This window comes from Denticeps clupeoides, chromosome 13 (genome assembly GCF_900700375.1).
Source record: "Denticeps clupeoides chromosome 13, fDenClu1.1, whole genome shotgun sequence".
NCBI lineage: Eukaryota > Metazoa > Chordata > Actinopteri > Clupeiformes > Denticipitidae > Denticeps > Denticeps clupeoides.
In genome coordinates, this window is record NC_041719.1 from 4,989,082 (window position 1) to 5,054,252 (window position 65,171).

General features: G+C 46.3%; 1 protein-coding gene and 1 pseudogene across 1 annotated transcript; one reads left to right on the forward strand and one right to left on the reverse strand.

The window, feature by feature from the left end:
* Positions 1–20,013: 20,013 nt before the first annotated feature.
* On the forward strand, positions 20,014–25,963 carry lhx1a (LIM homeobox 1a). Its single transcript, XM_029001074.1, has 5 exons — positions 20,014–20,588; positions 21,141–21,364; positions 22,018–22,295; positions 23,762–23,927; positions 24,499–25,963. The coding sequence occupies exons 1-5, from the start codon at positions 20,359–20,361 to the stop codon at positions 24,876–24,878; spliced, it is 1,278 nt and encodes a 425-aa protein (XP_028856907.1). The 5' UTR covers positions 20,014–20,358; the 3' UTR covers positions 24,879–25,963.
* Positions 25,964–61,608: 35,645 nt separating this feature from the next.
* The window catches only part of LOC114801626 (acetyl-CoA carboxylase-like), a 59,153-nt pseudogene continuing 55,590 nt past the window's right edge, over positions 61,609–65,171 (reverse strand).

The window sequence follows — 65,171 nt, forward strand, 5'->3', positions numbered from 1 at the left end:
TCGGTACAACTTCCCGCTTGCTTTACAAGGAGATTCTATGCAGATGTGAGACGAGAAAGAACTACATCAAATGACAACGTGAGAAGAGCCATGGTTTCCCAAAAAAAAACCCACAATTCTGGTGGCTTCAGCAAAATGCCAAAATACCAAATGCTGAACACCTACTGCACCACAGATGCTGCACCGTGGAGTGAAAAACGCTGCATGATAATAAATGTGCAACAGAAGGCAGCAAGTTGTAAATGCATCTTACTTCATATTAAACAATGAGTTCATAACAGCTCATAAAATAAAATAAAAAATTCTGCTCTGTAGTCACATGAGCAGTTAACTGACAATCTCTCGTTTTTCCGTATGATCGTGGTCCGTGGCCGATTTGTCACCCTCTGCAACCATGTATCTAGCATGATAAATGCCCGAGGGCGTACGACAGCAGATGACAGAAAGGGGCGGAGACTTCAGTCCGCATTTGTCTGCACGTGTGTCCGTGTTAGTGCATTTTGCACTCCTTGTATATCTTTTTGCAACAGAATGTTGTTTGGTTTGGACCCAGGTCAGATTTAGTTTTTAACTTTAGCATTTCCCTTTAATTTAATTTAAAACTTGGCCAAATCAGGGCACATTTCATGGCTATAACTATCCACAAAGACACAGTCAGAGACTATTCACAAATGTACCAGTTTTTTGTTCTTTTCACCTAAAGGTAGTAGGCCATTTTTTAAAAGAATTATAGTGACAATAAAGTGACAATAAAGCTACATATAGTGGGTGGTATAGCATTTGTATAAGTCAAGCACTAAGCTCAGGAAGTTATTGATTGATTAGGATTTGTCTTGTGTCATTGGTACCTTAACAAATACATTTAATCTGCAAGCAGCAATAATCTGACCATGTAGCAGATTATGTTGAACAGGAAAATATGACACTGATCACAAGAATGTTCCTCTCTCTCTCTCTCCCCTTCTCCATTGCTCTTTTGTCTTTTTTCATTTTCGTTCTCCCAGAGTCTCTTCTCCTTTTTCTTTTTTCTGCACCTTCTTGCCTTCTCTCTCTCTCTCTCTGTCGGCTCCTCTGCCATGGGCTCTAATCTGATAAACAGAGCCGAGAGGTGTGATAAAGCCGTGCCCGGAGCTGGGAGCCCCCCTCGCCGAGCCGTTTATTATGCATAGAGCCGGCCTATCTACTGCGCTGCAGCTTGACTCCCACTGATCGGCTCCTCTGACAACGGCCCTCTGCCCCCGCCCCATCACCCCCACCCGCCTGTACCCCGAGCTGCACCCACCAGCCCCGGGGCCCGCAGCGCGCGGCCGGGAATGGCCGGGAAGCCCAGGAGAGGCTGAGACTCGTCCACTTCAAAAGGTTCAGGAAAGACAGGGCGCCGCTTTTTCCAGACCGTCCGAGTCCTATAATTAATTCTCCTTTTAATTCCTTTCCGTTTTTTGTTTGCTGTTGCGACAGGGGAGGCTTCCCCCGCGTCCCCCCCCCGTCCCGCCCCGCTGCCGGGGCTCTCGCTCGCACTCTCCCCTCTGCCACTCACCCTGAAGGCGTGCTGCTCGGCGATAATGGATCTGGGAGAGCCGGCGGCCGCTATCTCCCTACAGTGCTTCTGGAATGGGATTTTGGGATAGGTGCAGAAGGTGGAGGTTATTACAGATCGGGGGGCCCGGGCTTGAATTGAGGGCCAAAGGAAAGACAGTGACCAAGGGGGGAAGAGTTTTTTTTTTTTTTTTTTTCCCCATTCGTCCGAGAGAGATAAGACAAAGCCGGTTGTTTGCCGTCCTTCCCGGCACAGCGGCCCATTAAAGGTGTGTGTTTATCTGATGCACTGTGAGGACCGTGATCACCTGCAGACAACGCCACTGGCAGCGCGTCCTGTCTCCTGGTGATGACCTCATCTGAGGCAGAGTGACACAGTGCACAGTGTGTGTGTGTGTGTGTGTGTGTGTGTGTGTGTACCCAGATTTTTTCTTCTGGTTGTTTTTTTTTGGTTTTGTTTCTCTCTCTCTCACTCTCTCACTCTCTCCCTGCTTATTTTCCCTCATTTTTATCGTTCCATCTGGCTGCTAGTCACACATTAATCAAAATTCCAAACAGGATTCCTCCAGCGGCGTTATCAACTCACAGAGCGCTGGCCCAGGAGAGAGGACGCCAGCACAGAGGGAGAAAAGCAGCGCGGAGCAACTGTGTGTGTGTGTGTGTGTGTGTGTGTGTTTTACACTCTGCATGTCAATGCAGTTGAAATAGATTTACCTGAGAGTCAAGTAAAAATGCTGTCTGGCCAAGAAACTAAAAATGAACAACGTGGTCCCAGATTTAATCTATGATCAGAGAAGAAACATGATAATCATCTAAAACACACAAAAATATTTGTAAAAAGTGCATTTATTTAAATAATGACAGTGAAACAGATACGTTGTGAGTACTTAAAACTTTGAAAAACTTTTGCAAAACAATTTTAATGCAGTGTTTAAAAATTGATTCATTGTCACAGGTGACACACCACAACACAGCACGGAGTGTGCACAGTGAAATGTGGTCTCTGCGTTTAACCATCACCCTAAATGAGCAGTGGGCAGCCATGACGGGCACCCAGGGAGCAGTGTGTGGGGACAGTGCTTTGATCAAGGGGACCTTAGTGGCACCATGACCTTCTGATTGCGGGTCCGCTTCCTTACCCGCACGGCCACCACTGAATATGCATATGTCCGTAAAGGGTCTGAGGCCTGAGCCTGAGTGACTGCTGTGTGGTCAGACGAGGGAGGGTCAATGCTTGTGTGTCCAGTCCGGAGCAGAGAGAATGGGATGCACCAGGCCCAGACTGTCGGCTCTGACGCGGAGGTCCGACAACGTCCGCCCCGGGCCCAGGCAGCCGGTTCAATTAGGCCCCGGACGGAGCAGCGGCACGGGCAGTCTCCTGGCGTGAAGCCGGGGGAAGTTCACTGTAATCTACAGATTTAGCGGTGGGGGTGTGGAGAGAGGGCGCGCCTGATTCGGCATGTCGAATACGACCACCTCCTCTCCCCATCCGGCGGTCCTCCACACGCGATGTTTCATTTCACACTTGCTTTGCAGAGACGAAGAAAGAAAAAGACAGAGCAGCGTCGATTTGGCAGCGGAGAATATTGAAATAAGCCATTGTGGTCGCGCCTTTTGTTTGTTTTTGTTTGTTTTAATTCGCCCCGCACGCTCTGTCTGCGTTTCGATCAGAGCGGGAATAATTAGGGGCCGTATTGAAAACTAATAATGTTATGGATTAATGTGGGAGAACTTGACAGAAACACATCATTGAGTGAGACAAATCCATGATATAAGTTGGCAGACAAAGCAAGAGGCAGTCAATACGGATTATGGCTAAGCCTCTCCTCTTTGTCGACGTTTTGGACTGGCATTGATAGGCTCTCACAGGTTTGCACGCTCTCGGCCTGCCAGGCGGAAGGGGGCTCGTCGAGGGGGAAGGGAGGGGCATGGCACCGTGCCACCCTGCCCCCCCTTCCCATCTCTTCAACCCCCCGCCCAGCCCGAAAGCCCCGGGTCCTCATCCCCGGGCACCGCGCTGGCACGACCTCGGCGCGCCGGCGCCAGCTGGGCAAACACTCAAGTCATTGACAAAATAAACACCTTGCAAACAGAGAAGAACACTGAGCACAGCGAGCTGAATAAATCATAAGCGCCCAGACTCTTCCTTCCGACTCAGGCGCTGCCAAGATGCCACGATAGCGCATCGCCCCTGTTATAGGGGTGTACAGATATTTACCTTGCAGGATGATGAATGGGATCTGAGCGACCGGCTTCCATTCACCGACTTCGAGGGCTGTGGGACAGGAAGGACCGAAGATGGATGCTCTAAAGGGTAACAGCTTCCTCAGAACATTGCATAACCACCATGTCTGCACTGCGTGCTGACGTTCCAAAAAGAAGGTTCTTTCTGGTCAGGATGCTCACTGGAGATCAAAGCAGTCAAACCCGTTTTCATTTTATTACATGTAAACCTCCTAAGAATCTCTTCCATGCACACACAAAAGTGCCAAATTTAAAAGCTGTTTGAAAGTAAAGTGATTGTCCTGGTGAAACACTGCAGCACAGCACACTGTGACCCAACGAAATGTGTCCTCTGCTTTTAACCATCACCCTTGGTGAGCAGTGGGCAGCCAGTGTGGGGTTGGTGCTTTGGTCAGTGGCACCTTGGCAGATCGGGATTCGAACCGGCAACCTTCTGATTGACCGGCAACACTTCCTTAACCGCTAGGCCACTACTGGCCCAAGTATAGATTTATTAATTCGTATGAAATGATGACGCAGGTTCTTGTTGCTAACTGTGAGCCTTTGCTAGAATTTATCAAATAAAAATTCCTTTCTGTTTCTCCTTAATAAAAGCGACGTAACTACTTTGAGGTTAAAGGCCAAACTGTCACATGACTGCACCAGGAAGGTCATTATTTGCCACTTGGGGACGTACTGATTTACAGCTATAGGTTCAGGTCTGTACAGAACTCAAGTTGGAGAGTAGTGTTGGTCATTCTGTGTGTGTGTGTGTGTGTGTTTGTGGATTTATGCAGAAAAAACCTGGTGAACAAAACTGTAACCGGGTGTAAGCCCTTTCCACGGCAGCCATCTTTTTTTCATGTCCCAGTCACTTCCTGTCTTATTTGTCACGCGAGCACAAGCCAGCAGGACGTGAAAATCAATTCAAATCCGAATCTGTTTGCATCTATGAACACGGGCGGCTCGAGAGGCAAAGAGCGGCCGAGCGTTTTCTCCAGCAGCAAACATCTGTTTACGGTGCATAAACAATTAATCCAGCAATAAGAGAATAATGCCCCACCCTCTTTTTTATGTGTGCCTAGAAAGTGGGAAAAAAATAAGTCTTCTACAATTCAATTTGTTCATTCTTGATTTAAAAAAGAATTCTTTAATTTTTTATGTTAATGTCCGTTTGAGGCTGAATGGGGCTATTTTGATGACATATCTCCAGTCTCGATCCCTGGCCAGCTTAGCGGCCAACGGAAAATAGCGTCAGAAATCCGGAGAATAATGGGGTAGCGGGAGGATTTGGTGCAGCTGAGGCTTTGCATTCAAATCTGCGGCCGCCTCGGCAGAGTCCCCGCGCTGCTTTATCATGTCTTTACAGCCAGCAGCTTGTTTATGAATAAAAAATGTGGCATGAAACCAGAGGAGTGAGTTGTCTTTGTTTTGTCAAGTGTGCCGAGACAAAATGCTTCCCGCTCAGACGCTCCCTCTCTCCCCCTGAGCTCGCATCTCCAGGGACCTGCCGGGGCAGCTGAACCCCAAGGCCCCCTACCTGACAAACTGTTGCCATGGGAATATCCGTCCCTTGGCAATCCTCGCGGGCGGCCTGCCCTACGGCGTGCCCCCGCAACCCCCCCCCACACACACACACACACACACACACACACATCAAACCTCCACCAAACACCTCCGTTCCTCAGAAAACAAGCCCGGAACACACTCGAGTGAAGCGGCCCGGCCCCCTCCTCACACACACACACACACACACACACGTCCTGTCCTCACTCCAACAAGTTCTGTTAAATATTCATGAGGTGTGACTGCAGCGGGGTCCCTGACTCCTTTCTTTCTTCCTCGTGCTCTGCCTCTGTCTTCCCTGCCTTTGTGTGGGGCCGCTGTCCTGCCTTTAAAGTGGGAGCCGGGCCGCGATGACAGCCGGCCGCCCTTTGATGGATTTATTAGACCTCACCGGTTGTCTTTAAGCTCGGGCTTGTAGGGAGTGCACCGTTCGGGTTGTAATCACCCACCCCAGACCCTCAAACACGGCAAGCATGCACACTCGACGGTGCACGGCTTCACTGCGGTACATGGGCGCCGTCCACTGAGATCAGGTGTATTGTCACATCATGCTTTGGTGGCACAACAGAGGAAAACATTCATTATGCACATTAATTGACTCACAAACCTCACAAACAACCTCATCTGCAAATTTAGCAGCTGAGAAACTTCACGTTGATCTTCTCTGATCGAAGAGTTAGTCTCTGATCCAGGTCTGCAGCTGCTGGTCATGTGACAGTGCATCAGAGCGCCAAATATTCTAGGTCAGAACTAACTGTTGTGAATTATGTCTATTGCTACAGTCCTCACCAAAAAAGATTCTTATGCAGATCTGCCCCACCTCTTTCGTTCGTCCATTGGGCAATGATGTCACAGAAATGCTGCATCTAGCTTGCAAATTGCTATTGGTAATTATGCAAAAATTGAATGCAGCGGGAATTTGACATGCACCCTTACCCACAGCTTTTAATGTCCCGCACATCACCTCACTTTAGCCTCAGGTGACAACTCACTTTGAATTTCATCACTATAAAGTCACACTGCTGTGATATACAGGACAGTCCTGACATTGGAAGGCACTTTATTTAGAATTACGATTCAGCAAATCGGATTCTTAATATTGAACATTAGGTTACATTCTATGGGAATTCCACAGTTTTCTCAGATTCCCATACATTTTAATGTGTTCAGTTGTGCAATTGTGCAGCAAAATAAAACCATGAGAAATATAACATATAATAATCAACTGGATTTGCATCAACGAAATTGCATTCTCAGAACCGTAGATTGCTCATAATAGGTGGAATGATGGAACAATCGTTGTTTAAAAAGGTGAGTGCTGCGTTAATTGCAGTCGAGGTTTCCGAGTGCGTTCTGCCAGTGTCGATTTTTGGCGGGTCTGCGGGGCGCTGAGATGATTAGCAGGGTGAGCGCGTGACCACTTGGAGGTGAGGAGCAGCGAGCGGCTGGCCGCTTGTCATGTGCTCTCGCCCAGGAGGAGTGGCGTGTGACAGGCCTGAGCCCAGCTCTCCCTCCCTGGGCAGACGGGCATGGCCGGGCGCCCTGCCCTGGTGCCCGCGGCCAGGCTGCCCGCTGAACCATCTGACACACATTCACACCTCTCCCCGCCGAGCCCTGCTGGCCTCTGACACCATGCTTCGGAGCTCGCCGCGATGGGGACACATGCCACAGTGGCATACAGCATCATGGAGAGGTGTGTGTGTGTGAGTGTGTGTGTGAGTGTGCTCGCCATGCTCATGCAAGTTTTAAATTTCATTGCTTTAATAAAAATGTGTCAAATTGTCCCACATAAAGAAGGTCATTCTGTGTGTGTGTGTGTGTGTGTGTGTGTGTGTGTGTGTTTCATTCCCATGGAATGGGAATTGCATGACATTGCTTTTGTAATAAAGTTGTGTTAAATGAGTGTGAGTGTATCAGTGTGCACATTCCATGCATTTGCCAACTTTTTGTGATGTTACTTTTGTTATAAAATGAGTTGTTTTACAGAACAAACAGTAGGTCATTCTGTGTGTGTGTGTGTTTGTGCCATGCCTTTGCATTCATTAAGCCCTTTTGAACGGGCAGTTAATGAAAAGACCTGCCTGTACGCAGCGTGGCCCCTCCCCCGTGGCGTCCCCGTATTCGTGTGCACATGTCAAAGTCAGGTCTGTGACACAGGTTACCGGCTCGACAGGGCCGCGCCTCTCCTCTCGCCTGACTGGGAATCACCTGGCCTCCCCGGCCAAATCGCTGACGTACGAGCCCCGTCCAACAGCCTGCCCGTCCATATGCCCGTTCCACGTTCGAACTCAGCGTGCAACGTTGTGGATGAAGACTTCAGATAATCGATGGCGGCGGTGTGGGTGCGTGCAGGTGCTTTTTTTTTTTTTTTGCACGGTCATGGTTATTAAGTCTGCTCGCTCTCCCGGCGTCTGTCTTTGTTATCTCTCGTCGAGGAGGCTTTGTGTTATTAGTTATGCAAGGCGTGTGTCTCTTTATCTCCCCGAGCCATCTAGGTCAGACAGCCTTTCCCCAAAATCCCTCTCTCTCTCTCTGTCTCCCTCTCTCCCTCCCTCTCTCCCTCCCTCTCTCTCTCTGTATCTGCAGCGCTCAGCGGTGACTCGGCTAATCTCCGCGACTCAGGCTGTGTGATGCACGCTGGCCTCTCGCCGGCGCACAGATGCCCTCTGTCTGCGGGGCCACTTCCTGCGCAGGTGTGCCCTGGGGCTCAGTCGGCGCCTGGCAGGGCGCGGGGGCCACCGGGGGCGAGGCCGGGGGCCCGGCGCTCCGCGGCCCTCGCCCCGCGGCACCGGCAAGCTGGAGCGGCCGAGGCAGGGGGAAGAACAGATGCTCCTTTAAAACCTCCTTCTCCTCGTCTCCCCCTTTTCTCCTGCTGACTTGATCGAATTTTGATAGTTGTACTTTTCCTGTTGCGGGCACCTCTTAATCAATGTTAATTGGGGCCAATTAGCATATGTTAATTAATGATATTTACTTCAAATTAAAGGTATGAATGGTCCCAGAGGGTTTCCTGTTCATCTAATTAGAACCAATTAGCTGCAATTAACACGTGTAAATGAGATGCTATTGAGTCCAAAACAAACAGTGTGTAGCCTAGCCGATTCCCATGCAGTTTAACCTGTGCAGTATGTGTGTGTGTGTGTGTGTGTGTGTGTCAGCCACTCGTGCCACACACTCCTGTTGTAGTGCAGGGGGCTGGCTGGCAGCTCCGCTTGGTGAACGGAGGCCTTCGTTACCGTCAGAGACCCCTCACCCAAGCAATTATGGTGCGGCCAGCGCCGCGCCGCTCTTACGTTTTCTATGGGAAGCGGGTTATTTTGGGCACGTTCTTTGCGTTGCCGCGCAGTGACCCCGAATCCGGTGGAAAACTAGGGCAGACTACGAAGCGCGCGTTACCCCTTAAATGCTGCCACGACACCTCCAGACGCCCTGTCCCTGCACCGCATAGCTAAATAACGACAATGGAAAACAGTGTACAGTAGTGTATCGCATTTCCCGACCATTTCGTAAAATACCTCTAACAAATTATCACACCACTGTGCGGAGGTTAGCGGCATGGTTGCAAGGTCGAGTCCCGCCCTGTCTGTTCCGCGCCACTGCATCAATACACTGCATTCTGTGTATTTTTTTATTTTATGGATCCCTTGTTTTGTTGGTCATGCACTTCCTCACACCAACTCTACTGACCAAAGGTGTGAGTACGTGAGTGATGAGTGCAATAAGTAATAGGAATAAGTCGTCATGGAAGGTGAGTGTGAGTGATCAGAGTGAGCAGGACGTTCTGAACATTCATGGAACTATTTTATGGAGAATTCTTAAAAACCTCAAATGGTGTGGGTGAAACATACGTAAATCATGTGGTGTGATCTTCATTCCCCTGATCTTAACTGGCCTCACTAGCAGTATGTTTGGAGAGATGTCATAGACAACTTCTTCACCACCAAATGCGGAAAGATCGTTTGGAAGTGGGCATATTATCTGTATTCCTAACTAGTCAACATCTACACCTACAAGAAGTGGTTACTGACTGGACAACCGAGGGAGCATCATTTGGAAAAATGCTGTGCATGCCTCCACTTTTTGTTCCATTGTGGTGAATATTTACTGCAAACCAGCTTCCCTCTGCTTGTGCCAGCGACCGCATTTCCCACCAGAATCTTCATCTTTCCACTCGACACCACGACAGAATGCATTTCCTCAGCCTTTTACGCCGGTATTATGCATCCAGAGAAGTCAATCTGAATGCACTCAAGCCCTCCCGGGTTCAATTATGCCCTTGACACAGACCAGGTATCAATAAGCGCTCCAACGAGACAACTTTAACCCACCTGCCACGCTTCTCTCAAAAGGCTCAGATTATTTTATGAGATTTTTCCCCCTTTTCTGTTGAATAAATGGGGAAAAGCCGTTTGGAATCCCGGTTTGGAGCATGCGCTAATCTGAGTGTGCGGTTCTGGGGCCACACTGACAGAAATCCCCCCCAAGCATAGTCTGGTTGGGCTGCATAGTCTGCGGGTTTAACAGTGGGAACGGAGAGCGCGCCACGTACTTACCATTGTCACAATCGGGGGGGTTTCTGAGCTCGGAGTGGGGGGGTGAGGTGGGGGGGGGGGGGGGGGTGGAGAAGCCGCTTTGTTCCGTGATAAGAGAGAACGGAAATACACGCGCACAGGAAAAGCAACCCAGGGGCTGAACAAATCTGGGAGAAGCATTATGGGATGGTAAACACATCTGCCGTTAAGAGGCATCGGATTTGCTGTCTTCTTATTTCGGGGACGTGCCGCATTCGGAGTGGAACACAAAGGGCGCGGGATGGGGGCGGGGAGGGTTAGGGACGAGTGTCCCGTTGGGAATGAAACCCCGAGAGAATGAATGTGAGGCCAGGAGGAGAGTCAGGGAGGACGTGCCCAACACGGACCGCTCATAACCCCGGGGCCTTTGTTCCACCCCGGGGTCTGATCCTTCTGTTCCTTCCACCGCATCCAAACGTCCATCTGAGGGTCCGTCCTCCTCTTCCTACTCGAACGGACACTCACTTTTTGCAGTTTCTTCATAAAATAGGTTATTAGCAGTAAACAACATTTGAAATGCGGTGTCTGCAGTGTATCGATGTGCGGCCGAGGCAGTAAAGGTCACGGTAAAGATATTCATCAGACGGCCTCAAAAAAAAAAAAAAAAAAAATCAAAAACCACAGAAATTTCCAGAGATTATATATTTTTTTTCTCCGCCTTTATTGACATTTTCTTTACAGTCGTAGCAGAACGGCGAGGGAGGCACACATTAAATATTTGCACGAAGGCCCCTCAGTGATCCCGGAACAGTCAATTAGCGCCTGTGTCCACTGTACAATCGGCAATAAATGTCACAGAAATAAACCCGAGGACCTGAGGAATCTCGGGGAAGCTGTGTGTCACGTGACCGCAGTGGCATAATCTGCGCTTTGCTGAGTGTAAAAATGTGTACCAGTGTAAATCCAATAAGGCCCGTGCTAAATGTGTATAAGCTTTTTACTGAGGAAACATATCCAGTGGCCCTTTCACAGTTTTTATTTACTTGGTTTATCCCCTGTTTATTACTTTGTATGATTATATATATAAATGCACATTATGAATATATATAAATACTCCTTCAATCTCGTGATTAAAACACTTTAAAGGAAACAATGTTAACAGTGTTAACATCTGGTTTGGTTTCAAACCTGTACAATCTCATTTGTGATTTCCATTTGTACATTTACATTTACAGCATTTACCAGACGCCCTAATCCAGAGCGATTTACAATCAGTAGTGACAAGGACAGTCCCCCCTGGAGACACTCAGGGTTCAGTGTCTTGCTCAGGGACACAATGGTAGTAAGCTGGATTTGAACCTGTGTATTCTGGTTCATAGGCGAGTGTGTTACCCACTAGGCTACTTCCAACCGGTAAATTTACGGTAAAAGCCATATATACGGTAAAATACAACATTTCTGGAGACATTCTGGAGATTTCCTGTTATAGAAGTTTGCTTGTTGCTTACATAAACAGATTTCACAGCATTTGGGCGTATGTCCATGCATTAGTGGTACAAAAACTGAAATCTAAACTAAACTAAAAATCTGCTTCTCCGATTAAAAAAAAACATTTTGTAAATTTAATTAATAATACCTGTATGGTTATTTAGACACCATACCTATATCTGATTTTTGGGACACATTGAGAAAAAGGCTTATTATGTCGACCGTACAGATAGATAAACCCTATATAACATTGTTTTTTCACTCTCACATAGCTGTGTGTGTCTGTGTGTGAGTGTGTGTATGTGTGTGTGTGTAAAGCCCTCCTCAGATCCTCTCTTTTTGAAGCTTAAGTAAAGTGAACTCTCACCTATCCACACTGCTGCCGAGCAGAGATAAAAGTTTCTCCCCTTTCCTCTTTCTTCTCTTCCCTTTTTTTTAAACTGCGAATTACACGTGGAAGTCGATAACACCAACACAATCAGCTTTGACGCCGAGGATTGTGCTCAGGTGAATAGCGTGTCCCCTTTCGGGGCTGTCACCGAGAGACAAGCTAAACAGCGCACCTGTGGGTCCCTGGAGCACCTCTCACTCCGCCGGCAACGTGACCGCAGCCAGCCACGGATCTTATTAAGAGCTGCTCTGTCTCTCCCAGCACAGGGACGGAGAACGGGTCTTTACGCGGGGAGAGAAAGCGCACGACCCGTGGCGCTATTTTCACAAAAGGCCCCCCGCGTTTTTAAAACTTAAAACTGCATTCTCGCATCACACACACAAACACACACAACGCCGGCCGCCTTTATTACTCTACGTACGGTAGCAAGATACTGAAAAGAAATGTTGTGGCACAGAATTCTGTTTATTGTCATAGATGGGGTTTCAGTTTGCAAAGTTGAGAGTTTGTGCATCAAATGACGTTGAGTTTATACAGTCAAAGCTCTGCTTATGCATAAAATTAATAAACATTTTTTAAACAATGTCATATAAACGTTCTCCAGTAGAAATAAAAAGTGAAAGAAAATATTATAAACGATCACAAAATATTCCAACAAAGTCACAACAGAAATGGCATTAATCACAACATGTTTTGTAATAAGAAGTATTTCTTTAATATTGCTAAGCAGATTTCAAAAAGAAAGCATGAATCAGAATTAATAAATTAAGGAAAACTTTAATCTTCCGTCTTCCCAGCTTTTTGGCGTTTTTTTCCTGTTCCTCTTCTCGCATATTAACAACTTGTGAATGTGAGATACAGAGTATCTGAAACGCAACAAAGATCTTCTGTGTTTATGCTCCGAGAACTGGAATAATTCACGTTCGAATATATCTCTTATATGACGGCATTTAAGTGTTGTTTTTAGAGAAATTCCATTTCTCCTTGTTTAAAAGTTCCCTTTCCATCCAACTGGAGGCACAAGCCCTAATATGATTCATATTTTTTTATTTTATTATTATTACATCACATCGGTAAGTTAACTGCAGTTCACTGCAGCATTTTAGAATGTTTGGATGAACCTAAAACTAAAAAACTATACTGACATTTATTCATAATAAAAGAGTTTTGTAAATGATTACGATTCCTCCCCCTTCTTTCAACAAGGTCGTCAATTTTTATAACAAATGACTCCAAAAGAATCTCTAGTGAGTCATATCTGCCGAACAAACTCAAGGTCACAATGTCACCTCCATCGGGCAGTCCGGGCGCTTTTGAGGGGACCCCGGGAATGCTGGGAACACTTCCAGTGGCCTTCTCCTTCTACCTGTCCCTGAAGAAGGTATGTTCCACAGACACCACACGTAGAAACATGCATTCCGCCATCTGAGAGGGATCTGAGGCCGGAATGTTCTGTCGGGGACACGGGCCAACGCTGCCCGCTCTGCTGCTAAGAGAGTGTTGAGTAGTGGTGTTGTTCGGCTCGGTCATGTCACCACGTCTCACTCACACACACACAGCCAGACCAACCAGGTTTTGGGTCGTGAAAATCCAGCAAGACTTTCTAAACCTGTCTTCAGTCTCCAACCTGAAATAGTAAATGACATTTTTTCAACCGCTCCCGCCGCAGCTTGACAAACTCAGGCTGAAGGGACACTTCTGCCATCGGGACCTGCTAAAGTCCCACTTCCTGGGCCTGTGACTGACCACCAGCCAGCCTGGATTTGCAGCCTCCGGCCCCCTGCCCTCCCTGCCCACAACTCAAGGGTGTGAAGGTGCAGCCAGCATGCTTCACTGAAGACAATTCGGACCCCTCGTAAAATGCAGGGAGGTCGTGACCTCCTCACCTTTTCACCTGGACACCCTTCCTTTCCGACCCCCGGCCTGCTCCGAAGAGAAGACATCTCCCTCAACATCTCTGCTCTGGAGTCATCCCCTCGTTCCCGTCAGCTCTGCGTTCATTCCTTCACCTCGCCTGTGGACCTCACAGGTTCTCCCACCCTGACTCCGCCTCCCTCACTCTTCTGGCCTGCTTCCATGTCTGACTACAGGAGTAACTTTGCTGATTGTAGAACTTCAGTAGGTAGCCCCACCCAAGCATGTTTTCACCATACGCTCCGCCTAAATTTAGACATTTCTCATCATACCGTCCATCTATTCAGCGTAAAGGTATGAATCTCGGGATCAGTCGCTTCCTACTTTCTTGCTCCCATGTTATCGTGTCACAGTAAGAACGAGGTGGTGGGGGGGGGTGGGGGCTCCGCTCCCTCTTTCAGATTTCAGTCGGATCCGGCCGGGCCGAGGTCTGTGGTGGGCTTTGTCTCAGACCCATTGCCTCCACCTGAGCCGGGGGATTCTGCTAAGAGGCGGCCCTTTTGGCGCATTGTGTTCCCCCCCCGCGCCGATAATACTTTCCCCGGGAATAAATTGTCCCATTAAAACCAAATGTAGCCCCACGCGCGTTTAATAAATTGAAAATGCGCGTTTGAGTCCTCCGTAATTTGGACGGGAACCCGAGCACATTGCGGGGCTCGTGCGAAATATGATTATTTGCGGTGCATTATAATGTATGCTCTGGTTTTCATAGAACCCAACGGTGTCACCCCCCCCACCCCCACCCCGAAGAAATGTGTGCTTATTTATATGCAGTTATTCAGGTATGCAGTAAATTCCAATTACTTCTTTAGATTTCTATTTAACATGGGGGAAATATGACAGCGGGGAGAAGCAACTGTAAATCTCTTTAACCCTTTCGGCACACAGGAGCCGAAAACACAGCTTTCATTAAGAGTCGGGCTGCGGCGACGAAATTGTTTCACGGGAGAACATTTGTGTTAACATTTCCTACACTTATCTGCCGTGTTGGTGTGTGGATTTGTGTGTGTCGACACAGTGCATTGTGCGGCGGGGTGTGCAGATGCGGAGGGGGACATTTTGAAAAATGTTCATTTACTAGTGATGAACGTGTTGGAGACTGAAGACAGGTTGAGAAAGTCTTGCTGGATTTTTATTCGTTAAAACCTGGTTGGTCTGGCTGTGTGTGATCCGACTTAAACTTGGATCATAATTTTCTTTTTCAAAATTGAGGACATTTTGTAAAAACTGGCCTGTCTGGCAGCGTGTGTGTCAGGATTGGAAAAAGGACAATTCATTTAAATGTATTATTATTATTTTTTTTTTTTGTATAATTGAGGACATTCTGATGATCATCACTTGAATGGCTATTTTTAAAAAATTACTCAAGATAGAAGCATCAGATTTAGAGATTAGTTTGAGAAAAGTCTTGTTACATACAGATTGTGACCTGTCTGTGTCCTGTCCTACATGTCCTACATGTGCGTGTCCATGTCCCTGTACGTGTGCATGTCCGTGTGCGTGTCCCTGTGCGTGTCCATGCCTCTATTGGTGTGTGCGTGTCCATGTCCCTGTGCGTGTGCATGTCCGTGTGCGTGTCCCTGTGCGTGTCCATGCCTCTATACATGTGTGCGTGTCCATGTCCCTGTGCGTGTGCATGTCCGTGTGCGTGTCCCTGTGCGTGTCCATGCCTCTATTGGTGTGTGCGTGTCCATGTCCCTGTGCGTGTGCATGTCCGTGTGCGTGTCCCTGTGCGTGTCCATGCCTCTATACATGTGTGCGTGTCCATGTCCCTGTGCGTGTGCATGTCCGTGTGCGTGTCCCTGTGCGTGTGTGCGTGTCCCTGTGCGTGTGCATGTCCGTGTGCGTGTCCGTGTGCGTGATCTGAAGGGGACCCGCGCCGGGCGGCTCCCACCGGCCCTAAATCCCGGCTGCTCTCCCCTCCGAGCACCCGCTGACGCGAGGCATGCCGGGGCGCCCGCGTTTTGCCTATGCATTAGCCATCCATTTCCTCCGGCTGACACCTCTCCAACATAAAAGCGCGCTGCGGACGTAAAATATCTCTCTCCGGGCGAAAATAAAGCTTTGTCTGCCCCCCCCCACCCTGATCTATAGGATATAAAATAAAGCCACGGCTTTCATGGCGGTGTTACCTTATGCACGCCTTGCTGTATTTTATATATATATATATATATTATTTTATTTTATTTTATTTTATTTATTTTTGCGAACACAAAAAGCCAATGAAGATGAATGAGGGCGGATTGCTCGGGGCCCGAGTCTCGTGATCCGTTCGGATCAGCCCGTTTTACGCTGTAAGGCTCTTATTGATCAGTGTCAATAACCACATTACCACAAAACCACCAAAAAAATAATAAGAAGAAGAAGAAGAAGAAAGAAAACGCAGTCTACCCAGCATGCCAGGATCCCGGGAAATTCTTATTGTTGGTGTTACTTTTAGACCGTTTTGTGGTGTGTTAATTTCGAGAACAGACGTTATGAAATTACCTAATTACGTCAAGATTTTTAAAAAATATATATTTTATTCTATATATTATTCTGAATGGTAATATTTAGCCGTTACGTGCCGCCATCCCCCGGAGCCGCGATAAGCGGCCATCACCGGACATGATGTTACGATCATTAGTGATCCCGGATCCATTCGTCTCAACTGGAGCAAGCGAGCGGCCGCGTCACAGAAGTGGTCTGATTAATGAGCTCCATTTCGGGGAGGCTCCTCGAGGATTTCCGGGGAGATGCGGCAGAGATGCGTGCCGGACGGACCGGAGCCCCAACATATTCGTTTCGAGTGTGGCCGGTTACGTCAAGTCGCCATCCCGTCTCCAGACGGGCCGGGTGGGTATCGCCAGCAAACGCGCGTTGGTGAAGATTCGCCCCCTAGTGTCACCACCAGCCAATAAACCTAAAGGCCCGTTATGCAGAAACGAGCTGAGAAAAAAAAAACGCAGGCAGGTGTAATCTCGCGAGATGAAGCCCGTATCCGGTCCAGAGAGGTTAATCCCGACAGGCCGCCATAATCTATGCGGGGTGGTTTAGGGGCAGGAATCTATACGCGCCATCGGATTCTCTGCAGGAGAGCAGGGAGTCAGGAAAATGTTTGTGCTGCTCGGAGGACAGGGACACAGGAGAAGGGTGGACACCTTTTTCATATATACGAAACACACACACACACACACACATGCATACATATATACCAGCTAAGATATACATATATATACACACACACACATACATACACACGTATGTATGTGTATATATACACATACATATATATTCATTCACGTGTGGCTTGTTTTCTCCAGGTTGACCCGGAAGTGCTCTGTTGCGGTTGGATAGAGCTCTCAATGCTCTGCCATCACCAGGACTCTGGTAAACTCAACAACACTACACTTCCAGCCTTATGCACCTGATCTTTGCACGTCTCAACTCATTTTGCACGTCTCTGCTCTTTTTGCACGTTCCTGCACATTTTGAACCTGTTTGTCTTGTCTTGTGTGTCCTGTTTGAAATATCCAACATGTCCACTCACAAGCATCCTACATGATGTTGTCCAGTTCAACCTCTTCATTGTACAGAAAAGTTCTACGTTTCTTCTATAGAGATAACCTGTACAGTATTTAAGCTTTAGTTTTAGTTAGTATAGTTTAGTTTAATGTGCATATACATCTATATTTTACTTTAATGATGGGGGGGGGGCTGTATACAGCGTAAACTGTTGTACTGACAATAAACCAATCTTGAATCTTGAATCGCAGTATAAAGTGTCACAAGGGGCGACGCCTCTCTTAGGTCCGCACTGAGAAAAATGAGGACATCAGGCCGAAAAAAAAAAAAGGTCCACAGGTCGTCTGTCGTCTGCTTACTGCTGGTAAGTCTCTGCTTTTCCTGGTTCGTTGGAAAGATCTGGAACGAGGGGAGTGCGCGCGCAGTAATTAGGCGATGGCGGGAAACCGGCCGCCTGCGTCACCAGAGTCATTTCAACGTCTCGGCGTGTTTAAATTCCACGAGACAGAGCGCGCGGCGGTGGACACGCGTGGAGTGTGACAGGACATTGCGGAGGAGCAGAAGGATTCTTATTGGGGTTTTTTTTAATTATCAAACTATTTTGGATTTGTTGAGAGCTAAATATAAATTATTTACTGTTGTAATTATCAATGTATGAATTATTATCACCATGCACAGACCACCCATTAGCAACGATCATAAATAGCATCATACTTAACTACTTTGCTATAATCGACTACATTTTCTTTAAAAAAAAATAAGAAGAACCCTATGTTTGAATGATAGATGTACAAGAACGTTATAACGATAAAGAGCAGAGTTGGAAATGCGCAGCTCTGATTGGCCGGAGGAAATGAACGACGTGACGGCGAGGAACTCAGACCACAGCAAAATGTTATTGTTATAATTATTTTTTTGTATTTTATTTTATTCTTTTCAAAACTTTCGCCGCGTCCCACCGACACGGGGTGCGCGTTGGGAGGAGGAAGAGGAGGAGGAGGGTTCGGCGGATTTTTCGATCGATGGCTCCCTCTAGCCTGGTCCCTCCTCTCCAACACCGTTACAAACTGGGAAAGATGTCGGGAATTCCTGCTAAATTTCAGCAAATGTCAATTTGTACAATCTGTTGTATCTGAAGTAATAAACTAATATAACAATAACAGCATGCTATAGTTAATGTTGATTAATATATAAACTAAATTATAAAATATAAAATATAAAATAAAATATGTATAAACATGAACTATTTAGCTTTATGTGATGATTTCGAGAGATTACTTTTGTGCAGCGTAGTTTTATACTTATTGCCCCCCTCCCAACATCGAATGTGAGAAAACTAGACGCTGAATAAAAGCAAATAAATGAAAGCAAACACACACACACACACACACACAGGTTCCCCAAACAGACAGAAGAACGAATCTGGGAGGGGATTAACCAAACGACGGCCGCACACGCGTTGTGGAGGACCCGCTCCTCCCATACTCACCCAAACACACACACACACACACACACACACACTTACACCCAAACACACACACACACAGAATACAAAGAGTGTGTGTCTAGCCGTCAGTTCACAGCATCACACCCGCTATTTCTCTCTCGCTCTCTCTCTCTCTCTCTCTCTCTCTCTGTATAATTGGGTGATGAGGGTGATGATGTAAGAACAGGAGACACCCACTCAGGTAAACCTGGGTTAGGAGAGAAAAAGTGAGAAAATGGTGCACCCGTCCTCACTCCCCACATACAGAATAAACGTTGACAAAAAACTGAAATAAATCTGCAGGTTCTCCAAAAAGCCAATTTAATCGGACCATTCTGCGCAAATCCTATCAGAATAAAATACATTAAAACGTAAAATAATCAAACGGGCCGGTAGTTCACGCGTCTCGATTTATTTTATTCGTTTTGGATTTTTTTTTTTATTTATTCCCCCCCCTGCGACTCCCCGCCTTGTTTTTTGAACCCATTAAACGCGCGCGCGCGACGCGCCTAATTAACCAGCGCGAGGTGCGCGGCCCCGACCGAGTCGGCGGGAACCTGTCAACTTTAGAGCCTCCCCGTCTTTCACCTTCACCCCCACCCACCGACAAAAGGACTTCGGGAGGAGGAAAAGTTATTAATGCGATTTCAATTCAAATGTAAATTCACGCGCGGGTGAAGAAGACAACAGACACACAATATATATCAAATATATATATATATGCATATTTTATATCATAAATGTTAGCAAATACAAATGTTTTTTTTTTCTTAATAAAAGTATTTTTTTTTATTATAAGATGTTTACTCGTCGGTAGTATTTCCCGCGGAACCGTCTCTCGCGCGCGCAACGAAAGTTCGGACGTCGCGAAAAGCGACACGCCGAGCGCCGGAAGCGGCGTGAACCGCGCGGACGCCGGCAGGTACTAACGCGTTATGACGCCTCGTAACGCGGGGAGGAAGGGGAAGGGATGGATGGCGGGAAAGAAATATCTATATATAAAAAAAATAACAAAGAGAAAGACAGATTATGAACTGGAGGAGGTCGGGATATCTACCTCGTCGCGTGCGCTCCCCGCGTCCGCGCTCCCGCGTCCCCGCGCGCGCGCGCGCGCTCCCTCTCCGCGCGCTAACGAACACGCGGACGCTTTCTGCACATTTTTGCACAATTGCGTTCCCCTGTTTCCCTATAAATAGCACGCAGTGCGCCGCCGGAGATGGTTTTTTTTTTCCTGAGGTGGGGGGGGGGGCTGTTTTGAGGGGTACGGGGGGGGGGGCGGCTAACGGTTCGCGCGGACGCGAGAGGCGCGCGATTGGCCTCGGCGCGCCGTGACGTCACGGCGCTCTGAATAAGGCTCGCCGGCGAGCTTTGAAGAGCATGCACAGTACCGGAGGCTGAGCGCGGAGAGATGCCACGCGAGCCCCGACGCCACTGACCCCCGTGGACGAGCTCGAGCGTGGATACGGAGCGCGGGGGGCGGGGCGGCCCGAGCCTCGGAGGCTCCTAACTCCCTCTTTCTTTGGCGGATTTTTTTCTTCTTCTTTTATTATTATTATTGGCGCGGAAGAGGATACAGATGTTCCCCCAGCTGAGGAACCTGCGATGATCCGATCACCCTGATTCTGGACCTTTACAGAGAACCGCGCGCGGCCGGGAGACCCCCACTTTCTCTCCCTCTCTCTCTCTCTCTCTCCCTCTCTCGCTCTCTCTCGCTCCCCCCATCTTCGCGACGGGCTTGAATGAGCAGATACCCACGGTGCGCAGACAACGCTCGAGTCGTGGGGGCGCCGCCAAAGACCATGGTGCACTGCGCGGGCTGCGAGAGGCCCATCCTGGACCGGTTCCTGCTCAACGTGCTGGACCGCGCCTGGCACGTCAAGTGCGTGCAGTGCTGCGAGTGTAAATGCAACCTGACGGAGAAGTGCTTCTCGCGGGAGGGGAAGCTGTACTGCAAGAACGACTTCTTCAGGTGAGGACGCCGATAATTAAACGCTCCTTCATTTCGATTGTCATGCTAAAGCGCGCCGAACGGAGGAAATGGCACCCCGACACACACACACCCAACACACGCACGCACGCCGGCCCGGTGTGTCCGAGCGCGAGTGGGGAGACGTGATAAGTGGATTTGAATAATAAACCAATTTCGGGGAGGAAACACGCGGACGGTGCGAGCAGCGACACACACACTTCACACACACACACACACACACCTCAAGAAAAGCTTCATAGGCGGGCCTGGCGTTTGTTTATTGTAACCTCATGCGTATTACACAGGCCATATAACTGTAATCACGTGACCTCCCACAATCCTAAAAAAAATCACGTAGGTACCAATTATAAAATCATATAAACCAAATAAAAATCATTCTAAATTCTTCATTGTAAAAGGTTGGTTCTGTTTTATTTAATGAAGACACGGAATTCGGTTGTTTCTCTCATTGCGCCCACGCAGCAGGAACGGTTATAAATCCCGACTTTTATCAGGATTCGTATTAAAATCGGCCACGTCGTTTCTCCGCAGGCGCTTCGGCACCAAGTGCGCCGGCTGCTCCCAGGGCATCTCGCCCAGCGACCTGGTCCGCCGGGCGCGCAGCAAAGTGTTCCACCTCAACTGCTTCACCTGCATGATGTGCAACAAGCAGCTGTCCACGGGCGAGGAGCTCTACATCATCGACGAGAACAAGTTCGTGTGCAAGGAGGACTACCTGAGCAGCGCGAACGGCAAGGACGCGAGCGTCTTCTCAGGTGAGAGCTCTCGCGAGAGGTCCCGGCCGCGAGATATCGAGTCGGTGTGTGTGTGTGTGTGTGATTTTTTTTTTTTTTTACCTGTAGTGCCTCAAGTGAAACCGAAAGACAGATTTTTTTTTTTTAATTATTAAATCAAATAAAATATTCGCTCATTTTATCAACGTCAGGTGATAATTTTTTCACAGCTATTTTATAACGGCCAACACTCAAATCAAATCTCACTTTGGTATAAATATAAACCGAAGGCAGTGTATATAAAATTATTATATAATAAAATATATATTTTTTTTGTTATTATCATTATTATTCAATTAAGTGCGTTTATAAATTATGAATTGGTAGGTGTGTTTGACGCCACGTTCCTTTAAAAAATCGTGTCTTGTTTTTATCCCGATGATCTGGAAATGGAATAATATTTAATAAATATCAATGCATGGATTTATTAGAAATTTCAGGCTGCGGCAACAGGAGGAGGTTCCTCTGAGCCCTCAGAGAAAAACAATTATCAATATTTTTTATGCGTCGTGGTATTAACGTCCAGCTATTCAGATTTAACACGTACATAAAACACACGTAGTACTCTGCATTTGATGCGATTATTAAATTGTCAAGAATGCTCCTCATGTTCGATGATAATTGTCCGGTTGCAGTGACAGCCTGCAGCGACCCCAGCCTGTCCCCGGACTCGCAGGACCAGCTGCAGGACGACGTGAAGGACTCGGAGATCGCCAACCTGTCCGACAAGGAGACGGTGAACAACGAGAACGACGACCAGAACCTGGGGGGCAAGCGGCGGGGACCGCGGACCACCATCAAAGCCAAGCAGCTGGAGACGCTGAAAGCCGCGTTCGCGGCCACGCCCAAACCCACGAGGCACATCAGGGAGCAGCTGGCGCAGGAGACCGGCCTCAACATGCGGGTCATCCAGGTAATAATAATCAGAAAATAATACTGGAATGAAAAACAAATATACACACAGCGATAGAACGTTATATTCTATTATATTATTGTTATATTATTATATATTATACATTTTTATTGATACAGAGAAATAACTAACAACACTGTGTGTGTTCCTTATATATTTTTTATTTTTAAAAAATACATCGGTAATAACCTGTAGAGGAAAAAAAATCATATATGTAAAATAGAATAAAAAAACAGGGATGAAAGGTCGAGAAACGTTGCGTGGGGTGAAAAACCCGCCTTTATCCCATTCTCCCGTCTATATTCCAGTCCTTCCGAGCGCCAGAGACGCGGCGGGAAGGTCGAGACACGTTGCGTGGGGTGAAAAACCCGTCTATATTCCCGTGTCCCGTCCTCCCGAGCGCCAGAGACGCGGCGTGGGGTGGTAAACCCGTCTATATTCCCGTGTCCCGTCCTCCCGAGCGCCAGAGACGCGGCGTGGGGTGGTAAACCCGTCTATATTCCCGTGTCCCGTCCTACCGAGCTCCGGAGACTGTGCGTGGGGTGGTAAACCCGTCTATATTCCCGTGTCCCGTCCTCCCGAGCGCCAGAGTCGCGGCGTGGGGTGGAAAACCCGCCTATATTTCCGTGTCCCGTCCTCCCGAGCGCCGGAGACTGTGCGTGGGGTGGTAAACCCGCCTATATTCCCGTGTCCCGTCCTACCGAGCGCCGGAGACGGTGCGTGGGGTGGTAAACCCGCCTACATTCCCGTGTCCCGTCCTACCGAGCGCCGGAGACGGTGCGTGGGGTTGAAAACCCGCCTATATTCCCCTTGTCCCGGTGCGTGGGGTGCGACGGTGCGTGGGGTGGAAAACCCGCCTACATTCCCGTGTCCCGTCCTACCGAGCGCCGGAGACGCGGCCGCTGACGTGGACGCGCTTGGCCGCGGCCGCGCCGACCGCTGCCAGCTGGCGGGGGTCTTGGCACCGAGGCGCCATCACGTTTTGCGACCACATTTAAGCCACGCTGTGACCGACCCAGGTCAAGTGGAAACAGAAATCTGTCTTGTCCACTCCCCGTTGTTCCCAACGCGTCACCAGCGCGTTATTATTCGTATTTTTTATTACTCTTATTATTGGAGATACACCGCTTTAAAGAAAAATAAAGCCAGAACACAAACTAAGCGAATTCGTTTCATGACAGATGATTATGATTAATTGGAATAATTGCTGATGATCTGGAGTTATTAGCTGGAGATTGGCGGTCCAGTTCGTTAAAGTTCGGTTAGATCCGCGGCGCGCACTGCTCGCCGTCGTTTTTCCGTTTAATAGAAAAAAATAATAATAATAATAACGAAAAATTTACAGGTTATTAATCTTATTCCAGTATCCGGTGAGAAAATCCCATCATCGTCATCATCAATATTTAACGAGCGATTGTAAAACTTTGTTTTGGACACATAAAATAAAATATGATTTTTTTTGTCAGGTCTGGTTCCAGAACCGGCGGTCCAAAGAACGGCGGATGAAGCAGCTGAGCGCGCTGGGCGCGCGGAGACACGCCTTCTTCCGGAGCCCGCGGAGGATGAGGACCCTCGTGGACCGCCTCGAACCCGGGGAGCTCATTCCGAACGGCCCGTTCTCGTACTACGGAGGTGAGGAGCCCCGTTATTTTATCCGCATGAATAGGGGGAAGGGGGAAAAAATTCTATACATATGGAATATGTTATTCTAGTTCATTTGCATTAACATGCAGACCATTTATTTAATTGGGGTCAATAGGTCAGAGGGGCTTCCATCTTAAAAATCGAAAATGTTTCATAACCAAGAGTATTTATTTCCACCTTAATTCAAAAATCATAAAATAAAAAATACTTTTATCTAATAAAAAATTATGCTTGTACATTTTTTATGAAAAAAGATATTATTTAAAGATATTATGTTTTTTATGCTTAATGTTAACATTTTTTAACAATGAAACAATATATTTATATATAAATATGTATATATATATGTATGTATGGATGTATGTGTATTTATATATATATATATGTATATATATATTTTTTTTGCATTTGCTGTCCCTCCATCCCCTGAAAACCATGAATTATGAAATTAGTCCTGAAAAAAAAACAGCTTAGTTCTCCCACCCAGCAGTGATTGTGATTTCCGTGTCACCGAAGCCCTTCTTCTCACCCAGACCGTGGTTTTCTTGTCGATCCGCAGATTACCAGAGCGAGTACTACGGTCCCGGCGGGAACTACGACTTCTTCCCCCAAGGACCCCCATCCTCACAGGCCCAGACCCCAGTGGACCTTCCCTTCGTGCCGTCCTCCGGACCCACGGGCACCCCCCTCGGGGGCATGGACCATCCAATCCCGGGCCACCACCCGTCCAGTGAAGTACAGCGCTTTTCAGACATCATGTCCCACCACCCGGGGGACTCGCCCAGCCCGGAGCCCGGGATCCCAGGGCCCCTGCACAGCATGTCGTCCGACGTGTTCGGCCCCAGCCCGTCCTTTACCTCTCTGTCACTCAACGGAAGTGGATACAGCAACCACCTGTCACACCCCCCCTCAGAAATGAACGAAGGCACCGTTTGGTAGCTCCCAAAAACTGGACGGCTGGGCAGAGGGCACCTCACTGGAAATGTTCTGAAGGGGAGGGCATGACGGCAACCTCTTCTCCTTCGTTCTTTGTTTTTTTTTTTTTTGTTGTTTTTTTCTTTATGGGTTCCACCTCGGTGAGGACACGTTACCCGATCATAAAGATTTATCTCAAAGTCGTTCCCTGCGTTCCGTTCGCTTACTTTTGCAACCGAAGCAAGGACTCCACCTCTCAATGGACTGATTGTGACTGTTGACCTGGGCATGTTCTGTCTGTTGCTGTTAAGAAAAAGAAAAGAAAAAAAAAAAAAAAAAAAAAAAACCTGACACAAGGCTTAGCACAGCAACGCCCTCCTCAGAAAACACTTTACAGGAAAAAAAAAAAACGAAAGGAAAGACAAAAAAAAAAAAAAACATCACCTTTAGCTTCTGTCACAAACACAACAGCTTTACCTTGAAACGCCTAAGATGGTTGGTCTAGTGCTTATCTGCAATGTAGACTCCAGGAAGGAGGAGACTCGTGTATTTATCTGAATATTCCTCAGACCTCTATGCCTTCAAAGGCTCTGCCATACTGACACTTAAACAACACTTTTATCTCTCTTTTTTTTTTTTTTTGTCGCTTAATATGTTTCTGGACATTTGTTCGAGAATTTCACCAAATCTGACTAAGTTGGCCTTCAAAAGGCAAAGAAAAAAAATGTGCGGAGTGCGAACCCTTTATTTAATGGAAGAGAACTTGAAATGTTGTCTAATGAAGTCTACCTTCTAAAAGTATCTCGGCGAGGGTCTGCTGAAACGGACTTTAGAACAGTCAACTGTTTACGTAATATATTTAATTCAGGAGTTCAACAGGAAAAAAAAAGAATAAAGTATCAACCATGTTTTAGAACCTCTTGATCCAGATAAAAATGTTCCAAGCAACCAACCAAACTTTTGTATTGATTTTATTTATATTGTATGAAGAAAGAAAGAAAGTAAAAAAAAATAATAATAACACACACACACACACACACACACACACGTTTGCTGGGGTTGTGGTTCACTGTGCTAGTTTGTACAAGATGTTGTTTACAAAAAAAAAATAAAAAAATAAAAATAAAAAAAATTCAAGTAAGTAGACAGTTGCCAAATAAAACATAGCACAAATACTGTAAAAGTGCTTTGCACCATTATCTGCAGAACGTGTTGAGACAAAGTGTAAGTGTTTAAAAAAATGACGAGAAGTATTGACTTCTTAATTTTTTTAGTCTGCTACGAGAAACAAAAAAAAAACGTTCACAAAATTATTAATATAACATACTTAGACCTACAAGTTTTATTTTTGTGTCTTTAAAGGAGAATCCAAACTATTAAAATTGATGGTCGAATATGCGGCGAGCAGCTGCTACTTTCTTTAAATATGAATCCCTCATGGTATGTCTTTTATTGTCATTATAAACCTAAGCTTATGTGACCTCCAGTGCATATTAGACCATTCACTGTATAAATACGACATGTTTAACAAATTTGTGAGTTTTTAATAAAATTAGAAAATATAACGTTTGGATTAGAAACGTCTTTAATGCAGATGTGCATGCATGGCGCACCCACATCAGCTCCGGGCTGCTCGGTCTCCCCAGCACGCGGATAGGAGATCTGGATCCAACACCTTTCGACAAAAATTCCCACAATACATGCAGAGGAGTGCGGCGGTGACGGCGGCAACCCAGACGAGAAACACACACACATACACACACACACACACCTTCTGAACATGAAGCTCAAACCGTGCCTCCTCACTGCCTCAGATGACGAGACCTTTCGCTCGTTTCCATTCATTCTCCACGTTGGCAAAGAACATTTTGCTGGGTTTCATTTATTTTATTTTTATTCCTTTTCTTTTTTTTTTGCCACAGGACAACATGAGAAGTGAGAAGTGAGGTCAGTTCTGTCCGTCAACACAGCTGAACGTTCTCCTCTTTGCGGCCACTCATATGAAGACCGAAGGTACGGTGGACAGAAATGAAACTTGTTAACCACACTGAACAAGAGAGAGAGGAAATTTTTATATATATTATTTTATATATATATATATATATATATATACATTAGTATTATTAGTTATGGAGGAGCATGGTATAAAATAACACGGCTGAGAGTTGAAGGTTTGAGAAATGGGGGTGTCAAACGGAACCTTTACCCGGGGAGAAGCCTTTATCTCCCGGCGCTGCAGAACCAGAGTCCCTCTGCTGCCGCCTACCCATAATCCACCATGAATTAATCATGGCCCTGCGAGTTAAACAGGCCGGCAGTGGCCCTCCGGGGCCCGGGGGCTAAAGCCACAGCGCTGACCCGGTGCACCGCGAACCTCCGGCAGGGCGCAGCTCTTTAAATTCAAATTTCCTATTGATTGGACATCGAGTATTGGCTAAAACTGACCTTGTAAAGGCGTTAAATATAAATGCGCCTTAAGAGTACTGAATGTTTTTAAAGAGCGAGCGACAAATCACGGCCGGGGCCGGTTCAACCGGCTCAACCGGTCACCTTCACATCTGACACCATCATCGCTTGTTTAACGGTCGCCAATGTCATCTGAGGAAAAACAAGGATGCGTTCTCTCTCTTCATTCAAAGGCTGGTGAGAACGGTGTGTGTGTGTGAGTTTCCTGATGGTGAACGTGTTCACTGATGGTCCTAGAACCTAAGGTATTGGGGGATATGATGTAAAATAAATACATTTTAGAAATATGTCCATAACACTCGTGTACAGTAAACCAAAGGGGATATATATACATATGTGTGTGTGTGTGTGTGTGTGTGTACAGGAGTACAGTACATGTGCCTACAGTGAACAATATTACAGTGAACTCATCTGAACAAACATAAAACCAGGATTGGGCCCCGACTGAGCAATTTGCTTTCCGAATTGGCCCCTGTTTCATCGCCGTCACGTCACGGAGGCGTTCCTCTGCTGAGGCGGGGCCTCGTGGGACAAGAGTCCCAGGGTACAGTATGCAGGGCCGCTGCTGTCACTTCATCAACCTGTTGTCATCACGAGAAACGTAATGAGAGAGTTTGAGAGTGGCGGCGACGGCGGCGGAGAAGGAGACGGTCACGTGCGCTGCTCTGACTTTCAAAAGCTATTGCCTTAGGCATGACAATAACATATTTCCCACAAAGAGGCCTAGTTATGTCTGCAAATAGCAAACTATCAATTCACGCGCCGTTACGGGGGGAAGCTGGGCTGGAGCGCATGCAGTGACATTTAAGGAAATGTTTCTCATCGCCTCTAAAATGGAATTCACCAGTTTGCATGTTCTCGCTGTTGAGCTTAAGTGTCTCTGTTTACTTACAGGGTCCGAATAGGTGAATGTAGAGTCCAAGGTATTAATGCCATGTAGTTACTGCATTATTAACATGTCATTATGGAATAATAGAGGAGGGGCCACAACGTTCAAGCGCCTTCAAACCATAACAAGTCTTATGGTGAAGATGGAATGTAATTACTTTATAACTTTACCCGCTTATCATGAATCTCCAGCCACACCGCACTACCACAAAATCTCCCTCCCATTTATATTTATGCCATTTATCAGAAGCCCTTATCCGGTGCAACTTACAATCAGTAGTTACAGGGACAGTCCCCCTGAAACAAACAAAAAAATCCCAAAACCAAGTATCTTACACGGATACATATCAGAAATCTGAAGTTATTTTCCTATTGAAACCTATTTAAAAATTCGGTTGCAAGGTTTCGTGGTCCTTTTTTTTGTTTGTTTAGGGACAGTATGCTTCAGCAGTGCCAATAGGTGATCATGCATCTTGGACAGATTGTTAATTTATCATCTGTTCTGTATTTGTCTTTTCGATACATTGCCAGGATAAAGTTATGAACTGTAGGTCACTGTGACTGAATTTAGTGGCCCCAACAAAACCTTTCAAAACGCTTCAGGATTAAGTGGCTCATCGTTAATGCATGTAATATGAGACATGGGGGACAAAGATGAAAAGATGAGTGTACAGTGCGCATCATTTTGTCAATATGATTATAATTAGATGCCAAGTCTCTCTGCTACTAAGGTACCAGGATGAAGCAGCTCCATCTAGTGGTTCTTCCTTGCATCACAAATGAAGGCACAGGAGAATAAATGCATCGATCCCAAGTCTACATATAAGGTTGGGGTCATGGAAATATGTCAGGAAAATATTCTTATCAGCAAAAGTGTGAGATCGACTGCATTTGCATCACACAAATTTGCTTTCTGAACATAAAATACACACTATTTTAATCATGTCTCTTCGCAGCATAAATGTATGAATCAATAATATTTATTTATAATACATGTATACGTAGTTTGTAATAATATGTTCAGAGCTAAATATCCAACCGGTTTGTATTTATGGAGGGGTTCATAAGCCCCGGTGAAAATGCTTCTGTTTCGCATTCATTTTCTAATTTTAAAGAATAATTTCTAATTTTGTACAGGAAAGCTTGTGTTAAATCTCATAATCCCGGTTATCCCAGCACAGTTTGAAAGCGTTCCAAATAATACTTATGTGACGTTTTTGAAAGTTAAAATGTCGAGTCACACAGACCAGTTTTAACTGTGTATGAGTGATCGTGAAAATGCACATTTTGTTTTAATCTTTCAACCTTTTCTTAATTGTAGATTTTTAAAAAAATCCTATATATTCATTGTGGAGTCCTGGAGCTGGCAGTTCTGAGTTTTGCGGAAAAGCCTGTTGTTGCCTGTTGAGCTGCAGGTGCCTGAAATCATTTTCCCCTGCTAAGGAGCAACGTGCCGCTGTTAATCAAAGAAATCCCAGATTATCCAGAGGGAATTGTCTGGATCAAAGCAGAGATTTATTGCAAGAACTTGGATCATTGCTAATCAATTTAAATTCATTAGACAATGAGTGTTGAGTAAGGGAGCATGGCTGCTGCATTTATTAATTCCACCTTATGCTGCAAATTAGCGCAGTTATGAAGACTGGTTATTAGCATCGCGCAGAAGTTTGACTTCACTACATAAAAAGAAAAAAAAAAAGCAGACACATGATAATTTGATGTTTCTGCTTCTGACAAAAAAGCCATAATACCCACTCAACTGAATATTTCGCAAACACTGTAATGCATGCAAAAAGCATGTAAAAGGCTTTTAGAAATACTTAACTCGAGCACTTTCACGAGCGTGTGTTAATTAGGAATTGGTTTTTATTTATTTATTTCACCATATTCGCTGTGATTGTTGCAGGAAAAAGAATTTGTCTCTGGCTGCTGTTCTTCGGGAAGAACAGTGTTTCCTATCACTCTGAAAAAAGAAACCCTGCTGTCTGGTCCATGTATTTATTTGTTCATGCATTTAGCCAGACGTCAATCTTTTCGGCTGTACAACTTGGTCAGATTGTGAAAAGTGTCTTTGTTAAGTGCGTCTTCTTCTGTGTTCTGGTCCCAGGACCGTTCAATGGTTTCACGCCAATGAACAAGACCTATTTGCTTGAAAAATCTGAATATTTCTCACTTATTTTTTTTCAACGTTCATTCCAATTAAAGTGTGGGGCTTGTGCAGGCACAGCCAAGCAGCGCTGTTATTCAATTCCATTAAAATGAATGAAGCAGTGGCATGCAACGGTGCAGTTAACAGGAATTAAAAGTAGAGGCGAGATGACAGATTACTCTGGAATAGAGTGGTCGCCGCACCCGCGTGTATGAAGTTGAGATTTGGCTGAAATTTGCTGCTGTGGTCATTTTGCTCTGCTTCTCAGCAACATGGGTGGGTTTACTTATGGTTCAAATGCAGGCACATCAGCTCATTAAATTGACGTTTGTGAATGTTCAGCAACTCAAAACCCCGACAGTCAGGAAATGCACAGATGCTTGCCAGGTAGTGCTCCATGTCAGCAGGAACCACACCTCCACCCGCTCCACTTCTCCACTCCAGCCAAGCTTCTCTGGCTGCAGTTTTTACTGCCACCAGTTGCTGGAGCCCTTTACCATTCATTGTCCTACAGTGCCTCCTGTAATGCTTGGTCCTCCTGCACATTCCATAGGATGCATAAATGAGCATCACCCTTTCAGACATTTTCATTAGACTCTTTTCCAAGTTTTTCTGAAATGTTTCTTTGGCAGGAGAAAACTTGACGTTATTGGATTGGGTTGTACCAGCTCCCAGACCCATCATCTCTCAACAAAGGTCACCAGGCAAATTCCTGTGAGTTTCTTGCCTGGCCCACAACCCCATCTTGGGTGCTGCAGCACCAAAGCAAAGTGGACTAGCCATGCAATTAATTGGAAACAAAAGCTGGAAATAATTAATTAGGATGGAAATCCCGTTCTTCACTGCCCCCCTCCACAAAACATTATAATGAAGTAGATTGGCTGAGAGACTAAAGCAGGGGGCGAAAATTATAAAGGGAGGATGGGGCGAGGCGGAGAAGATGAATGGTACGCTTTCTAACTGAACGCGTTTCCCAAACTGGAGGCGCAGGGATGTTCTGATCATACCAGAAGCCTGGTTCCTGTGTCCAAATGTCTGAGGAACCTTTGGTATGATCTCTTATGTGGAGGTGCTTTATTATCAAGTTGATATATTTTAGAAATTCTGAACATACACAAGACAAATGGGTGGATTCCACTACTTAGAATTAGTTTAAATTCTCAATTTCTGTCATATAGAGGCTCCTCGTCCACCAACACAGGAAAGTAAAATCGCATTCACCTCCCGCCCCTTATTTTGGTGTTCCAGGTCAAAATTTACCAGAGCGTTTTAACTGCTCGTTAATTTTTCACCCCAACACCGTTATTTTATTAAACATATTTTATCTGTGAACAATGCCTCAAAGTAGTGTTCAACGTGAATTTATGGAATTTTATTTAAAGTAACTGCAGTGAAAAAAACAAAGAGGCCCTGAAAATGTATTACAAAATGTAAAATCCAAAAGCAAATGAAATCATGCTCGTGAGTGGCATGTGACACTCAGGTCAGAGTGGTCCTTACAAACATAAGCATCACATTTGCAGTGTCTCTAGGGGCACAGAGCTCACAGTGCTTTCTGCCCATGTACTTGTTGGGGGAGAGTATACAGGGCCGTGGCTGGGGCTGTGGCTTGCACATCCCTAAGGAGACTGGTAGAGTGTTAAACACAGCACACGGTGACACAACGAAATGTGTCCTCTGCTTTTAACCAGTGGGCAGCCATGACAGGCACCTGGGGAGCAGTGTGTGGGGATGGTTCTTTACTCAGTGGCACCTCGGTGGCACCTTGGCGGCTTGGGATTCGAACCTGCTAGGCCGCCACTGCCCCGTCGTCCCCACAGAGGCTGTAGTGCAGGGAATGTGCTGCCGTCTGTTGAATAAGAGAAGTCACCAAATGCTAGGAAAAGTCTCCTCTTGATTCCAGGTGGGGTCGATGGCTGTCCACCCCACGTATGCATTGAAAGCAGACACAGCAAGGTTGTTATGGAACAGTGCCACAGTCCAACATGCTGTCATTTGCTTGCAGGCGTATGTACCTGTAAGCTGCAATAAAAGGAACAATAAATATGAGATTGGGAACAATATTGAATCTGTCATACACAAAATGCTACGACTCTCGTAAATAAAAACAAATTTAAATGCATGAGGGATGAAACTCTACATTACATTACCTTATCAAGGCAGTCACTGCCTCCTTTGTTCTTGTTGTAGTCCAGGATCATAAGAGGCTTCCTGTCCTCTGTGGTGCTGACAGCAACGTCTTTGTGTCCTGTGCTCATCACTATGACATTTTTATTCTTCTCAGGAACATATGACACAAGTGTGTGTGTCAGTGAGAGCAAATTTTGACGAGAGTGACTCCCTTCCTCTGGCCGATACTAGTGCAGGGATAAGTTCGGCTTGTTCTTCATCACTGTCCCTACCACGGTGAGCTTTCGTTTCAGCAGCTCCTGACCAGTAGCATATAATGTGAAGAAGTTGTCACATGTGATATCATGCCCTGGGAGACCGGTTGTCATGTCCAGCACAACACGCATGGCCAATAAAAAGAATTTTGCGTACAAATGTATGCATGCACCACATGCTGGAGGTGATCTTTCCGTGCCTCTTTCTCTTGATCAGCCAATGTACGTAACATCTGCAGCAAAGAACAGTTGGATTGCTTTTAGGGGTGGCATGGGTGGTTCGAGACTGGCTGAAACCAGACAGTCACCCCAGAGTGCGAAATAATTAGTTCTCAAACTCCCACCCATGGTCACGATGGAGTTCATTGGGAAAGCCAAAGCAAGGTCGCCATAAATTTTCTCTGCAGCTGAGCAGAGCTCGGACTTGTTCTTCATCGGGTAGGCCTGTGCAAAATCTTGTCAAGGGGTCAACCTTCACCAAAATGTACTCATACCCACCTCTACGCCGTTCAAGGTGCAAATAATCAGTGCAAATGAGCTCCAGTGGTACATTGGACTTCAGAAGACTCATAGGTGTGTGGACATGACCTGATGTTTTTTGCTGCTGGATGCGACGGCGCTTATTCTATAACTCACTGCTTCATTGATGGCCAATAGAATCTTTCTCTGACAAGATGAAGAACTCTCTCTGTCCCCACATGAAGGTGTCAAAGGAAACACGGCTTGTACTGGTTGGCTGCAGGTCCTCTTACCAACTTCCTCTTACCGACTTTCTCAGTGAGTTTGATTCTCTAACTCTCACAACCCCTCCAACTGTTGGGTCTGTTCTCTGGGCTTGGACAAGTTCATGTCTTCCTATTTCGGGTAAGGCTTCAGGAGGTTGTGGTACAACAGTCTACATTGTACCGGTTTCCCTCTCAAACACCACTTCCTATGACAGCTCTTCCAATCATGTGGGTATCTATCGGTCAGCGTCAAGATGAACATGACACAGGGTGTCTGCGTCAATGTTGGCTTTTTCTGGTCTGTACTTGATGTCAAACCGGTAGTCTGATAACTCTCCAACCCAGCGATGGCCCACTGCATTGAGCTTGGCAGAGCACATGTTGTTGGTGAGGATGGTAAGGAGAGGCACAGAATTTCTTACACACGGACCACTTTAGGTCTAAAAACTCCAGCTTGCTACTGTGCAGCTGGTCGTTTTGCTCTGCTGGGGTCAAGGTCCAATGACTCCAATGACTCGGAAGTTCTCATCCGGTTGTTGATAATGGAACAAGGTCCAGGGCCTTTTTCGGTGTGCTGAAAAACAGAAGAGTACAATAAAGCACAATTGTGGAACTGCTGTGAGCTACTGTCGCACCACCATCATACCGGAAGGTCCCCACCATCTAAGGTTCTGTGTCTATGATGGTAACTGGGGACCCTTGGTTTTACCCTGGCAGACACGAGCAGGTGGTGCAAGCTTCCTGGGGTTCGTAGTAGCCTAGGGTGGTAGTAGCCTAGTGGTTAAGACGCTCGCCTGTGAACCAGAAGACCCAGGTTCAAATCCCACTTACTACAATTGTGTCCCTGTGCAAGACACTTAACTTTAAGTTGCTCCAGGGGGACTGTCCCTGTAACTACTGATTTTAAGTCGCTCTGGATAAGGGCGTCTGATAAATGCTGTAAATGTAAATGTAAATGGGTTCGGCTTCCACAATCCGCTCAATTGGCTGTAATGTGCCCAGCACTACTTTTCCTCATTTCTCATGGTTAACACATGCTCATTTGGTTCACTCCTAACCAACATTACAGTAAATACATTACCATCCTCTTTACTCACCATCTATAACAGATTTCACCTTTAAATGTCACTGAGCTGACATTGCTGTCCATCTCTCACGACTGGGTGCAGCTGGGCACACAGCCGGCCAGGATCAACCTGACAACAGCACGGACAGCAGCCGCTGATTTGGCGTCTGTGAGTGGAGCCCTGTAAAAGAGAAAAGACCGCAGCAGGACAACGCTGCTGCATTAACGTGGAGACTTGAACCTGTACAAGTGGCTTCTTTCTCCTTGGACTCCGTTACTTTTAATTATGAAAAAGCATATAAACAGTATATATAAAATTATAAACTTCAAATGCTGCATGAAAACACATATGTTCGAAATGTTTTCCGAATTTTACACACACATGTGCCAGAATCCTAATGCATTCTCCATCACTCTACGGAACTGCAGCCGCAAACAAAAACTGATTTTCTTCAGCGCATGGCTTTTAAAAAATTGGGCATATCTGTAATACATTACTGGCAGCATTATTGGTGCTCCTTTTTTATATTTCAGAGGATTGTCGCTGAAAAGCGGCGAGTGAGCACTCGTTCCTCTCGAGCGATGATATGGCGCGATTTGTGTAATGTGTTATTTTACGTCGCCGTGTTTGTTTACTTCAATTATTGGCATCGCGTGGGGATGGGCCACTCCAGCCTGTCATCCCATCTAGATGCATATGCTTTCCCGCCTGCTGATTTGCGTTAAGTGGCCGAGGGGAGGCCGGCGAGCGCCACTTGGGCTGGTGCAGGGTCGTCTAAGTGGGGCACACCAACCATGGATGGAGGACCTGGTGCATGCCGGCGTGGCCCTTGCCTGGTTGAGAAGTCAGGCGGCTGGGCGAAGAAAGGAGCCGATTAGATTTAGAGGATTCTGCCTGACGCTGCCCCGCAAGTGAACGAATTAATCGGTTTTCCTCCGTTAATTCTTGGCATTGTGTCTCCTGCAGAGGAAAATTAACAAGTTTGGTATCAACTCCCATAAATTTGCCTTTCTGTAAACAGTGCATTGTAATATGTCTTGGAATTAGTTTTCTTTACTGCAGCACATGCACCACATAACCATACACCAAATGTCCTTTTTACAGGCTTTATAAAAAGCGATTAGAATTTAAAATATCTATTTATTAAAAATTTGTTAAAAAGGCATTATCAAATCATTACATTAGTGTGTTGTATTGTTTTATATCACTATTAGACACAAACCAACCACCTTTTTTACACCTGCTCAGACCGGCAAAGTGGTTGTGAGCTTTTCTTTTCTGTTAAATTCATGCTGGTTTGCTGGTTATCTGTGGAACCCATTAATTTCTGTCACTGCAGATAGAGTACTGTGAATACAGTATAGTGAAGGGCATTATAATGCATTTAGTATCATGCATTGTAAACGTGCATATGCACATATATGTGCTAGGTTTTGGAAAAGGAGATGTGAAATATATCCTGTGCCTTGTGTGTATATAAATGTGCGTAAAGTGAATTAAAAGTTTTGCCTCGTTTTTGTTTCCTTGTTTTATGCCGTTAACTGCTGGGCTGTTTCCACTCTGTGCTCTGCGTTGACGGCTATTAGGGCACTACTGCATCTCTCAGTCCTATCGTCTTCGCCCTCTTCCCTAGACACACACACACACACACACACACACACTTATATTAACGAAACAGTCCGTGCTCACACTGGAGCAGAAACTGTGTCTTAAAGTAGCCAGTTCTGGTTGATGATTTACTGCAAAATTGCTTATAAATTGAAGTCGAACATGTTTTGCAGACCTGGCAGCTTTCAAGTCGTGGACCCATTTGTCACCCGGCATTTTCTTTTGTGTACTACAGGAATTAATTAGCCTATGCTGCCGGAAAAGTTTACAGCTCTAATTTATGGGAGGAGGAATTTCTTGGACAGCGGCCACGGTGGAGCCTTCCATTTTTCAGCGGTTAGGTGGCTGTTTTCTAACTTCCGTCTCGGGACGTTCATGTATAAACCTGGGCTGATGCATTCTGGGTTTTTTTTTTTTTTTTTTTTTTTTTTACGTTCTTTAAAATGTGGTGAGGCCCTCAAGTTAAGCAAAGTGAAGCTAAGCACCAGGATTGGGTCCGTATGTCGGCGGTAGCGGCAATTCGCCACGCGCCAGCTTTCCTTCAAACCAATCAGGTGCGATCTGACACGTTCACCTCGATTTACCTGCAGTCACAGATGCGTCTGGACGGAAATGTTTGTGGAAGTTGGGCGCAGCCAGCCGTGCTGAGAGAGTGTTGGGGATCAATGGGAGATAATCGGGTCTCCACGCGACATAATCTCGCATTAGTCCGACCAGCTGTGCAGCCTAGGAATCCGTCCTCTACACGGAGACGCATGTCAACAGGCGATGGGCACATTACCTCGTCCAACCATGCTGCACGACTTTCATTGTAGTTGCAACTTGATAATCTGGGCCGCCGACCATCCCTCCCCACCAACAACCCACCCCCAACCTCATACCCCGCCGGCATCGCCAATAATCGCTCACTCTGCTTTGTAATCAATGCCCACAGAAATAGGATTCCTTTGGCCAGCGGCAATTAATAAATCCGTGTCCTTTTTTTTAACACTAGCGAGCCGAGCTCGAAATTACCAGCGACTGGCTTCGCCTCATTTGCATATTTATTGTGACGGAGGGAGGGGGGGGGGGGGGGGGGGAATAAAAAGGTGGCGAATGATTGATGTGGAGCCTGCCTCCTGAATCCCAAACAGCACATTATTACAAAACGGGTGGAAATGCCAGCGTACAGTTGATTAAAGTTGAAGACGGTGGGATCAGTGAGGTTTTTTTTCTCCCCCCCCCCGATCCCACCTCCTCCCTGTCTTGTTTCAACCTGCTTTTCTTCACATTTTCAAAGATGGCAGAGTGAGAATTAAAGACGTGTTTTAATGGATGTTGACAAGACGTGAACCAACAAAAGCCAAAGCAAAGGATTTGCTTGAAAAGATTCAATCAGACGTGTTTGCTGGGATTAATTGCTGCGGCGGACGGGAGGTGGCGGAGGCGGCATGGAGGCTGTGAATGAATGCGATTGTTTTGAGGGTCGCCCACAGTGCCGCTCTCTGTCATTTTGAGCAATAATTTGGAAATGCCCTTTGAGTGATGTTAAAGAGAGCACACCCACAAATGCCACACATCTATACACCAGCACAAAAAAAGGTTTGTTTAAATAAAGTCTAAATACAGTAAAAAATATATTTGCACAATCAATATGGAGCTTGAATGCACAGAAAGGGGGTACAAAATTTTACCCTCTACAGAAAAAATCCCCCACTTGTGTGACCAGGGTGTGTATGTGCTAACAATACTTCCACTAGTGCGAGCCTGTTGCCATCGGTACTTGGACTGGCAAGTGCAGGGTCGGGGATACAATCCACTAGCTCAAAAATCTGAAAAACCCGCAAAAATTCTAAAATCCCATCGGAACGCAATTTCGAGGTCTCAAAAGCAGGACATGTTTGGGGAAAAGATAACATCTTGTCACCTTCTGTTTGCTAACTTCCTCAGGATGTACGGAGGTCCTAACTAGGAACTTACTAACCAACTAGAGCCCTCTTAGAGGCTTTATGTGAACTCTATTGTAGGTTTTCTTCTCAGGCTTTATAGTTATAGTTGAGAAAGGTTTAAACGAGGAGTGTGCATTTTCATCCCAGCTAATCAGATAACCATCAGAAAAGTGTCACATGATTCCATCCACGTGACCGGGAGAAACATGGAGATGAGGTAACGTGACTACCAAGATGACTTGGCAAGATGGCCACTGCCAGCTGCTCAGCCATTGATTGGCTTTTGTCATTTCGACTCGGCTCTCAATCACCTCATCCCAAGTAAGACCTCTCCTGTTTTGTCTCATTTACAGCATTTATCTGCCATTATCCAAAGAGACTTACAATCAGTAGTTACAGGGACAGTCCCCACTGGAGCAAGCTCAGGGACACAATGGTAGTAAGTGGGATTCGAACCTGGGTCTTCTGGTTCATAGGCGAGTGTGTTACCCACTAGGCTACTACCACCCTCCTATCGCCTGTCACTGTTGTCTTATCATCCTGTCCCTTCCCAAATCCTGCCCTAACGCGAACGTCAGCATCAGTGGGGTGTTGCATGTTAAACCAGAGGAAACTTACCTGCCTCCTTGCGTCCAATCGCACCGGGTTTCTCATTTCTTCCAACACGCGCTCCCATTCTGTCCCGCGCTGGTACCGTGACAAAAGGTACTGTTGGTGAACCCGGTGTTCAGCAGAAAAAGAAAGGAAGACAAATAACAGCACAGGCTGCAGAGAGAAGCTGAGCTGTGGTCGATTGTATTTTAGCACGTTCAAGTCACAATGGTGCTTTGGTTCTGAAAATGTCTATGAATTCTGTTGCAGAAATATTTACTGACTAATGTCAGTAAGCGGCCATCAATCTCCATTGTCTTTTGTAATACCATGTCTTACCACCAAAGGTGATAGTGAGTAGATTCAGTTCCATGCATGTCATCAATCCTCAATCCAGCCTTATAAGACTTCTTTAGCACAGTTCAACAAACTGTCAATGTGATACACGGCTAGCACAGCACATTGTTCACATAACAAAATGTGTCCTCTGCATTAAACCCATCACCTTGTGAACTGTGGGCACCCATGACAGTCACCTGGGGAGGGTATCTTGCTCAAGGGGACCTCAGTGGCACTTTGACAGTCTGGGATTTGAACCCACGAGTCCACTTCTTTACCCATTATACCACCACCTTTTTTTAAAAGTAAAAGGGCATGTGATGCATGTAGAGGTGGTAGTAACACACAATGAACCAGAAGTCACAGGTTCAAACCCAACTTACTTACAATCATTGTTTCCCTGAGTGAGAAGCTTAACCCTGAGTGTCTCCAGGGACACTGTCTCTGTAACTACTGATTGTAAATGACAAAATAAATGTAAATATTTCAGATATGAAAGTCCAATGTTCAATAAAAATGCATAATTCACAACAAATGCATGTTGTTTGCCTGGATTTGCTGTATCAAGCCCAACATTAAAAGTGGACTAAACTGGACTGAATTATTCACCCTCACAGAATAGAGGAGAGGAGAGGAGAGGAGAGGAGAGGAGAGGAGAGGAGAGGAGAGGAGACGATGACATGGGCCGGGCCGAGGGGGGCGGGACAGCTGGGACAGCAGCACAGAAACGCCACTCAGCCCAGAAACTTCAGAAGTGAGCGTCAAAGTCGGATTTGTACTGGGGAGTGCGTGCGCAGCAAATTGGCAGCTACATCAAATTATTCCCGCATTAAAGTCAGCGACGCCGTAATCCACTGCAGCCCCTCCGCCCCTCCCCCAAACTTGTAACTTTTGTCAACGTAAACTGCAGATTTCATGCTCTGCCATTAATCTGTCGGATTATGGTTGCAGGTCGGGGGGACTTATATTTTAATGAATTCCTCTCTTGGCTTAACTTGGGGCGGAAGGGGGTAAAAGGAATTAAAAAAAAAAAAAAAAAACGAGGAGAGGGGGGTGAGAAAAAAAAACCCCACAGAGGGTCCCAACTGGATGCAGGTTTGGCCCTTCTTCTTGCTAATCAACCCCACGTCCCTCCTCCCCTGGCATGGTTGCATGAGTGCCCCCTGCGGTTCCCCCCCTCTCGGGCTCTGGAGAGCTGTCACACCGGGAACAGGCGTCTCTCTACGTGCCACTGACACCTCCGCCGCGCAATAAATTGAATATCAATGGGAAAGTCATTTGTAAAATAAGACAAATAACAAATTATTCTTACAGCGTCACCCCCCCCCCCACCCCACCCCACGTCGACTGACTTCGTGCCCACCCTCAAGCCCCTGCCATTTGTTCTCCCACCCTTCCTCTCGTTCTTTATCGGCTCCACCATCTTTCTTACCTCTGTGCTGCTCTGTAGCTACACCTGTCACCGTTCAGCCGCTGCCGGACACGGTGCTATCTCTGTGTTAGGAAAGGGTGGGGGCTTTTCTCCATGCTGTCATTATTCTCCGTTCCTCCAAACAAAAAGGGGTCTTCTGAGAGACTCGTCTAAAATAATCTGATGTCTCCCTCAGCACAGGAATGATGGTTGTAGACAATACAGGGGGGGTTATATATACTAATTTAACACTAGTGTAATAAATATGTAAGACATGTAATAAATATGTAGTAACACTTAGCCCTAAATCTTATTATTAGCTGTAAATTTGCCCCTACTAACCACAAAGATGATAATAAAGGCAGGGATGAAGGTTGTGCACAACTATCGTTAGGTTAATTGAGTTTTTTTGTTTTGTTTTAGAGTGCAGAACATCAGAAAGGGCCTCCTCACTGGATTGGACCTTCTCTGGAACCGATGGAGGAACGCCTGGAATCTGGCACCAATTTACATGGAGTCTGACTGTTAATTCCACTTTGATCTTCAATTCCTGAAGAGGGGAACGACAACTCCATCCCACGCAGAACACTTCGGAGCAAGACAGAACAGGAAGAAGACCACACACATCCTTTTCTCTCTCTCTCACTTTCTCTCTCTTTCTCTCTCTTTCTCTCACACACACATACACACCATATAATTTTCTTTCTACACCGTTTTAGACACAATTATACACTTTCTTAAATTGTCACACACAACACATGCCTGCTATTCTCGCTCTCTCACTCTCTTTCTCTCTCTTGTACACACACACAAAACAACACACTTACTACCACATTCACAACCCAGACTGTCTGTTTCGTATACAGACACATACATTTATTTACGGGTTTACTCTCTCAACAACACACACACACACACACACACAAGCATTTGACTGGCAAGCTCTAATGCCTTTTCTTCAAGGACGAACATCTCCAGCATACCATCTGAATAAGACTCTGAGTGGACACGGCCTCCCAGGGCTTAAACCCGACGAGCTGCTCCTCAATCCTGTTTTAATGTGTTAACACCACACTGCTCCTGCCAATAAACATTAGCAGCGGAACCGAGAGCCTCCAGTCTCACACTCTGAAGTTCCTCCCTGCGTCTCCGCAACTTATAATGTGTGCCAATGCTACAGTAATAGTTCAAGATATGTATTCCAGGAATGTCATGTTAATTAAACAACAATCCTGTCATGATTCAGGAACACTAGATTCCTGTTGCAAATAAACAATAAAGAGCGATAAGCAATAAGTAGGATGTCCACTAGAGGGCAGAGTGTAGTGTTTTAGACACCTGCAGACAATGGCAGTGGAAGTTGGGACATCCGGTTTGATGTTTGTCATTGAGATGTAAAGCATAGTCTATATCTTCAGAGTCTTGGAAGTAGACTGCACACTACAGCGCAGCTCCCTACCACTGCTTCAGGGGGTGTTTCAGGCTAGCTCATTATCATGCTAACATCTATGCAGCAGAACACATATCTCTTGCCACATCTCTATGCCATATCTCATGTTTCTTCACTTTGGAGTTCATGTTGGTTAATGTTTTTTAACTAAATCACGACTTTTTCATTAGCTGAGAGGAATCCAGAGAGTGACAAGGTCTCAAGAAACGCCCTGTAGCGCGTCATAATTTCACTTCATTTTATTGTTCATGTTAACAACTGCTTCACAAACGATCAGGAATGACAAAGGAAAATGAAGTGAAGTGACGTGACAGCAGCACAGCACGCGGTGCACACAGTGAAACTTGTCCTCTGCATTTATCCCATCACCCTTGGTGAGCAGTGGGCAGCCATGACAGGCGCCCGGGGAACAGTGTGTGGGGACGGTGCTTTGCTCAGTGGCACCTCGGCGGATCGGGATTCGAACAGGCAACCTTTTGATTACGGGGCCACTTCCTTAACCGCTGGGCCACCACTGCCCCATGGATCCAAAGTATCTTATTAATGTTTTCATGTTGCAGATTTCATACAGGTTCAATTGGGCAATAATCATAATAATACTCACAAAATATTGCTCCATAGCTGTTGTTATTGTTATTTTTTTGCTTTGTGCATACAGCCAGACCCACATTAATGCCCACTGTCCTGTACAGTATATGGAACAAGCGTCAACCATGTACATGATATGTATGGATGGAAGGGTAAGTAACTGACTAGTGAAGTTCAGCTCACACGTCAACACATGGGTGTCTTGCGTCAATTCGGGCAGACTGTCAGCATCAGAACATCAGTCAAAGCCTCCATTACTATCCGCAGGCCGTCGGAGCGTCGCGACCGATGCATGGCGCTGAAACCCGGCACCCGTGTACAGTAGGAGAGCAGGCACCTGCCCCGGCTCAGCGCTCAGTTACATTACGACCCGCAGCGGCGGTATTAAGATACGGCTGCATTAACAAAGTTGTCCTGTATCTTAATTGAATCTGGCCCTGGCGAACAGCATCTGGATTATGTTTACCTGAAATATAAGCAGCTTGGCACTGGAACAGGGAGCCACTGATAAAACACTGCGTTATTCATCCCAATCCTAATCCCGACTGTAATTTGTTCCTGATGGATGTATCTCGGCGATGCAAGATCCAGATTGGATTTTTATGTATTTTTATTTTTTTCACTTCTACAGGCGCGTTTGCAGGTAGGTTAATGTATAACGCTGCTCTTTTTTTTTTTTCGTTCTTTTCTTATTTTCTTTTTTTTATTTTTTTGTTGGAGGTCTGCAGTTCATTTTCAGCTCTACAGTAAACAGCAGGTGTGTCTTTATCAAGATGGAGAGACTATCGGAATCTCTCTGCCTCCAGTCTGGGGTATAAAGTTCAGCACTTCCATTTATCCCTCCCCCCACCGCGCTGAATATTTCAGCAGGCGTAATGCACTCTATTAAAGTCCTCATTTATTCATACATTTGTGTAAAAAAAAAATTATATAAAAAATAAAAAAAAAAACGTCTGTGCCATGGCTGTCGTCATGTGTCTCGGTGCAAGGTGGCGGCGAGGTGGCCGCGGCGGTGCCAGCACGTCCAGACTAATCACCTTGCTCAAGGGCAAAGCCCACCTAGGAGCCATTTTGCCGGGCCCTCTGGCAGGGACCTTTGCGCCGACGAGGGCCCCGGGCGAGTGCGGGGGTGGGCCGGCGTGGAGGGAGGTGGTCCGCATGAGGGATGTGTCTGAGCGCAGGGGAGCGGCGGGGGTTAGGTTCAATGCCCCCTTTGTCCTTCACAGGCTGCCGTACATCCGTCTTACGCTGAGCTGCAGCCGGGGGTGCTGGGAAGGCCGTGGGTGAGGCTGGGGGGAGGGTGGGGCACTGAGTCAGAAACGGTGCCCGTTGCACCGTGGTGTGTGTGTGTGTGTGTGTGTGTGTGTGTGTGTGTGTGTGTTGAGGATTATCCCTGGAGGCAGGGAGCTCAGGAGGGAAAAGAGAGGGTCATTACCTGCAAAGCCAGTATCCTCAGGAACATTGGAGAGAATGTGTGCGCGAGTGTGTGTGCGTGTGTGTCTGAGTGTGTGTGACCTGCATTACTGAGACGAGCTGGTGCTCTGGACGTCTCAGGTGGGACAGTTTTAGACGCACACTGTCCCTATTTTGACAGTTTTGGTTTTAATGTAGGAAGACTTGGCTCCTTATTAGCATCACGTTCAGAAGGGGGTAAAAATACAACCCTGTGTGTGTGTGTGTGTGTGTGTGTGTGTATGTGTGTGTGTGGTGTGTATCAACGTGTGTAAAGTAAGTGAGTATTCAAGGGGCATGGCTGTGTGTGAGCTTGGAGGAGCCGGGCATGTTCCCCTGGCGACGGCTGGCGCTCGGCACCTCGCCCGCCCTGCCCCTCTCGCCCGGAACAGATGCTGGGAGTGCGGCGAGCGCGGGGGCAGGGGGAGCGGGTTAATTGGGGTAGTAGTGGGGGTTAATTTCAATTAAAATTTCAACTAATGGAGGTCAGGCAAGTGTCTGCAAACACCTGATTAAAACAAATGGTCCTGCCAGTCAAAACTTTATCTTGGTCACGTCCCCCGCGGAGCGTCCCGGCGAGGAGACAGAGGATGGGGGGAGGAGTAGAGGAGGCGATGACTAATGGAGGGGGGACACTTGTTAGCGCAGCATCTGCTGGGAGGAGAGTGTGTGTGTGTTTGAGAGTGTGTGTACACTAGCGAATCGTAGCGCTCTAGGATCGGGGGGCCGCTCGCTGTGCCGCCTGCTGCCACCCTGCTCTGCCACGCGTGCCACGGTGGCTCCCAACATCTGGCGGGGCCCTCCAGGAGCGAACCCGGCCCGGCACCCCGCCGTCACTAAATATGGCGCAGGGTTAGCGCTACGCTCCGTAATCACTTAGCCGCTGTCTGGCACAGCCGACTCTGCCTCGTACATCAGCGGAGACATCTGCAGCGCTGCCAGGCTTCCTCTCCGTCTCCTTAAATCACCGTTTCTTCACCGCGCCGGGGTGCGGTGTCCCGCTCCCCTCGCTAACCAGCTCACATGTCCTCCTGTGAACCGCGCCGCAGCCGGAAATCGCAGCTAAATCCATCCTGATCAGCGCTGGTTTCCCACGTCCATCTCCTTAAGCATGTGAAGGTCAAGGGTCACGTTCCAGTACCTGACACACACACACACACACACTAAGAGACCTCAGAAAAAAGTGATGACCTTCAAATGATAATTAAAAAAAAAACATCCTGCAGGTGAAGTCTGTAAAGAATAAATGAATTAAACACAACACAAGGTCTGGACCTTCAAATCATGGTTTTCTGGCACCGCATAAAACGCACCATGTGGTACGTGTTTGCTAACGTCACGTCAGGTCTGTCTTCTGGATTAATAAAGAGACCCAAACTAAAAACGACTGTTTGCTAGTCGCCTGTGTGTCTTGGACACACAGAAGACGAATTTTAATGATGTTTCAACAAAGAAAACATTAAAATGGGAGCAGCCAATGCATGATTGACAGCTCCCTCACACTCACGAATGTTATCCCTGCTGCAGACCACGCCCACTTCCAGGCAGCCCATCAGTGCTTTATTTCTGGAATTCGTAGCGGTCTTTTATACCGTTTATGAATCATAATTACAGCGCGCTGCATCGCACATGTTGATTTTGGGAATGTCTAGATTCTCTCGAATCTATTTCTACACTGCCAGATACAGGTGTGTTTTTACTCGGTGTCTTTGTTCTGAGACCCAGAATCTGTGCGGGGTGTGTGTGTGTGTGTGTGTGTGTGTGTGTGTGTGTGTTTGTGTGTGTGTAGCCATGGCGGTGCGGTGTAAGCAGCAACATGACTGTGTTTGGCCCCAGGCGCCTGTGTTTACCCAGCATGCTGCTCACCAGCTTTACAACGCCGCGGCCGCATGTAGCGGCGGATTTGGGCCTTGTATTTAGCCGGCGGGAGTGACGGTGACGAAGTGGCCGTGATAAACTGATAGATCGGCTGCCAGGGAGATTTTGGAGGAACGGGTCAGATAAAGACGCCAGAGGAGAAGCGCGCCGTGTTCTGCCGATAATAAACTCGTCGTTCTCCAGGTGACTCCAGACAAGGGGAAGGGAGGGATGAGAAAAGGGAGGGAGGGGGAGAAATGTCGTGCTACTCCGTCACCGCGGAGAGTCCCAGGTTCGGCCCCGTAGACTGATGGGATTTCGGACGGTTGCCCCGCAAATCATTAGCCGATGTCACGGCGTGAAGTAGATACGGAAGATCTGCCGTTTCCTATGGAGCCGTTGGTACGGCAGTCTTCCGTGTACCCGCCCGACCCCACCATCCCGCAACATATTTCATCCTCTATCTGAGATCAGCCGCGTTGTCTTTTCACTCCCCGACAATCCCGTTATCTGCTGTGATGTAATATGGCGGCGCATTGTTGCGGTTGTGGCGGCGGGAAGGTGTTGCCTAATCTCTGCCGGGCTCTGTTTTAAATAGCATGCTCGGTTACGGCGCGCGGCGCCACTAACACCTGTCTCGGCGCTAAAGCCTCCCTCGCGCGGTGCAGACGGCCTCTCCCCCCGCCCGCCGCCTCCCCTGCGCCGGGCGTCGCCGCCAGCCTCCGTCATCCCGATTTCCACCCAGATAGTGGAACTAATCCAAGGTTGGATCGCTACCGTGCATCCGAAAGCAGTTCCTGCATCTGAGAGTGGCAAAATGGAAAAGCACAAGCTTGAAATCGTTTTTTTTTCTTTTAGTGTGTGTGTGTGTGTGTGTGTGTGAAGACACACACACACACTCTTTTGAGAAAAGAAGAGGCTGGGTGGGTGGGCAAAGCGAGCATGTGTTAACAAGCCTATCTGGCCATCGGTGTGTTAATCTGTGATATCGCCTTTGATAAAGGAGGGGGGGGGGAGTGTTGGTGGCGCGGGTGTCTTTCTTCCCCCCCTGTACCTGCTAATGACTGCACACACACACACACACACACACACACATGCAGTCAGCCCCCCCACAGCGCACAGGTGGGACTCTGTCCTCCAGCAGCCTGCTGGTGGCATCTAACTGGTGGAGCAAGGAGGAGGAGGGGGGGGGGGGGGGGACTCCTCCCGCGCCCGCGGTGCCCCTGAGCCTGGCCATCTGCCACCGCGTGCCCGGTCCTGCGTGCACGCCAACTGCGAGGGACCCGCTAAGGCAGGAGTGACCTCCTAACGCACATGACAATGACACGCAGCTCGCAGTGCTGAAAACAGGAAACTAAGTCTACAGCGGACCAACACGCTCGTCACACAGTGTGGACCTTGTCACACTCGTATCGTATAACGTCGGGAACGGGTTTTCATGTATACGGGTTCAATTTTCTAAATATTCAATATTCAAATTACCCTTCTCACCATATTTTTAACATTTTGCGATATGCACTTTTGTATCATGCCAAAAGATATGAGCATTTTATGTAAAGAGCATTTTTTTTGCACACTTAACACTGGACAGGAGACTAGCGTTAAAACCGTTTGCCGATCCTCCTCCATATCAAAGTCATCACACAATAGCAAAGAAAGAATGGGGGGGGAGAAATGAGATTGTGCATGTGTAATTAAAAGGCAAAACCTGGTGCTTGGTGTAAACAGAAAAAGCTCCGACTTGTTTCCCAGAAGCGAGATCTGCTCTTTTCCCTCGCCTTAGAGAAAGGTCAGGTGCAGTGTTCTCCATTCCCTCATTATTGATTCTTTAACCTTGTCGTGAGAAGCGATGCAGAGTTAGGAAACTCAGCCATGAATGTATTCCAGTACCAGTTAACTGCCTTGTTACCCTCTCCACCGCTGCAGTGGCCCACAATTCTGTCCTCCCTGGTTTCACGTGTGTCTTTCTCCCCTTAAAATCCAACAAAGATCTTCTCATTTTGGAAGATTTAAGCCTGCAGACACCAGCCATCATTTTGTAGTCGTGCGGGTGATTTGGTGGAGATGCAGTGTGAGCCGCCACTGCAACATTTACATTGGGTTTGGTTGACATGTAGTCACTGGAAGTCCCGTCATCTTCACACTCATCAACCACACAATGACGTGATTTGTGGACTGGGACATCATCATCATCATCATCATCATGGAAAACACCGTACCCATTGTAGTGGACAGTTTATACAGAATGTTGTCTGTAATGTTTATCATGAAAACGTGTTTTTTCTTCCTCTGTGCCAGCACATCAAATGTTAGTGTCTGATATTGCTGTAAATTGAGTCTGTAAAGCCTCTCTGAACGCGAGAACTCCATTCGTTTGGATCAAACAGCAGGCCGGCAATGCGTCCTTGAAACAATGCAATAAAGCACCACTCAGTATGCGAGGAAAGCAGCGTTCCACAGTACGCTTGCAAGCCGTAGAAAAAAACCCAACCAAATTGCTTCCAGTCAGGCGTAAATGTGACCAGTTCTTTTATTCCTTTATCTCCACTGTGCTGTGATAGAAACTTCCAGTTAGTTCAAGAACCTCCATTTGCCCCCCTATCTTTCACTTGGGGTCTACAGTGGGCACTGCGGATGTTGGAAGGCTGTCGAGCCTGGTGGCACTTACTGACCATCGCCCCATGAGCGATGACGGCCGGCACGAACAGATTAATAACGTTCATCAAATGTCCTCCCGACCCCAAGCTACCGCTGACCCCTTCCTCCACCTCCCATCCCTCCTTATCTGAACGCCATTCGTCAGTGGCATCAGGGCGCAACCCGCTCCATTCTGCTATAATTACTGCTGCTCCATCCCACAGACCCCCTCGACTACATCCAAAAGTTCCCAAATCGGAACCCCATTCAGCTCTCATTACGAACTGTGAGCTCTCATTACGAACCGATTCCACGAAGCACGAGGTTCCTTGTTGGCTCACCTTCCAACAGAGAGGAAGCCAGAAGATCAAACAGTGCCTTCCATGGCTCTCTTCCAGCCACGGCCTTCATATTTATTCATATTTATTCCAAAACATAGCCTGCTGTGACCCTGAGAACCTGAATTTAACCTGAACAAGCTCCCTTGTTACCTGATTGGTCAATTCCGCAGTAACCTTGCACACTTCCTGTTTGAAAAATGACTTCCGCATGGACGTTTTGTAACCAACATGATCTATTGAAGGCAAATTGGGCTTGTAATATATTCATAAATCACAATTGTTGACAAGCCTTTTTAATTCGCCATGATTTATGGGGAGAGACATCTGGAGGATCTCGTTTTGGACGCTTCGCGTCTTTCGCTAGCAAAGTCCCTTACTTCGAGTACGGAGCACTGAGACAAGGACTCGTGCCATAATCTGGGGTGCAGGCGGGTACACAAGAACAAACGCTCGAGTGATCGGATCACAATCGCTCACGAGACGTACGCACACAACAGACCCTTCAGACGGCTGCTGGAAAAGGCAACGAGTCTCTTGGCAAAGTGGGTTTTGTTCAAACGAGCACCTTTCATTACTCTCTTGGCTCCATTCAGAGCATCAAGCAGCCGCATCTGTCGCCTTAAGGGTGCTCTCCATCACGTCAAGTGCCCATGTGCCAGTTCAACACAAACACAGCGCAGGTTGCGTGTCTTCCGTTTTTCCATGTGCAACAAAAATAATAGCAAGTGAAAGCTAATAATATTCCAACTTAACAAGCAGAGAACACTGGGGCAATTTTTGCTTGGAATACGGTGGTTAGACACGTGGTTAGCAAGGTTGTGAGTACCACATGTGTGGGTAGATTGAATGTCCTCCCCATGTCTGCGCGAGTTTTCTTCGAGTTCTCCGGTTTCCTCCCAACATCCAAAGGCATGCAATCTAGGTGAGCTGGCAACTTTGAACTGTCCAGAGGTGTGTGTGTGTGTGTGTGTGTGTGTGTGTGTGTGTGTGTGTGTGTGTATTCCTCCTCTTTAGCACAGCTTTCCGTGTTTCCTCTTCCCTTTATGTATTCTTTGTTTTGTGTGACTATCTATGTGTAGATCCTTTATACGAACAACTAAAAAGTCATCATGAGACCACACCCACCAATACAAACAGGCAGATTACCAGTTTTTCCAAATTGGAGTGTCAGCATTACAAAACGTAAGAACTGTATTTGAATTTAAGAATTTATTTCAATGTCTGATGTAGAACCTGACGATTGTGAAAACAGTTACTATATGATGCAACTAAATAAGACATTTCTCTGGATTTTTAAATGTGTTTTCTAACTTTCTTGGTTATACATTCAAGACAAAACCAATTTTCTTTTATGACTTGCAGCCTGAGAAGTGGAGGGGTGGAGGTAGACACACCCATCGACACCCAGCTGAATGTTGAGGTTAGGGGCAGTCGGCCAACCTCATCATGTCAAATAAGGCCAATATTATATTTAGCGGCAGAGTTTTACTACTCGGCTATTAAGCCCCCTCATTACCCTTTTATGGGAGGGTGGCCGAATGTGGAGAGAATCTGAAAGTCAGTCCTGACCCCACGTATTTCTTCACTCATACACACACCAGAGCGCAAATAATACATGCAACACTCTCTATGGGCACCTGTGTAGCTCATTATTAAATGGACCTTCTGAAGGCCAGAGTGCATGCAGCTCGCACACTGCGGCAAAGGACAAAAAGCAAAAGGCACTGGTGACCAAATATATGCTGCATTTCCCGCAGAGAACAGAGGTTGTTCGCTCACAGTAACAAGTTGCGAGGGCCAGGAGTAATGATCGATTTAAAGGCAGTAGAAATAATATCTCGGCTGATGCCCAGTGACATGGCACTGGAGATGGAGAAACGTCCCACCGCATGGTGGCCCACCCTCATCAGGGCACAGAGACCAGAGCATCCTGGACACAGTGACCTCAGAGGACAGGAGAGGAAATCTTCAGTTACATTGTGACTTTTTTTTTTTCACTTTCATTACATCTGTGTCTGGATTTTAAGTGTCTACAAGGCAAGAAAGTACATTTTGTGTTTATGACCGGGAGACACAGCTAGCAATTGTGAAGATCAGTCCGGTCTGAAGTCACTTCAGATCAGTCTGCATCCCTGGAGAACATGGTATAGAAATTATAGCCACCAATGGTACATTTTCATTTTATATTTATGATCATAATATTCTGTGAAAAAAAAAAGATTAAATGAAAATACACTACTGCCTTCATTTTGTAATGCACTTTTTGTAATAATGCAAATAAATCACAATTAATCATTTTAATCATTTGACACCCTTAACAAAAATCCATTAAACCCACCTGGCAACAACTGCTAAAATTACAACTGAAAATGCATGGTAGAATACACGTTTTAATGACATTTTCACCAAACCCAGAGGTTTGATCCAGTCTCTGGTATCCCGTTAACATCTCTTCAGTACTGTGTGTAGCATTCTGATCAAAATCTGATTCCCTGGGTGTTAATGTCTTTATCTGTATGCAATAACGTTTATGTCATTGGACCTCGTTTATCAAATGTGCAGCCGACAAAAAATTACTGTACGGTGATTTCAACACCCATTTTACAATTAACAAAATTTTGATGTGAGTGTACGATATGTTTCAGATTGCGTGTGCACTATTCTTCATTGCGGACTCGTGCAGCAGAAGAGGAAATCAAGCTGTTTCAGAGAATTCATTTCCTCATAGTTAGTCTTAAATTATGTGAAGCAGCCAGGATTTCATGTGATGTTTGTTGTGGGTATGATTAATGAACTTTATCGACTTACAGTATCTGATTGTAAGATTACAGATTGCAAAAATTATCAAGGTTTTGTGCGCACATTTGCATTATTACAGACATGCCTATGGATATGTGGACACATATTTTATGTCATTATACTTCAGTCACAAGAACCTCATGTGTAATTCTGAACTGCAGTCAAAAATGCACGATAAATTAAATAATTGTTTAACTGATGTAAACATTGTACATTAGACAATGAAAGAGACCAACAGTCATCATATTCACCCATGTCAGATCTGGTGCTGTTAGAAGACCACAAAGCATCTATCGGATGGAAGGGGAGATATAACATTGCACACAGTCGCAAGCGGCCCACCGTGGAGCTCTGCTGGAGCTGGAGGAAATCATTTGAATTCAATGCAATAAAACTGAACACATTTCTAGGATTTCAGTAAAAGATGCTAAAAACCAAAATTCCAAACATTAGATTTTATTTAGATTAAACAGCACCATTTTATTCATTTCAAACGTCTTCATTTTTTATTGTGTTTTCAGTTCAGTAATAATACTGCAAAAAGTCTTCTCTGCCTCAATTCTAACGGGGTCAGTTTCCACTTAGGAGAAATTCCTCTTCTTTGACCACCTTCGGTTTTTTCAGGTCGCAAGGTTTTAGGACACGGTAGGCAAAAAAACCCTCGTTTTCAGCCACCAGATTTATCAACAGGGACAAACCTACGAACGCCAATTTTTACACCCAAATATATGTTTTTATTAATAAATGAGGCCAATTGAATTGACGTTCTTTGTGCTCTGATGACCGTTTGAACAGGGACCACATGGAATAAAACATTTTTTCAAAATTTGAATAAAAAAATGCCCTGTGTCTTAGAAGAAAAGCGTGCTTCGTAATTAAGGCATTTTTTTATTTCAGCACAATCATCTGTGACCACAACCCCTGCAACCTCCACCGGAATGAGATATAAGGTGTCAGGCGGCCGTGCCAACGGGCCAAGCGCGACCTCGCCAGCCGCAGCCATGCGTGCCCACGGCGCAGCTTCATTTGCATAGCGATCGATAAACTACTGTAATAATTGTGATCTATTGCGCTAACATTAAACTAGCCGCTGACCTTTCAGTGGGGGAGCCAAGCCTGGTGACCTTTGTGAATGTGCTGGGAATGGTCGCCTCAGAAGAGCCCTCGCCGGCCCCCTCCCTCTCTCCCCGCGAGCATACATCTCTCAGCGGGGGGCTTTATGGTCACTGACACAGCCTGCTGGGCCTATGAATGTTAATGCCCAGACTAAAGAGCTATGGGATATGGGGCCAGGGGGGTGTAGTGGGGTTCACACACACACACACACACACCTTTACATGAGCATGAAGCATATAGCCATCAGAGGCCTCCCAGATGTCATAGATACCAGGTCCATGTTTACTGGTCGTAGAAAGCCAGTGGCCACTGGGATCTGTTGACGAGATGGGGGGAGAGATTGAAGATGCGCCCCCACCCGTCCAGAGCCGTTCGCCATTCTGCCCCTAAGGCGTGTCGACAGCACAGGTGCCCCAGGGCCTGAGTCCCCATTTCTCTCTCTCCTTTCGCTCTCTTCATCTGTCTTCTTTGATCTGAAGCTTCCTGCCGCCCCGTCTCCTTTGCCTCACTCAGTATTCCGGGCCGGCTGCGCGCCGCGCTCTTTTCGGAATAAGAATGCATGCATTATTTGATAATCAGAGTTTATTGTAATCCTTGACCTGGCCCTGCATTTCAAACAGGGATTGGGGATTAAGCTCGTGCTCTGCCTGGCTGACAGGCTGACTCCCGCCTCCACAGGGCAGCCCCTTCTCACTCTCCAGTGGGCCAAGCAGGCGGGACGGCGTGGCCGGCGGTTTGGAAAAAGAGTCGCCGGACTCTTAATGTGCACTCAACTGTCGGCTCAAAACCTGCCAAGGCTAAATATGCAAACAGGCAGAGACACACTCACACACAAATGCACACACACACACACACACACACACACACTATTGCTCGTCTTAAAATTTAAAAGTGTGCTTTTCAGGCCACAAATATGCAAATAAAATATATAAATAGTATATCTATATACTAGTAGTATATAAATAGCAGTATTTATAAATACTAGTGCATCTCTAATGTATATATATTTTTTACACTTTAAAGAATTGTTATATTATTTTTGGTGTTGGACATTTCTGCATTGCTGATTAATTTTTGATTCAGTGGGCTGATATTGCACTGACACTGGATATCTGTATGAACTGGTGAACTGGATACCCATCAGTCTTAATCACAAAACAGAAAACAAGATGATTTCACATCAGTGGTAATGAATATGGCTTCTGCGAAGGATTACATTTTAGAATTAAATAGCATTTTTTGTGAAATTCAAGCTTTGTTGAAATGCATTTTTACAGAACGGAGGCACTGTCCCAGTGTTGATGTCCCGGTGTTACTCTGGGTTGACATCATGTGGCTGCCAAACCTATCAGGGTGGAAAAGTTTGGTGTAAAAAAAGGTCATCGCTCCGTTCAGGCTCTTCCTCTAATTTGTGACCCTGTGAGCAGCAGCGACACCAGACTCTCCGTGCGTCCTTCGCTAACCACGCCTGACAATAAAAGCCAGTCCCGGTGCGGTGCAGTGCTGCGCGCGGTGAGCCGCGCCCGAGATCAGAGCTACATGTCTGGCACCCCGAGGCCGCCAGTCTGCTGCTGGCAGGAATATCTCCAGCATGCAGGGAGCGCTCTGGGCAACAATGACCCGCTGGGGCATCAGAGGAAAGCGAGAGGGACTGGGGGGTATGTACACCGAAGCTCGACGACCAAAGAGTCCAAACTCTGTGCGGCAACTGGATGTTCTCTGCGAGTTTTGTTTCCTGCTTCGTTTGTAGTGAAGGTCCAACGATCTCAGCCTCTTTTTTACAACCCCACTTTGGGCCCGACAGGCCTTCGTGCGGCCCGACAGGCCTTCGGCCGCGACCGAAGAGTTTGCGGCGAGTGCTTCGCCCGCATCAGCGGAACAGAGTGAAAATAAAACGAGATGAGAGGAGCGAGAGAGCGCGCACGCCGGCAGGCCGGAAATTTCCGCAGCGCGGCCAAATGATCAGCTTTTAATAAATGGCTTAAGTGGTTAATGAGAAAATCGGGCTCAGGAGGCGCCGTGCCACTTCCAGCCCCCGTTTTCCTGCCCCTGCGCAATCTTACCCCCCCCCGCTCCTCTTTCTCTCCCTCATATTAATTGCACATTACGAGCGGCCAGATTCTAGTAAACCTGCTCATTTCATTGCAGCCTCCGCAAAAGAGTGGCGGCGCACCGCGGCGGGGAGCCTGCAAAACCAACTCGTAAAACAAACACGGCCCTTCCAGCCATGCTGGTGCAAATTGAAAATCGGAAATAATTCACTGGTAGACCCTTCACTGCCATTAGCGGCAGTTGCTTCCTCCGATTGAGGCGCTGCTGAACAACGGCATGGCATATCCCGTTCGTTTTAAGCAACTTATTTAAATGTCTCCCAATCGTGGACAATGGCTACGAATGCAGGGTTTTTGTTTCACTGTGGACAGGCATTGGGAAATAATCAATAATTAGGGGTACAGGGAACATGAGGAGAAATAAGCCCACACTGAACCAGGGAGAGCACAAGTGTGCAACACTGCCATCTAGTGGTCGGTTGCCTCGAAATCGCAGTTCTGGGGAATAAATCTCAGCAAGGCCTTCCTATAAATTCATCTCAACAATATTGAGGAACTTCCTCCACACCCTGGATGTAGTTTGATGCATTCTTCATGCTGCAGACCCCAATAACTCTAATAACTTTAAAGGTGCCAAAGGAACGTACAGCAGATAAGAGATCAGCGATGACCCGAGCAGCACCGAACCAGATCGTAGACCTTCAGACCCACCAGCCGGAGCGACGTGGCAGCCGTTAGGCAAACGAGCCCCGGAGAAAAATTTTAATTAAAACCTCTACACGTTTCACAGGTGACCCCACAGCCCGGCCCCCTAATTACATCCAGAGGACGACCGGCCGATCTCCGGCTTGTGGCTAATACAGAGAGGCGGTGAGAGGGGGGGGTATGTAGGACTGCGATAAATGCTGGTGGCCTGATGCCATTGGCCCGCTGCTCTGGGAGAGCTGACAGGAGACGGGACACCGGAAAGGCCGGGTGGCCAAACTGGTCCACTCTCCATGCCAGTACGCCACCGCAGGAGAAATGAGGGGGTCTTTTAAAATCTGCTGCGATCGATGAACTGCCTGCTGCTAAAGGCTCTTCGGCACGCCCCTCCTCCTGTAACTGGGACACGCTTACTGGTCAGACTGGTGTAGACCAGGCCAGAGTAGCCTGAGTCGGACAAAGCCGGTCGGAACGAGGGGAACAAACTAACTTTCTCTTTAATGGCAATAACTTAACACAATCCGGATGACTAAAATCAGGAGTCTGCGGGGCTCCCGTGCGCATGGCGGCGTATCTCCGAACAGACCTCCCCTCCCTGTGGCCAGCAGGCGGTTCACGGCGGCGACCGCAGGCCAATTCGGGAAATCAATTTTATGGCGGGCCGTGCATGAGACGGGAGATACAGCTGCTCGTCAGACGCCAGTTTGGGGCTCTGATGGACACGCCGCCCCGGCCTCATGAATATGGATGGGGGCCCCGTCTCCGTTCGCTCCTGCCGCCATCCTAATATGCCATTATCTTCCTCTCAGTGGCGTGCAGCCCCGCAGTGTGTGCAGAGCAGCGCTGTCGGGAAGCCAATGAAATGCTTACTGCAGAATTTTTTTTTTTTTTTTTTGCACCACCTCCCCCACCCCAAATAACGACAATACAACAACAATAACTAATGACAAACCGCAGCAGTCACACATTTTTTCGGAAATTAGGAAAACTATCGTCTCACCTGCACCGTATAATTTTTTTCATCGGTTTTATTTATTGTTCTGTTTCGGGTAAATAAAAGACCATTTGTTCCAAAAGTGGCCGCTTACAGAATACCTCATAAAAAGTGAAGAAACACTTCCTAACACCGGTTATATCATCTGGTAGTGAAAGGTATAACTACGATATATATGACTGCTCTGCAGCGTTTTCATTTAAGGAAAGTGAATAAATCAGACAGGATGAGAACTGAATTTGCTTTTGTGTGAAAGCGGTTTTTATGTATTAATATGGTGTTTCAGCTCTTACAGATGGGTGACAGAGGAAAAAAATTGTGGAGAGAGTTTCATTTATGAGACATTCTGCGGCGGGTAGGGGAAGTTTGACTCCCAGGCCCGGGATTGGTGCCATTTTTCATGCACCAATAGTGACCACGTTTTCCTGATGATCACTGGCACACAATTCTGACATAAACAAAATAGTCATAAAACAGCAGACTAGACCTTAAACTTCAAAGTCGTACATATGTGTTGATATTCATTGTCATATTAGGAAGCACCACTAGATGGTGCTGATTGTATGCTGATCAAGTTAACAAGACATACAGATTTTTTTTATATATATTTTGGTTTCCAAAAGGCATAATTCCAAGGAAATACGACTAAATGAAAATGACAGCAGCACACATTCAATGTATAATATGAACATCTGCAGACAAAAACGTATTTGACGACAACCCTAGTAAACACAAATCATTACAAGGTTCATGTGTGGGATCACCTTTATCTTATGATGATGAAGGTAGCATGAACCGTGTCTTCCAGGAGACTCCGGTGTCACTGAAAGGTCAATGAGCATGAAAATGATATAAATCACATTATTTGACCTTCACTAGAATTCACTAGAATTCCACCCGAATGGCAGCATCTCCACCCCCCCCCATCATGAAAAATCAGTAAAATACCTGCGGCCAGCTCACGTTATTGTCACCAGTCGGGTTAATGACAGCGGTTTGTCTTTTCGCCTGTCCACACAAGGCAGACGTGCAGACAGACTAGGACCGGCAGACAGCCGCCCTCGCGCTCCACGCTGCGAACCCCACCGCCTGATTAAAATAACCGCGAAGCTGCCGGGCAGAGCTGAGGTATTTAGAAATAAATATTCCCCCCGCCGAATGATGTGCAGCTGCGGCCCGCGATGCCTTATCTGCCTCCACTATTTCCCTCCCTCTTTATCATGGGCTGACACTTGTGCCGAACTGGTAATCAGAGGGCCCTGGCTGCCATAGAGGGAGCATGCATTCTAATCTCAACTGTTGCATATCTAATACTAATTGGAATGCTGCAACTGGGTCACTGTCATTGTTTTTCAAGTACTGTCAAGTCGGGGGAAACATATGAAACCGAAATTATACCCCTGCACAGGCCCGCCTGATTGAATCCTCTTTCTCCCACTGATGTGCTCTCATCCATCCTATTAAAATATTCAATCTGCCGTCCCCCCGGTCTGGAGGGCCGAATGGGGAAGGGCAGCTGCTTCGCCTCCTCTCTTTGCCTCCTCTTCCCTCTCAGCGGTGCCCCGAACATTCATGCCAGCGCCCTAATGCACAAAAACTGAAAATGGAAAAAACTTCCTCGCCGCATCTCTGGACCCCGGTTTTAATTACCGTCCGCTCCCAGCTCAGACAGTTTTGGGTCGCCGTGTTTGTTTGCGCATTTTTCCACCCCGATTCTCCCGAAAGCAATCAGATTAGGAAATCCGCTCTCCTCTGGTGCGTCACACATTACACACACACACACACACACACACACACACACAGAAAGTGAGACACAGATCTATATGTTCAAATCTAATGTAAGAAAGGGTGTTAGATGAGCCCGGCTAATGCGCCTTTCAAAAGGCATCAGATACACGTTGCTGGCCGCCGAGATGCCGGGAGGAATAACAGGGCCGAGGATTAAACAGCGGCACGCACTCAAGAAATTAATCACCAACACTCGGCCGGATCAAACACACGCACGCGTTCACTTTTATTTCTGTGAAGGACGCCTCACTTCTGATTTAAAAAAAAAAAAAACATATTTATTTATATATATGTTATGAACATGATGAAACTGACAGATTTTTACATTTGACTGGCTGGTCAATTTGGACACTAATAGCGTGCGTTTATTTATTTATTTATAAATGTCAGGCTCTGTCACTTTCCCCTCTCTCGGATTTCGCCTGGTTATTTATCTTTATTTGATTTCGGGAGTTATTTTCCGTAGATTCTGGAACAGCGCTCAGACTCCCAAGCAGGTTCCACACAAGGAGCGTTTACTTGAAGGAACGTCAAAGGACATCTAGAGGACAAGATTCAAATTAACCCGGGGTCCAGCAGCCCAGAAACGCTCCCACCCTCGCTCGTGTCCAGGGTCAGGATGCCACCACACATCCAGGGTCACAGACCCTTCTCCCAGGAGGGTCCCGTTGTCCTCGCTGCGCCGGTTCTGCCGGGGACGTTTTCCACGGCTTGAGGATCTGGAGGTGGGAATTTATGGGCCCTGTGCCAGGTTTCACCCAGCTTTATAGATTTTAATGTGTTATTTTCAATATCAAAAACAGTCAAAATAATAAAAATACATAAAAAAAAAAAAAACACATGACCACAGATTGAAATTTTTTTTTTTGTCTATCTCAGCATGGCCTCTGTTCTTCTCAACACTGAAAATGGTATTTGGAGACAAACAACTTCATTCTGCTCTGCGTCTGTAATTAGCTGTGGAATTAGCGAGGCTGACGTGCCTCCATAGATCAGCAGGGCCCTCCAGGGAGGCTGCCGGGACCGCGCAAGCCGCATTTCCAATTATTGTGTTGAATTGCTAATTTAGTTATTGTGCCTCCCGTAATTGTGATGGGTATTGGGTGTGCGATTCAATTTGTTTTAAATATTTGTGGGCTGGCGGATTGGTAATAGAGCTGACCTATCTAGCGGACCAGTATGAAAGTGGGAACCGGAAAAACAAAGGGAAGGGACTACAAAGATGTTCTCTCCCTCTCCCGCTCCGCAGCTTTTTTTTTTTTCCCCTCCCCTCTCTCTCTTCGTCTTAGTTTGATCTGCTCATCCCTCTTAAGACTGTTGAAGTTAAAAAGCTTGAAATTTAGAAAACAGCACTTTGATCATGTGCGGGTGGGAAGCATCGCGCATTAGGCGGGAGAACACTCAGGGCTTTGGTTTTTTTTTTTTCGATAAGCGGGGGGTGGGGGGTTGTTGGGACGTCTTTCTCCCCAGTTGAGGCAGGGGCACTGGCTATGGGCGAAGGTGCCCAGTGGCCACATTTTCTGGAGGAACGTGGAAGCGGCGTTCGCTTGCGGGGTCACGGGTCCGTGGTGCATTTCAGAAAATCCTTTCTCCCTCGTTTTCCAAGTCCAAGCATTAATGGCACAATCAAAACTAATGCATGGCAATTCTTGGTAAATTCTGATCTGAAAAAAAAAAACACGATATCATGTGATTGTGATGGCCAAACATCGCGAGGTCCCTCACACCAATTTACACAAGCCTGCAGCGACCTGCTCTACAGATAAAAATCAGAGGCGCGGCGTGAGTGACAAGTCGGCGCACGCCATCGTGCACGAGCAAATTATCTAGCAGTGCGAGAGCTGCTATTAAAACAAGCGTGAAGCAAAAAATGCAAGGAAGTAAATGAACTTAGCACATGCATCGTCTCCACCGATGACAGTCATTTATTCAGATCAGCAGGACCCTGTTTCTCTACTTTCTGAAGTTGATGTTCATCCATGGCGCTCCATGATATTGGTCACTGTTACACTTCATTAAACTTAACAATCATATCATGTGTTTGTGTTACAGTAAATAACCATAGATATTTTTGTGCTTATGCTCAAAAAATGTAAATTTATGTTGTGCAGGAGACCTGGAGAATAGGTCATTGTTTGGCACAAAAGGGTCAGCGTAGCATAATCAGCAAGTTTTTCGGGGTGGACATTGGTGGGCAGATGCCCAGGCGTGTTTAGAATTGCGTGGATTTTTGTTACACATATTACAGCTTCATAAGCCATCATAAGCAAACATAAGCTCCTTCGGCTTAAACTGGCATTATATTCTAGACAGAACGTTCTGTTCTGTTCTCGGTGGATGACAGTGCTGACTGTCTGGTTTTTCATAATTGCATTATGCATTGCGCTGATTGTGTTAGTAAAAAGCAACACATTGTTTTTTACTTATGCTGCTTAACATTTCTCAGGATTATGAAACAAAACTGCAATATCGGCGTGCGATCGTAAGCATAAACCACTGAGCAGAACTTAGGTTTGATGTTTATGGTAATCTGCTATGCATTTGCCTTTTTTAAATATATTTTGGGGTGTGGTTTTTGAGGAAAATAAAAATGATCACGACACAATGTCAAAATCACACCCACTTTAAAGTTGTATTCACGGTATATTCTAAATGTGTGGTGGTGGATGAGAATCCCACATGCTCAGATCAAAAATGAACATATTACAAGCCTGACAAAACACAATGGCAATTATTAGCGTTTCAGATTCAAAATATCCCTTTATTCCAGAATTAAAAATTAGAACAGTCACACACAGGCTGTTCCGTGACAGTCTTAGCAGAGCACTAAAACAAAGAGCAAAACTGCGTATCTGATCAATTAAAGAAGAAGAGACAAAAATATTTGGCACCGAATGAGGTCAGTGGGAATAAAGCCGGGGGTTTCGTGTGCAATTCCGTGCGCGGTCCTGGATGTGAGTTCGGCCCCCAGGCTTCATTGTGATGGCGGGGAGGACCGTGTATTTGTGCATCCCGGCTCTTTCATGTCGGTGGCACTGGGGCGCTCGCCTGCGCACGCGCTCCTCCGGCCGTAACCCCGGGGTCGGTATGAAAGGGCCGTGGATGAATGAGACCTCTCCAGCCTCTCCATGAGCTTTGATTCTTCCCTCTATGTCCTACTCTGGGGAGGAAAAAAAAAAAAAAAAAAAAAAGACCTCCAGCCCCCCCCACACACCACACAACAGCTATTTACACCTGCCACGTTTGATCATCAATTAAGTGCTCTTTCAGTTTTAATCTCCATCCCTTCCGAACAACGTCCTCAATCAGTCGGCTGCACTTATTAAAGTCTGAATTGTTATCAACACAAGCCCTTTCTGTGGAAAAAAATTTTTTTTTACAAAAATTCACCCCTGTATATATAAGACATACTGAATTTAATAATTTTATGATATTATTTATTATGATAGAACAAAATGTAAATTGTTAGAAATACAGCATCCGATTCACAGTTCATAAAATTGCACTTAAGAAGCAGCCATTTAATGTTGTAGGGCGGGGTTAGGAGGGGGCCGAGGAGTCCACAGCAGTGAGAAGACGCAGAACTTCTGCCCTCTGTGTGGGGGAGATGTGCTGCGTCAGGTGGATGATGGAGTCCATGGCCACTTCAGGGTTCTCCAGTACCAAACTGAGGGACGGATAACAAGTGACTATTTATCATCATAAATAAATATATTTTCTATAAAGAGCACATCAGTACATATAATATTATGTGAGTCCGTAAATTGCTCTCTTGCCCAGTAAGGACAGCAACTGGCTTCGTGTGACGGGCCATGTACAGAGCGATCGTTTGGTGAGAAACGACAGTTTCATGTCTGATTAACTGTGAAGCAACAGATCAGACTGTATCTGTAAGGTAGGTCAACCTAATAAAGTTGTATCAGTATAAAGGTGTGTGTGTGTGTGTGTGTGTGTGTGTGTACAGATGCCCACCCGCGCAGCTGCTTCAGCAGGCTGTCCCGTCTGATGTACTTGATGTTCCCCTCAATGAGCGACCTGCTGCCCTCCATCTCTGCAGCCTGCTGTTTCTCCAGCCACTCCACCACATCCTTATTACTGTCCCACAGGTAAGCCTAAAACACACACACACACACACACACAGAAAAGGGCTTATTACTGTGCCACAGGTACACACATACACCTCACAAACATACACACTCTACGGCAGGGGTTCCCAACCTTTTTTTCCTGAAGCCCCCCTGCTTGTGTACAGAAGACAAACCAGGACCCACCAACCCCAATTTCTTCCCACAGAAACACATTACAAGAGTAAAGTGACTTATTTCAAACTTTTATTTGCAAAAAAATAAACAGAAGTTGTAGGTTTTCATCCTTATTCTCTTTGTTTTACACTGTACGCTAGATAGGGTCTACATTAGAGCTGTGATCATCAGTACGTTATGATCTTATTGGGTGTGTTATTAGGATTTTAGGGTTATTAGGGTGGTAGTAGCCTAGTGGGTAACACACTCGCCTGTGAACCAGAAGACCCAGGTTCAAATCCAGCTTAGTACCATTGTGTCCCTGAGCAAGACACTTAACCCTAAATTGCCCCAGGGGGACTGTCCCCTGTAACTACTGATTGTAAGTCGCTCTGGATAAGGCCATAAACGTAAATGTAAATTTTATCAATTGTATTTTTACAAAGATGATTTTGGTAACCTCAGAGCAAATGAAATTGTGTGGACCCCCTGTGATCTAGTGCCCCCCTTCCATGCTCTATGAAATGATGTCTGGAGTAACAGATTTCGGAGAGCACAAGAGGGGTGATATAAAGTGTAATCAGGGTTAACCTGATCACCTGACTACCAGACAGATCCACCTAGTGGTGCTTCATTATATGACAGAACTCAATACTCTTCACAACAGAGATGTAAGGTACCAATATTATTAACCCAAATGCTTAAACACTGTGTTTAATAATGCAAAATATGGAAAAAAAAAAAAAGTCCAAGCAATAATCACAAACAATCTAATAATTAAACAAAGATTTATAGCTCCCATATACACACACACAAATAAAGATACAAGGATGCCCAAACAGTGGGCAAGTTGGGACAGACACCCAGTCCAGTGAAAATAACCAAATGCAGGACCCCCAACAACAGATCTTGCTTCACAATTAACAGCACAAGCCAAGCTGACATGCACATGCACGCAAATACACACACACACACACACACACACACACACACACACACACGCACGCACGCACGCAGAAGCAACTGAAGCCCCCTGGTCATGTGTGTCCATCATTAATATGCCTGTGATTGATGACTGGCATTGAGAGAAGAACAAGCTGTGAAGGAGTGAACGCATGAACACCCACCTCTCTCACTCTCACACTCGTTCTCCATCCATCTTGCCATCCCCACCCCCCCATTTTATGATTTCCAAACTTCCTTATTATTCAACCACTCTACTCCTCCTCCCATAGATGAAGGGAAGGGGGATGATGAGCAAGAGGCTGCTCTGGGGAGAGAGAGAGAGAAAGAGCGGGAGAGAGGGGAAAAGGGGGCGGGCAAGGCTGCTGTAGAGCCCAGGCTGCAAATGAAATCAATTTGAACAGCGTGGCGGTAATTGGTTCCTAAACAGAATTCTGTCATGACCGTCTGGTACCTGTTTCCATTTGGCGATCGGCATCGAAATAACTCCCCTTACAAAGATGACAATAAAATCGCCTTGTTCCTAATTCTGTCTGGTCCTCTCTTTCCAATCAAGCGGGCCGGAGACAGCCGAGAGGGAAGAACGGGGTGTGTGAAAGTAGAAACTAACACACACACACACACACACACACACACACACACACACACAGCAGCTCATTCGCCCTGATAAAAACCCCAACCTCAGCGAGGGTCATTACTGCACAATCACACAGCGAATCTCTTGGTTTTATAGCCCCAGTCATTTTGCCCTAATCATTTTCTCTTCTCCAAACTACAGTTCTGGCTTCGACTGCTTCTAAAACATCCCCTGTTAAATAATCGAAAGTGATTACCCATGCACAGGAAATATGCTGCCAAGAATGGGGGAAAAATAAAAATGTTTATGAAATAAGAATTGGTCATTTGTATTTTGCTATTTTCAGACTGCCTATTATAAGTTAAAATGTGCATGCAATACATATGACAACTTGTATGCACTGCCCTCCAGGTCCAACGAGTCCCCAAAATACAGCAAAGAACTGGCAGAAAAACCTTAGAAAATTAGATATTTTTGAGATATATTTGAAGAAATCAACATTTTTGAAGCCCAAAAAGGTCATACATTTTGTGATCACATGGTGTGCACAAATACAAAGGCAGAAAAAAAAAGTATAAATAAATAACTAATGGGTTAGCCTTATATAACCCCTAAATTATTATATTTAAAATTATGTTTTCAGGTGAATATGTATATGTACAGTATATTACTATAATAACAGTAAAACAATCCACATTTTACATTTGGTTCCCACAAAACCACACCTATTTTTAGAATTGTATAGCAGCTTTTGTGTAATAAAATAAAAAAAAAAAAAACAACTTTCCTAACCTTAAACTTTATTGCTAAAAATACAAATGATTTTTTCTCCAATGTTGGTTTAATTTTTTATTATTTTGTTGTGAAGTCAAGAAAAAGCGTCCCAACTTAAACATTTGGTCCTCACAAACTATGAACAAACCCAGACTCACGATTGCAGGCTTTGTTGTTGGACACCTGGAGAGGAACAGGTTAATGCCCAGACGGTGGCATAAAGGGAGTCGGAAATGGCTAAATCAAAAGTCAACAAGTTCTCCAGCTAGCAAACAGAGCGCCAATGCCTTTTTGACGAAACTTGATAGGGAAATACATATTCATGAAGTAAGCAACTTCTGATCCCAAACAAAGTAAAGCTCTGGCTTATGAAGATTGTGAGAGCGTTAATGACTTCTTCGTTTTAAGCCTGCATAAGAAAGCCAGAT

Bases quoted from the DNA above. Each gene is read 5' to 3' on its own strand.
- lhx1a (XM_029001074.1), top strand. From the start codon at position 20,359: ATGAGCAGATACCCACGGTGCGCAGACAACGCTCGAGTCGTGGGGGCG. The intron at 21,365-22,017 runs GTGAGAGCTCTC...GTCCGGTTGCAG, and splicing joins GGACGCGAGCGTCTTCTCAG to TGACAGCCTGCAGCGACCCC. The intron at 23,928-24,498 runs GTGAGGAGCCCC...GTCGATCCGCAG, and splicing joins CCCGTTCTCGTACTACGGAG to ATTACCAGAGCGAGTACTAC.